We start from the raw sequence: 72,089 nt of genomic DNA, 5'->3' as shown, positions 1-72,089 counted from the left end.
TCACATTTAAGTGCTTGGCAGAGTGTTCATCGAACCAACATCATATTATCTCTGTGCCATTCCACTCCCGAACAGCGCGCGGGAAAAACGAACTCCTAAACCTTTCTGTTCGAGTTCTGATTTCTCTTATTTTATTTTGATGATCATTCCTACCTATGTAGGTTGGGCTCAACAAAATATTATCGCATACGGAAGAAAAAGTGACTTAAATTTAGTAAATAGATCTCGCCGCAATGAAAACCGTCTTTGCGTTAATGACTTCCATCCCAACTCGCGTATCATATCTGCCACAGCCATTTTTTGCACCATTTCGATGTCCTCCGTCAATCTCACCAGGTAAGGATCCCACACCGCGCAGCAATATTCTAACAGAGGACGAACGAGTGTAGTGTAAGCTCTCTCTTTAGTGGACTTGTTGCATCTTCTAAGGGTCCTACCAATGAAACGCAACCTTTGGCTCGGCATCCCCACAATATTATCTATGTGGTCTTTCCAACTGAAATTGTTCCGGACTAGGTAGCAAGCGACTTCATATGTTCTCTAAGATGAAAGCCTGGCGCTTCACGAATGATGGCGAGCTCAAGCGTGCTATCAACAACTGACTGAAGCACCAGGCGGCAAGAGTCACGGATGACGACGTAAAGAAACTGTGGCACGGAATGACAAAAGTCTGAATTTTGGTGTAGACTATGCGCTGCAATACTTTCAATATGTAAGAGAAGATTGTATATAAAAATTATTAATTTCTTTTTTCTTTTCCAGTACTTAGTCGTGGTTAATTTGTGAATAGCCTCCATGAAGCCGGGGTTGACTTACAAAAACTCGGTTTTTACTCCATTTTCTAAGTTTAGATCAAAAGCAATTAACTCAAAAATGTTTCCATGCATTGTTGGCGAGACAAAGAGTTTTAAAAGAAGATCAGGGATGTTGGTTGGAGACAAGGTCGCTGTTTATGCTCATTCTAGTGCTGCTCTGACGTAGTTGATAGTGATGCTAGGCTTGGTGTTCGTGGGACTGCTCTCTTACACATCGACCAGTGACCAACAGCAGGGCACTAGTAGGTTAAAAGCCCGAGGAGAAATGTAATTGTTCTGGAGATCCCACAGAGTGCTCCAGATTCACTGTTTTCTTTCTACTCCTCGCAGTCGCGGGGCAGAGCCGGATTTAGTGCCCGGAAGGAAGCGAGAGGACGGAGTTAGAGAGCTGCTGCATGGTCTGCGGGGGCGAGCGGGGCCAGGGAGGGGCGAGCCCTCCTTTTCCTTCCTGGGGAGGGGAGCGGGGTCTTTGTGCGACTGCAGCGGCCGGCAGACAGTGCCACGTCTGGCCAGAACGGCTGGAGATCAAAGGCGCCGCTCATCAGGGCGCACCGGCGCCCGCCGCAAGTATGCAGCGCTGCCGGGACTGCAGCGGCGCTGCAAGGCCGCCACTGTCAAAGGCGCGGACCACCTGAGACCGACCGGGTGTGCCGTCAGCGGTCGCACGTTCAACACGGAACACTAAAAGCAGCAAATGGAATAAATACCGTGAAAGGCGGTTTTGTATGCGGTGATAAACTATCTTCAACTTGCTCTTAAAACTTCAGCGGACGAATTGTGCCAAGCAACAGAGATCTTATGTGATGTTTGCACTCTACTACACCACTGTTACCAGAGTATTTGTTTATATAATTTTTTTTATTTATTTACAGGTCTAGTTCAGTAGGACCAAATTGAGAAGCAAATCTCCATGGTAATGGAGCATGTCAGTACATGAAATTACAACATAAATGTTATAACAGTTAAAATAAAATATTTATGAACCCAAAATAAACCATAAGTTTAAGTAATACTATCGACAATATAACATAAGAAGTAGCTTAATTTTTCTAATAACTCTTCAACAAAACAGGGGAGACCCATGAGGAAATTCTTCATTTTCGATTTTTTCATGTGTGTATTACTGCTAAGATTTTTGAATTCTTGTGGTAGCTTATTGAATATGGTCGCAGCAGTATGTTGCAAATCTTCCTGCACAAGATTTAAGGAAGTGCGATCCAATGCAGATTGAATTTCAGCCTAGTATTACCAGAGTGAAAACTGCTAATTCTTAGCTTTGCGCCGGAGAGGGGGCAGACGTCCCGGTATACAGTCTAGCGCCGAAAAGTCTCCGACAGCGCTCTGTAAGCCAGGAATAAAGCAGAGGATGGACCCATGTTAGGGGGCAAGCCGCCAAAAGAAATGTAAACATTCTGCGAATCCCCATGGGACAGGGAAACTGGCGTCCAGACGTCCAGACGTCCAGACTCTGTTTCAAAACATGTTTTGTTAGTGCTCGAAGCTGCTTGCGAATTTATAGCCATTCTTTCCAAAATTTTAAACGGACACAACAGGGGAGGTAACGAGCTGTTTTAGGAGACTGATGACCATAGTGCTCAGAACCATTTCAACCATTTGAACCAACAAGCTGTTTATGGAGGGCAGTGCTTCCATCCTGTATTGTGTTAGCAAAAGTCATGGCAAACGTATGGGAAAGAGGCCACAAGGCTGAGATTTATCCCATTAACTTTAGAGTCTCTGCTTAGCCAAATCGGTTTGCAGTGCAAAGACCATTCTCTGAACTTAGAATGCCGGGCTCCAGCTCGTGGTTGGCTTGTGCGTAAGTAAAAAAAAAAAAAAAAAAAAAAAAAAAAAAAAAAAAAAAAAAAAAAACAGAAATGTGTTTTTGGAACCAAGTTGGGGAGGAAACGTGCAGAAAGGAAGAACATCACTCTTGTACAAGTCCCTGATACTCTCGCTTCGCTACTAAGAACTGCAGGTCTCTACCTAAACGGTGAGGCTTGTGTGCGACTTAGAGCCTGTGCCAGTCTCCTTCTCAGCTGTCAGAGGTACTGCTTATATCATCACGGTAACAACGAGTGACACGTGTGTGTGCTTATTTGTCTTAAGTCGGCCGTCTAAACATCTGACTATTCCGACACGCACAGTCGTGGCACGGAGTCAAATTGGTTTGGCAGACCAGAAAACGGGTCCAGCTGCACACTGGAATCCATCGGGTTTTCAGAGGCTCATAGGGAAGTACATGCGTTCTGAATTAACCGAACGCGAGACCGAGAACTTGCATTTTTCGGGAACGCGCATTTAACGACAGATTGCTACTGTCCATGACTTCTTTCTGAGTTCTGGTTAACAGCCCGATCGCATTTTTATAGCAGTATACATCTGCAACATAAGGAGTAGCTTGTCTCTTACTTCATTAACATTAATCGTCATTCAAGAATGCCCAGACTAGTGGACAGGGGTTGACAAGAGGTTCGCGAACTTACACCACTTATTATACAAACTGTCCGTTTCTGAGCCAAAACGTCCTTTGGTAATGGGAAGATTTACCCTAAAATGTAGTGCCACACGACATGAACGAATGAAAATAAGCAAAGTAGACTAATTTTCGTGTCGAACGATAACTTACTTCAGATACCGTTCGAATAGTAAAAACGGCAGCATTATGTCTTTTGAAGAAGATCCTGAACGTGATCTTTCAACGACAGTTTATTATCTATCTAAAAGCCTAGAAAATTGAACAATTTAGTTTCACTAATCATATGCCCGTTCTGTGAAATTAAAACGTCGGGGTATGTTGAATTGTGTGTTAGGAACTGTTAAAACTGAAGCTTACTGCGATTTAGTCTTACTTTACTTTCTGCAACCTATCAACTTATGTACTGAACTATTTGAAACAGAGCTAATGTTGCACAGAACACCCTCTACTAGCAAACTTGTTTCATCAGCAAACAAAAATATTTTCATTTATGTAAATAAGTCGTTACATAAATATTTCGTTTTCTCAAGTTTTATTTGGAGCACTACTGGTTCTGTTGTTCCTTTGGGAATTTCAGTTTGTTTTTCGGTGTTTTGGTGTCCTGAAATAGAATCGTCAGGTCATCTGCGAAAGATAAGTGGTCAAACCAAATATTGGTTCGTCCTAATTTCATTGTTTATCTATTTTGGGCTCTGATTTCAGTTATTGCAACTCCAACTTTACTTTTCGCAAGACGCAACTGGAAAGAAATTGAAAAAGTCCACATCTTGTCTCACTTCTTTTTTCAGTTCTAAATTTCCTGACATTTGTCTCCCGATTTTCACCTTTCATTTTGTACCGTTTAGTACATGACTAAAAACTGCATTGGGTTTGATATCCAGACATTGTTATTTCAGAAATTGCAAAAGACGCTTACATTCCATGTTATGGCAAGGTCTGAAACCTTCTTGTTCTTCATCAGATTCGCGTTGTTGCTGATTGTTGATAAATGGCTCTAAGCACTATGGGACTTGACTGCTGAGGTCATGCGTCCCCTAAAACTTAGAACTACTTAACCCTAACTAAGCTAAGGACATCACACACATCCATGCCCAAGGCAGGATTCGATCCTAAGACCGTAACGGTCGCGCGGTTCCAGACTGCGGCGCCTAGTACCGCATGGCTACACCGGCCGGAGTTGTTGATTGTGTCTCGGTCCCACCGCACTGAGACAGAATTTTGTATGAGACAGGCAGAAGGGAAACACCTTCAGAATCAGTTCAGTTACATTTATTTTATTAATTACAATGGTCAGTACAAAAGTGGTAGCGGAAAGGTTCTCTCCTAAGAAAGCAGATTCTGGGACAACTCAGCATAGCTTGCCTGTACTTGGGTGGCAGCCTGGAAAGTTACCCAAATCCCTACGTGAGGATACAAGGGTGTCTTAGCCTTCCAGTGCCAATTTGAGATGTGGCAAGTATCTGTTCAGTATGGATGTTAATAAGAAACCAGCATTTTTGTTCCTATGAAACGTAAGAAATTTCGTATCATCTCGTATCCTGTACGTTACCTCTCCTACGACAATCTGTATGTGCTACGTTAGCCAGTAGTAAAAGACTGATCTAATCGGCTACATTTTTTGCTTCACACCAGGAAAGTCTTTGCAGCACTCCCCTCTGTTTTGCCTGCATCTCGTGGTCGTGCGGTAGCGTTCTCGCTTCCCACGCCGGGTTTCCCCGGTTCGATTCCCGGCTGGGTCAGGGATTTTCTCTGCCTCGTGATGGCTGGGTGTTGTGTGCTGTCCTTAGGTTAGTTAGGTTTAAGTAGTTCTAAGTTCTAGGGGCGTGATAACCATAGATGTTAAGTCCCATAGTGCTCAGAGCCACTCCCCTCTATTCTCATGCTTCACGGAAATGTCACACTCATCATTTTGGCTAAATGTATGCTGTAGCTCCTCCAACGAAATTCAGATCGAGAACAGAGAAGACTTGTAGTTCAGTTCATGTCTGTCATCTCGTGCTAACTGCGGAGTCTGATCCTGTATACATCGCTTTTTGCTATAGAATGAGGTGTTAGTTTCGTGAGTCAGAGTCCGCACTCTAAACAGTTCGCATTTAACAGGTTTTTCATGCATCTTCCCTGACGATTTCAATGGGTTATTTTATCCTTTCACTTCAATATGTGAGCTGTGCGCATGAGGAACTAAGACACGTTCTCCTTCCAGTCTTCCTAATGATATAAATGAAACTCTCACATCATTAACTTCAGTATTTCATGTTAGTTTTCTGTGTTTTAATTTTTCAAGAGATCGCTGCACTCAGTTTCATGTTGGTTTTGAATGTGAATAAATATTTGATAAGAGTGATATCAGCCTTCATTTATGAACCCTACTTGCTGCGACTTGTCGCATGATCGGGCGATCCTTCTGTAACGTATAAAACCAGGAGTACGCTTAAGTGTTGTTTCAATATGATGGTGTTTCCGTTGTGCACAGTGGTCATATTACGAATCGAATGATAGATAATATAAAAATAAGTTAGTTGTTATTACGTGTGGGTAACGCACACACATTTCTACGAGGGCGTGGTGAAAAGTAGTGCCTCCGATTTTCTTGTGTGAAAGCTCATAAAGCTTCCTAAATGAAACAAACTTTATTAACATTCTACATTTTTGTTCACCATATCTACACAATTACAGCCCTCTGTCTATAGAGGTCTCAGAATTGTAGCGGGTGACACGGAGATGCGTAATGTAGCTACGTCGGTTCGTGAGGAACAGCGTGTGGTAATCGAATTTCGAATTCTAAATTGCCCGGCACATGGAGCACCCTCTCCAACATGATAGAGCCAGATCATTCACGTGCGCTGCGACATATGCAAGAATCACAAGTCTGGAGTTTACTGCCGTCGATCATGCTCCATACAGTCCCGACTTGGCCACCTGCCATTTCCATTCGAATCCACAACTTAAAGAACACCTTCGAGGACTTCACATTCAGAGGCAGGAAGCGGTGCAAGCAGAGAGGAGTTTGTGGCTCCATCAACAACATCGAAAACCCTACAGTAACGGTATCAAGAAATTGGTCTATCGCTAGGAGTGATGTGTTCAGAAATAAATATAAGGACACGAAGAATAAAGTTATGTAATGTTAATAAGGTCTTTTTTTTTAAATTGCCCCACACATAGAGCACCCTGCCCTTTTGCATGACAGTGTCAGCAGACATTACTGTTCACCGCGCCTTTGCAATTTCATTAACGCATTTTAGTTTCAAGGCGACCCTTTCCAGTATTCCTTCCCTTCTTTTCCTTTGTGTCCTATAGTGATAAATCACACTGAAACATATTTACGGGTACAGAAGATAAGGCGAAGAATTTTTTCTTTGATTCGATTGCACAATTAAAACGGCTGCAGCGCTGTATCTGCTGGTCTTGCGTATTGTTTGTTTTACGTCAGGTATTATATTTTCTTTATTTGTGTATTTTGGCGGAATAATTAACGTATTTTTTGCAAAGTGTAATGATATTTTATTGTGTGTGTGGGTTACGTTTTTTTCCTTTTTTTGTTTTTGTTCTTTCTGTAGCGATAATTCCCATTATTTGAATGTGAGTCACAGTATTTGTGGTATGAACAGGATTAATAGGGCTCTTTCGAGGGAAATGATAAAGATTTACAATCAGGGAAATTTTATGGAGTCATAGGAGATAGTTTCAGTGGTTTACCTAGGCAGAAGCGTCAGCATCTATCCCAATACCTGATGTCCAGGAAACAGCGGTAATGTCTCAGAAAAGTGATGCTAGTTCACTTCGCAAGACTGAAATGACAACGGTGCAGAACCTTGGATGGCACCCCAATCTGGATTAGACAGGTGATGGGAAAAGCAGAGGAAAGAGATAAGCTAACAGTTAGATGGAAAGAAAAAAAAAAAAAAACAGAAAAGAGCAGAGGCTTATGGGTGTGAAGAACAGCAGATATATAGAAATACAGAGGCTGAGCCAAAAAGCAGTTACTGCTAAACAAAACGCGGAGCAATTCAGGTTAGATACGAAAGCATTACAGGAAAGTTTTGGATCCATGTGGGACGACATAGCAAAAACAGCCGAGGGAAACTTGTCTAGCCTATAACAGGTTGTCTCTAACTTGGGCTTGTTATAAAAGAGAAGGCAGAGGGTGGAAGTTGACACGTCGTATTCACAGAAGAATTAGAGGAGCGAATTCTGTGAGAGGAGCGTGAAAAAGTTCACCTCTCCGATTCTGAGGTGTACGTTTCATTCAGGAGATGTTGACAAACACGAACGGTAAAGCCAGACCACAAATCATGTGGCCGATAGCATTAGATATACAAGGAATACGCCGGGCAGAGCGCTAATAAACGCATTCCTGTATCTTCTGAGACATGTGATACATTTTTACCAGTAAGAGAACGGCCTGTCGTGAAAAAGGCGTTGCGTCGGAATCTCTGTCAACTGCCCAACAAAATTTCTATAACATACATTCTTATCATTACGTTAGTTTCCACCTACACATAGGATAGGGATCTGCATATAAAGATGTACATCTGACGAGTTAGACATAATTTATGGAATTTCGGGCCGAATCAGTGCAAACTGGAAGTCATAAGCAACCACACGAGTGGCCAACTGAATGTATGAGTTCTGCCAGTAATCAGAGAGTGCAGAAAGTTCGCTGATTTCGGAGCGGAGATCGTGAAAACTTCGAGCGTGGAGCAAAACAGAGTGCGAATAGGGGTTTTCAAAGTCCGCCACATTGCCCGACTAGAATCAAAATGGGTATGGCGTACTTTTCTGAGGTGTTAACAGAATTTAGTATCTAGACCAGCACTGTAATACCGGGGAGCTAATTCTGCTTTTTATCGAGAACATCCCAACGGGGCACAGAATGTCCTTGTTATTAGTCGGAAAGACTGACATGCAAGAGTTCGGGTTAATTTTAACTGACCTGGACGAATAGGTAAGGAAGGAAAGGCAGGAAAATTTTGGTGCTGAGGACAGACCAGTACAAAAACTCAAATAGGGATGAGCGCAAAAATGGAAATTTTGTGGTGAGAAACTATAGTAAGAGGTTCCCAAATTACATGAACAACTGGCCGTTTCGGAGGAAATGAAATACAGGCGAAAAATCCCAACTGTCAGGTTTTCATCAAGGTCAGTGGATAGATTGGGAGAACGGAGGAGAGAAATTTGTTAAAATTCGGAATACAGCTCCAGGCAGAAATCAGCAGGCGTTAATCACATACGGCGAGAAGCAAGTGTAATATATGGCTGAAACAGGCAACGCCGAGGAGACGTGTCCCCTTTTCTGTTGGTATTGTTGCTGTCTGTTTTCGTCAACCAGGTACTACATGGCTCGGTAAACCTGTTGCGCTTGAGTATAATGCTTGTTTTGTCCATCGTTCTAGATAAAATGCAACAGCAAACGTAAAGGAGAAATGCCGGCGGGAACCATTTATATATCTTTCAACCTCTCGCACTCAGACGACAAAGGGAACAATAAGAAGTATCATTCCTTTTGGGTTTCTAAATTGCTGAAATTTTGTCTTATTTCATCTGTATAGTGTCCTGTTACATTTGGAATCCTTAAATTTTGTGGAGGCGATTATTTTCTCTGAGGCTGAACTCACTGGTTTGTGAGGTATAATTTTGGAGTACATGGGACCTGGAACAATTTCAGTTTTCTCTTTGATGATCAGAGTGGTCAATAGGATGCATTGCAGATTTTATTTTTTTATGAATTTGTCTGTCTGTCGATAGCTCTGAATATTGACCAAAAGTTTTCTGAGAAAACTTGTAAGAGATTTTATCTGAACTCGATTAGCCTATAAACCACTAGGCGACGATGATTTTATTTGTGTTAGGGTGTGTTGTGAGAGTTTCTATAAGACGTCAGTTTGCCATAGAAACAATTGGCGATCATTGTTTTTGTTTGTGTTAGGAACAATGCCTTTTCAAACTAATTGCTTCTCATTATTTTCCCACCCCGTAAAACGTTCTGTGAAAAGCGCACGTCTCACGAACATAATTACAAGGAAAAACAGATGAAACAGTATCAAGGATGAAAATGTTCATGTATGTTCTCCTTTGGAAGTAGCACTTCAAAAACGTAAAAGTTTAACGGGGAACGTACAAGATGAGAAAAGAAGAACAGCGTCTGAACAGGCCTTGAAGGCCCAACCGGCCGCCGCGTCATCCTCAACCCTCGGGCGTCACCTGATGCGGATACGAACGGGCGTGTGGCCAGCACACCATTCTCCAGGCCGTTGTCTGTTTTCGTGACTGGAGACGAACGAGATATCGACCGAAGTAGTGAAAATATTGATACTCGCTCTTCATTTACTATGTAGTACTGAAATTTAAATTCCTGAATATTACGCTCCAATTCTATTCCTAATTGTAATAAAAATAATAATTAACAAAAGTTTGCGTGAGGGCTCTGTTTTTCTGTATTTCATCATATTATTTATTCCTGCAGTGTTTTTTTTTTCAGTTTAATGCAGCCACAATGTAAGGAATATTTTGGTGTTCAGCAGATTTAGCTACAAGACAGTGTTAGCTTGGAAAAACTCAAAACCGTCTTGAAAGTTACAACATCCTGATAGGACAAACATATTTCAAGAAAACACTCGTTTCCTCAACTGCTGATGGAGTTGCAGTGTATGATACTTGTTTAGTGTAATCTCGGCAGACAATGGAATCTAGGCTAGGATTTGATCCTTGAATTGTCACTCTGTCGATATTGATGGGAGTCGATAACAGAAGATGTGAGGCAACTGACATTATCGTTTCTGAGTTTGAAAATTATTTAATCTAGGAGGACAAGCCAAGAAAGGACCGTTTGAGAATGAAGAGAAGAATTCATATAGTTGGCACTAGTTTACCCATATAAGTCAAGTGCTAACAGTAATATCAGAAAATTGAGTCCGCCTTAATGCAAAACACCTTGTTATTCGTTTATTTATTTATTCTCGCAAACTATCATCAGTGGATTTTTTAAAATCTTATGTTCTGTATGTTACAGCATGTTTTAAAAGATTATGCGAACAGCAAGATGGCGTAATGTTCTGGATCAGAAACAGAGTGCGAAAGTTTTATTTTTCTGAGTATAAAAGCAGCTATATACCATCCAACGAATATGACATAATGTTCGCTAAGTAAGAAACGGCAACAGAAACAAAAAGCGCACAGAAAATATGTCGCAGACAGCGACAATAATTGATCCAAACATGCTGTACCATAAAATATATAAGATTATGAAAACTCCACTGATGATGATGATATTTGTCCCCGAAACTAGTTTTGGAGAATAAAGAAATAAACGAATAACAAGGTGTTTTGCATAAAGGCGGACTCAATTTTCTGATATTACTGTTTTTCTGTGCAAACACGGACCAACTGGAAGAGATCTAAGATAAAGTCATTGTTAAGTCAAGGTCTAACACAAACGCTGTCAAATCGTTGATTCGGGTATCCCGTCACTTTAAATTAGTCAACTTTATGCACCTTTTCCTCACAAACCGCCGACATTATAGAACTTACCTTTGGCATGAAGCTAGTCCGTACTATGATGAAACGTTCTGTGGAAGGAAATTTCATTTACTAAAATTGTAATGCAATTTATGTAAGAGAAAAGCCCTAAGATTTGGTACCTTTTCTTCACAGAAAAAAAGTCTAGTAATAGGAATATCAATATCCTGTTTCGCAGATATTTTTAATAAAGGTGTATCCATTTTTGAACAACAATACATCAACTTCGTTTCGACATAATGCGCAAGGCAGAAATATTTGTACTAACTTTGCTGAAAAAATTTCATATGTTTCTAATGAAAAAGGTGTAGCTTCAATAACCATGAAAACGAATACATGTATTCATATAATATTGCCTAATAACCGTGCCAACTTTGGTTAAAGTGCCATGAAAACTTCGGACTTTATAAAGATTTCTTCAAAGTACTGCAACTACGCATACATCCCCCGTTAAAGATATCATTACAATTTTTTATGATAGTGAAACGTAACTGTTGAAGCCATTTGAGCATTTTGCTACTTCATTAGAGAAGGTAGCCGCACGGTTAAATATTAGATATCCATTTTTAAATTTCACTATTACGCACACTTTCTTTCCTTTAAAATCAACCGTAATTAACTTCTCTAAATGAATTGACAAGTGGTTAGTTAAAACCATATTTTAATTACAAAATATGCATGTGGGAATTGCTCTCCAGTTTTGCAGCATTCTGGGATGGTGGGTGCAGGACAGACGCGTACTAAAGAGGCAAATACCAAAGCAGATAAAGGGGTGGATTAGTGGACGTGCCAGCCAGGTGAGATCCTTGTCACCGTGTCGGCGGTGTTGTTAACACGACTAACGACAAAAGGTGCCGAGAGGTAAAACCCTATGTCAAGAAGGAATACAGGAACAACCGAGTTTAAGTTCTTTGTCTGTTGTTAAGATGCAAAGAATACGTTGTTAGGCAATTGTTAATATAAATTAGTAACGTTTCATGTTCGTTGTGTTAAAAAAAAATTACTTCAAAGGAATCTGTATGTGAAATAGTCCATATATTTGTGGTGTGAGTTCTGTTTAGTCAAATATTGTGAAATGACTGATTTAATACCTAATGTTACCTGATAGTACAAAATCTGTCTTCTCAGATCTGTTCTTATGGAGAAGAGTTTATGCCTACAGAGTGATAGACATTGATAGAAGAATAGTTTACTGCTCTAGAACTAATTTCTGCTGACATGGACATTCACAAAGACAAAGTTTTGAAGAGTTAACTTAACACTTGAAGCAAGTTTTATTAAACAATTAATTTCCTTTAAGTTGTATTCTTCGTTGTAAGGTTACCCTTGCACAAACACTTTCGTCATTTTCCACATCGTTAAACCATTACACGTACGCCGTTTTTATTTGCCATTGTGTTGGTATATTGTTTTTTTTAAACAATTAGGTTCCTTTGATAGACTTGTACAGTTAGTTGTAAGTTTCGTTCCTGTACAAAATCATTTGTCATGTCTCACAAATACAATTATTTAAATTAATGTTTCTCCCTATGCCATTATGCCTGCATGTAGCGTCATTAAATGTATGTAATGATGAATGTAGCTATAAGCTATTTCTGAAGATAATATTTTTTGCCATGATGTAGAGTGATTCGTACATACGGGAAACCAAATGATTTTGAATAAACTCGTTTACTAGCAAAAGAAGGAGTTTTAGAAATAAGCTTTGTTCATATGACAACCTTCTTAACTATATGCAGGTATTTTGTGTTTCAGATAATGACATAAGCAAACAGCTGATAGCGATATATGGTTCTCCACTTATTTGTACAATTATCTCGGGAATACTGTGCACCCGCACAGATACATTGGCTAGATCTTATGTCATTTTTCAATGTGCTTGTTATATTAAGCTTCAACTGAATAGGCAGTCAAGGAGGAGGAGGAGATTAGTGTTTAACGTCCCGTCGACAACGAGGGCATTAGAGACGGAGCGCAAGCTCGGGTGAGGGATGGATGGGGAAGGAAATCGGCCGTGCCCTTTCAAAGGAACCATCCCAGCATTTGCCTGAAGCGATTTAGGGAAATCACGGAAAACCTAAATCAGGATGGCCGGAGACGGGATTGAACCGTCGTCCTCCCGAATGCGAGTCCAGTGTGCTAACCACTGCGTCACCTCGCTCGGTGGCAGTCAAGGAAATAACTACGTTTTCGTTTTTAATTTGTATTTGTTTGAATACTCCATGTACCCTAGGATTACTTATTTCTGTAATTCCCCCTTTGAGATTTAGTTAAAAATATGGCACACGAAATTTCAAATTTGTGTCATTGTTTTATCATTCTAAAATTCACTTAAGCTATTAACATTTCTCGCCAGTATAACTTTCGAATAAAAAGACTGCATCTTGGATATTCGGGAATCTAGCCGGATGTTAGCGTCGTTCTCGCACGATATTTCAACAGCGTGCCTCGCTGTCTTCTTCAGGTAGCACCTGAAGAAGACAGCGAGGCACGCTGTTGAAATATCGTGCGAGAACGACGCGAACATCCGGCTGGATTCCCGAATATCCAAGATGTCAACAGATCGCCGGGAAAGTATGAAGAATTACAAAAAGACTGCAGTTTTCCTTTTCTTTCGCTATTGCAGTATTACCGAATCTTCTAGCACTGCCAAAAGCGGGTGACAAACCGATGTAAACATACAAAAAAATAAATTGATTACCACAAATTCTTTATATTGGACGAGGACGTGATGTAACGTGAGTGATATAGATAGCTTCACGATCCTGTATCAATTTAGTTACATTTCTTTCGTAAATAATAGCGGACAGTAAGAATTGTAAAATGGTGACTGAAACGTTATCACATAAGAAAATGGGTTTCAGGGCAACTCGTGTTTATTGTCGAGTGCTACAGGAAAACTTGTCTCAACTTGGTTGGCACTTTGGGAAGATTTCCAGTGCATATAGATGCGCCTTCTGGACGTCAATCCATCACGTACGACCACAAGGTGCCAAGGTGAGTACAGTGTTAATTAAGAATGAATAACAACAAGAATCCTTTTCGTTGCCACGAAACGTGTGAAAATTTTTACCAGTCTTTCTGTTCCTCCAATTCCATGTACTGTCTCCCCTACAAGAAACTGTTTGTGCTACGTAAACCAATTCTAAAACACCGTGCAAACTCAGTACCCACCTAATAAATTATTTATATGCATTTTTATGCCATATCAGGGAAGTACTGCAGAATTACCCTCTATTTCATGCTTCTAGGTACTTCGACATTCGTTATTTTGGCTGTCAAACAATCTGTCATCCTCGGACAAAGTTTTACCCGGTAACAGATAACTAAGAATTCTTGTGCTTCACTTACTGGCTTTCGCCTCATGCTGAAAGTGCAGTCTGAACATGTAAGTACAGCTTCTTGTTATAGCACGCGGTGGTAGTACCCTATATTTTGAGTCCGTACTCTCAGGGTTTCGCATTTAACTGATTCTTTGTGCAACTTACATAAATATTTCGTTGATTATTTCTCTTGCTCATTTCAAGATGTGAATTGGGAATATGAGGAATTCAGATACGTTCTTCTCTGAGTCTTCCTAACGTAGTCAGTCGAAGTCTTAAATATTTTCAAGTTAATTTTCTGTTTCTTTTTCTCTTTTTTTTCTTTGTTTTTCAAGAGTCAAATATCAATAAATTGCCACTTGGACTGAATTTTAATAAGTGTTTTGTAATGGCGATATCGACCTCCATTTACGAGCACAGTTTTCTAGAAACCCTTCCATGTTTACGCGATCCTTATTTAACAAATGAGAAACACCCTAAAGCGTTGTTTCACTCTGATGGTGCTCCCGTTGTGTGCAGCGGCTATATTATGAACGGACTTAAGCATAATATGAAAATATATTAGTTTTGGTGACGAGTGCGTAGCGCTCCCACGTGTTTCATCCAGAGATCAAACCAGTTACTATCGCACACTTGTTTCACAGTTCTGTCTCGCTTTTTATGTAATGGATATTTATTTATTATTTTGAGCTTTTCCTCATTACAGAGGTTTATCTCCAACATGATAATAAACTTGGAAATTACAATATAAACAATAACCGTTCTTAAACTATATTCTCAAAATATTTCTCCAGGTGTTTCCATCTTGTGTGTCTTCTTCCCCTGCACCCATTCTCCTCATTGTGTGCTGTACATTTTGGATCCAGGTGGTCATAGGGCGTCCTCTTCTTCTTCTCCCCTCCGGTTCCCACTCCAGTATCAATTTTTGTATTCTGGTTTTCTCCATCCGTCGTACATGCCCGTACCACTGTAATTTCTTCCTATCCATTACGTCATATATTCTTTCTTTTATTTCCATTCTCCTTATTACTTCGGTGTTCCTTATCTTTTCTATCCTCGAGATTCTTGCCGATCTTCTCCAAAAGTCCATCTCTAGAGCTTGTAACTGTTCATGTTAATTGTCCAGGTGTCCGTTCCATACAGAACGACACTCTCTAATATGGATTTGTATATTAATTTTTTAGTGCTGCTCATTACATTCCTGCTCCATAAGACTGAGTTAAGCATCCTAATGACCCTCCGTCCGCTACTAATTCATTTATTGATTTCCGATTCTGATTTTCCCTCGATTTCTAAAATGGATCCCAAATAACAGAAAGTGTTTACCTTTTTGATTTTCATTCCTTCAATGTTTAGCTCTGAATCATTAGTCAAGTATTCTGTTTTTTGGTAACTAATCTTCAAACCCCAAGTTTTGTATGCTATTGCTGGTTGATTGCACATATAGTTAGCATCCTCCCCATCTTGTGCTACGACTAGTTGATCATCAGCAAATAATAAATGATGTAGGTAAACTCCATCTCTTATTTCTAATCCCATACTATTACATTTACGAGACCATGTTCTAAGGCTAATATCTATATAGATTTTAAATAATGATGGTGACATGGGACAGCCCTGTAAAAGGCCTTTGCTTGTTCTAAATTTCTGTGAAAGTATATTACCAGCTTTCACTTGGCAATTGTTATCTTTATACATCTGTTGTATTATTTTAATCGAGGAACGGTTTATGTTTGCTATACGTAGTGCTCTCCAAAGTAATTTTCTTCGAACAGTATCATTCGCTTTTTCTAGATCTCTGTAAATTAATCCTATATTTTTTGATTTTTCCCTGTGTTTCCCCAAAATCTGTCGTAATGTGAAAATATGGTCTACACATGATCTCCCAGCCGTGAATCCACATTGTTCTTCTTGGGTTCTAAAATCTTTTTCCAGTCTCTTTTTAATTACTTTCACAAAAATTCTCATTAATGTGTTTGTAACACAAATTCCTCGATAGTTTGAACAAATTTTGCGATCCCCTTTCTTAAATATTGTATTAATGTAACCTAGCTTCATCACGTTGGGTATTGACTCTCCATGTATCATTTTGTTGAAGAACTGTGTTATCAGTTTCACAATTTTGTCACCACCATATTTCAGACACTCCAGATTGATATTTCCTGGTGATTTACGATTCTTTCCTGTTCTCAACGCCTGAAGTACTTCACTTTCTAAAATCTCGATCTCATCGTCTTCATGTCCTTTATCTTCCTCTGTTCCTTCTTCTAGATATTCTTCTCTGTCCTCATTTAATACTTTTCGGAAATACTCTTCCCATTCCTTTTGTGTTATCAGTTGGAGATTAGTTTTGCTTTTTGTATCCTGTCGAAGCCCTTTCAATACTGACCGTGCTTCTTTTGCTCTCCAAAATCCTAATTTGCTATTCACCTTGGCACATGTTCTTTCCCATGCTTCATTTTCTGCCATCCTTATTTTTTTCATCACTTCATTCTTCTTTTCCTTGTATACTGATCTTGTTTCTTCTGATTTTATCAATCAACCACTGAAGGAACGCATTTCGTTTTTCTCTAACGAGCACCTCTAGTTCCTCTGACCACCACTCTGCTACACGGTCGTGGTTGCTATCTTTTTTACCCAACACCTCTGTTGCTATGATTTTCACATTAGCTTTTATATAGTCATATATTTCCTCTGTACTTCCTTCAAATGGTTCAACCAGTTTCCTTTCCATCCTGGCCGCAAAGAGTGTTTTGATACTTTCGTCTTGTAGGCTGTCAATATTAAAAGGCCAATTTTCATCTTTCTCAGTCTCGTTCGTTTTATTTATGTTACTTGTACCACTCCTTGCATTCTTCCATGGCCAGAAAGACTTCATTTGAACTAGATAGTGATCTGATCCACACTGGGATCCTCTATAAGATCTGACGTCTACTGCTTTGAAACTACTTGTTTGATTAATGATAATATAATCTATTATAGAACGAAGTTCTTCGGTGTTTTTTTTTGCCAAGTATATTTATGAATGTCGTAATGGATATACCAATGCAGTTATCCAGTAATTGGTAATTTTTTCAGAGTGCCGAAGGGTTTGTGAGTTAGTGAGATCAGTCGATACACCGGCAGGAGGAGAATCATCGGTCCCAGGCCGTCTACTCTGCATGTACATTACATTTAGATGAATACTACGCATGTCGCGAAGGATTCCTCAGATGGCACTGTTTCCACTGTTACTTTCCCCTTCTCTGTTCGAGTCGTGACTGTTGCATGGGAAGAACGTGAAAGCAGTGTACTGGGCATACTTGTACGTGGCACCACAGTATGGTAAGGTTATTAACATAAACTGAAATGAAACTAGTATACTATAAACGATGTACGTTTCAGATAAATTTTATAATGCGGATCGCTGACGGTGCATGACTGCAGAGCCTAAGCATCTGTTTCAGATCTGAAATTGTAGTGTTGAAGTAAAGGAGTGCTGGGCATACAGTCGTAGGTAGCTTTCTGTGAGCTAAAGAAGATGAAGATGGCAGTTTTTGTGGTGTGCAGTGTGAAGCCACCCAAGTATTAGCTTAATGTAGGTACGTCAATATTGTTGAACATGACAGCAGAAGTCTTCAAGCAAGCAAGGTAAAGATGTTAAATAATTATGATTTTTGTTGTGCCAGCGCTTTAGTATAGATGAATTGGCTAACTAGTTCTAGTTACTGAGTAACCCCAGAATGTACGTAAACTGATTTGATAAAAAGCCTACTTAGATGTTTCACTATTGTAATTCTTCCAAGATTTGTTAACAGAGCTATATATAATTTGATGACTTGCATGTATGGTGGATTAGTGAAGATCCATTATACTTCCTGTATAAATCTCGTTGTTTGTGGGTCAATTAGTAAATAAGATATATTATTCTAAGCAATGTAATTTCTGTTGTAAATATTTTGAGAAGAGTAACTTAACTTGCAGCATATATCTGATAAAAAGACTCAGTGCTAGTAATATACCACAATTAGTACAGTTTCCCTACCGAGGTCATATGTTTTTCAAAGAAGTTGGATTTTTCATAAATGTTCTCATTTATCAAGCAAAAGAATTTCATGTGTATTTCAGTTACTGCGAGCATTGCACATCCCTGAGCCTGTAGTAAGCATTTTTTTTTTTCAAGGAGAGACCAGAACATATCGCGTTCCACCGTTGCTGCTTGAAAGGTGATACAATTTATTTATTATGTGCATGGGGACCAAAGTTATCAGTTTTGAACAGGGCCAGAGCATTCAGTGCCTAAAGGGCTGAACGTATTTTGTAGTGACTGTAATTCTTTATTGTTATTAGGAGTTGCGTTTCCCAATCAATCCGTTTAAACTTTTGCTAACAATAAGACAGAGCAAGCACACCACTTGCGCTTACAACACGCTACACGATAACTCCGGTTTATTATCCAGTCCACAGTTTAGATATTCATTCAATTTAATCGAAAGGACTATTTTAATTGTTTGTGGCACCAGAATATAATGATGATATTAATAAAAACTGAAATAAAACTAGTGTACTATAAACGATGTACGTCTCTGATAGGCTTTATAATGCGGATCGCTGACTGTGCAAAGCCAAAGATACTGATTCTGGTCTGAGATTATAGTGGTGGAATGAGGAAGCGATTGGTGCACATTTATAGGTATCTGGCTGTGAGCGAAAGGCGATGGAGTAGCAGTTCTTGTGGTGTGCTGTTTGAAGTCACGAAGTGTTAGATTAATTTAGGTATTCAATATTGTTGAAGATGAAAGCAGAAATGTTCGTGCAAGCGAGGTAAAGATACTACAGAATTATAATTTTTGTTTCTGCCAGCGCGTTAGTATAGATGAGTTGGCTGATAATTTGTATTTGTTCAGTAACTCCAAAATATACGTAATTTGACTGATGAAAAGGATAGTTAGATATTTCACGTTTTTAATGTTTCTAAGATGGGCTAACAGGGCTATACGTAATTTGGTGATTTGCATATATGCTGGTTTAGTGAGGTTACATAATACCTGCTGTTTAAATCTCTTTGTTTGTGAGTAATGTAACTGCAATTGTAGATGTTTTTGAAAAGACAAATTTAGCATCAATATAATTTTCCTAAAAAAAGTCAGTGTTAGTAATTCGCCACAATTAGTACCGCCTCCCTGTCCCGGTCATATGGTTTTTAAAGGCGTTGGATTTTCATAATTTTTTTCGTTTATCAGCCAAAACAATTTCATGTACATTTCAAAGTATTAAAGCCAGCATTCCTCATCGCTGAGCCAGTAGCTATCATATTTATACTTTTTCATGAGATACCAGAATATATCGCGTTCCACCGTTGCTGCGTTAGAGGTAAGACAATTAACATTATTTGTTATGTGTACAGGGAACTAAGTTATCAGTTTTCAACAGGGCCAGAGAATTCATTTCCTAAGGGCTGAATGTATTTTGCAGTGACTGTGTTTCCTCATTGACATTGGGAGTCGCGTTGCGCAATCAATTCGTGTAAAGTTTTGCTAACAATAACACAGAGTAAGCACACTACTTCCAGTTACAACACGCTAAACGATAACTCCAGTTTAGTATTCAGTCCCCGGTTCAGACACTCATTCAGTGTAATCTAAAGAGCTCTTCTTTAAGAGAATGTTACAAGTGGTGGTCTACAAACATTGGTATGAGCTCTACTTTTTTCAGATTTACTGTCGGTGGACATTTCCTGAGTCGTAGGTGGGAAGAAGAAATTTGTTGCCCAACTGTTATTGGAACCTACGCGCTATAAATTTTGACAGTAACTCTCTCCGTGATACACACCATCTCTCTCATAGCAAATGCCTCATCTTTTGTAGAAAATGTCCGACCTCGTGAAAAAAACACCTAATCGTTGGTTGGATCATCACTGTGTCTTCTGTTTATCGTACGTAGTATGAGTACCAGGCTAATGTATAATGCCAGAGAGTAGTTCTAACAACTTGTTGTAAGCCACTTTTTCGTGGATGAGTGAAATTTCTTTAAGATTCGACCAGCACATCTGCTTTTCCTGTAATTTATTTTTGTTAGCCTTTCCACTTCAGGTCGCCCGGTCATCTACGTATTTAACGGTAGTAACTGTTTCCAGTTAGTTTTTACCAATAGCGACACCGAACAGTAATGGAACCCTATTTGCGCGCAACATAGTATGTTTATATACGTTGTGGGTAAACAATCAATTCCTGCACCAGTGACCGATCTTCCAGAGGGGCTCCTGCATACCGCTGCACTTGTGGTGTTGCCACCTTCCTGTGGACAATAGCATCAATTTCTAAGAACGTCGTGCAACTTCCGAGGTTGTTCACTAGAACAACTAGGGTTACTGTCAATCAGAGTACCCTGGGGTACTCCATGCCCTTTAAGAATAAAGTAATAAGTTATATCTCTTAGAAAGACTTGAATCCTGTCACAAAGCTGGTTGGATGCTCGTTGGTACGTACTACATTCATTAAACGATAATGCGGAACCGTATCGAGTGCCTTGCCAAAGTGCAAGAATATATCGCCAACCTAAGCAAGTTGTCTGCGAGCCAGTGGATTTCTAGGAAGAACAAGCGAGGTTTGAATACAATATTGTTGCGCTTCCAGCAGCGTCAAGTGTTTAAAATAACATAAAACTCTCGACCAAGCACTTCCTGGCAACTGTCAATTGGAATTACTGCTGATGAGCTTCTCGTGCGCCCTTATACTCGGTGATTCAAGAAAACGTTTACAAAGAACAACGGGCATACAACAAGGATCAGTAATAATACAGGAACCGGGGTTTGCAAACGCGAAGAGAGGGCACTGCGGTCACTAGAGGTCGTTGCTCTACAAATACTGGCGGAGAGTATGGAGACAGTCGCCATTCACTTCGTCGAAGTTTTAGGAGCGACACGGGTAGCTGCACGTATCGCGAAATGGCTGAGACTCTTCTATTTTATGTTGCGGCCATCTGCAGTGGACAAGAAGTCGAGAGATTGTATTGTGCGAAATATCTCGATAGAAAGGTGCAGTGCCACAAATTATTCGCCACCCAGCATCGCCGATTGTGCGAAACCGGCTCGTTCCATGTGCACAAGCGGGATGCTTGTCACGAACGTACAACATGGACAGTTGTGGCGGAAGAAAGTGTTCTCGAAAGAGTGCTGCGTACGCTGTCAACAAGTACACGAGGTGTACCGCACAGCCGGCCGCGTTGGCCGTGCGGTTCTAGGCGCTGCAGTCCGGAACAGCAGGACTGCTACGGTCGCAGGTTCGAATCCTGCCTCGGGCATGGATGTGTGTGATGTCCTTAGGTTAGTTAGGTTTAAGTAGTTCTAAGTTCTAGGGGACTGATGACCAAAGATGTTAAGTCCCATAGTGCTCAGAGCCATTTGAACCATTTGTATCACACACCACAGAATCCACCAACCCTTCGTTGGCGCATTACTCCCGGCGGAGTACTTCATTCGTTTCATTTCCAACGCGTCCAGGCAGTGTCACTGGGGGACTACAAAAAGCGCACGTGATGTGAGAAGGTCTGCAGCTCGTAGTCGTGCGGTAGCGTTCTCGCTCCCCGCGCCCCGGTTCCCGGGTTCGATTCCCGGTGGGATCAGGGATTTTTCTGCCTCGTGATGAGTGGGTGTTGTGTGCTGTCCTTAGGTTAGTTAGGTTTAAGTAGTTCTAAGTTCTGGGGCACTGATGACCATAGATGTTAAGTCCCGTAGTGCTCAGAGCCATTTTTCATCTGTGAGGTGGTTTCGGCTGGAATCCGCGGCAGACGGATGCTTCGCAGCGAGATCCTCTTCGTCGCTAAGGCTGCACTCTGATTCGAGTGTGCGACGAACGTTCATAGCCTGCATACATGAGCGTATGTGAACCCACATGCTACACGTACGCATCCCTCGCTACAGAAATGTACCCTTAACCTGTGGGCTGGCGTCGTCGGAGATTGATTAATTGGGCCGTACATTCTCCTGGATGGTCGCTAGTATCTCGTATTCCTGTTAGAAGTTCTGACAGGCATGCTGAATGACGTTAGGTGCCTATTCGTCCCCGCAATCGGTTTGTGTACGACGGAGCCCCCACGCATCTCAACATACAAGTGAGGGCACACCGGCAGGCAACGTTTCCCGGCCGCGGTGGGCTAGTCGCATGAGCACCACAATCACCCGATCTGTCCCTAATCGAATTTTTCCTCTGCTAGTATCTAAAGGGCCTTGTGTAGGAAACACCTGTTACATGGCCGGCGGACAGTCAGGGGGAATTCAGCAACTATATTTGAGAGGGTGCTCGTTCAATGCGGCATCGGTGTCAGGCGTGTCTCAGTTCGACTAGACAAAACTTTGAGCATCTCCTGCGGTGGGAGTCAGTTTGCAGCAAGTGACTAAATAACTGCTACCTCAGTTTGTACCCGCAGAAGACTTTTACGGCCTCTGATCCATGTTTGGTTACTGATCCTTTTTGTTTGCCAGATGTGACATGTCAGTTTGCAAATATTTTCTTAAATCACGCTCCAAAGTCTTACCTCCGGCCGTGACGTCGCTTGCGACCGCCCAATGCGCACGAGAAGAACAGGACGTGGCGCGTACGTCACAGCACGTGACACCGCAGCACCCGTCTCCGAGCCGGTGTGGACGAGCGGTTCTAGACGGTTGAGTCCGTAACGGCGCGACTGCTAGCATCGGAGGTTCGAATCCTGCCTACGGCTTGGATGTGTATGATGTCCTTAGCTTAGTTAGGTTTAAATAGTTCTAAGTTCTAGGGGACTGATGACCTCAGATGTTAAGTCCTATAGTGCTCAGAGGCATTGTCAACCCGTCACCGGCGGGCACGAGTAACTATTTCAGATGAGATTAATAATTTTACACTGCGTGTTTAAATGTACGCAGTCTATCATTGGCGCAAGACAAAGTTAAGATCCTTATTGGGTACTTTCTCCAAATACATATTGGTTTCCTATGGGCCCTGCACGGAGCCAAGCGTTCGCAAAGTGTGGCGGACAATTGTGACGTCATATGTTGGTTGCAGGGTCCGTATTTCTCGTGGGCCTGTGCTCGCACCATCTCCGTATAGGTGAATACGTTCAGTCCTCGTTCCATTCAATATTACAGCCGCAAGTCTCTGCATTCTTACAGAGCGAGTTTTGTTTCGCAAAAACACTGTTTACAGCACCCATTTCGCTTTTTATAGAGGATATTTTCGCTCTCAAGCTTCGTCATGATGCGCGAGCTTATAATACCATGTTCCATAATTCTACAACAGACTGATGTTACCTATGTAGGCCTGTAATTACGTACATCGGTTTGATAAAACATTTTAAAACAGCAGTGGCCTGTGCTTTCTTCCCACCCACTTGGTATTCTACGTTGTTGTAGGACATGCTGTAAACCGGTGCTATCAGGGCAGCAAATTCTTTCCATGACGTCTCTCGAATCTCACAGTAATTTCATCCGTTCACAATGTTTTTCGTGCACTAAGTGGTTTCATTTAATTGTTAGTTATTCAATCACTGATCACAATATCTTAAATTTCGGTGTTTGTGTGATGGCTGAAAGCAGTATCCGTATTGCGATCATCTGTAGTGAAATAATATCAAAATACGGAATTCGGTATGTCGCTATTTTATGTGTTATCTTATGTTTCGATGCCTTTAAAGTCACTGATTGACTGAATCGATGATTTCGATCAACTTATTAACTTCAGATCGGTAGGCATGCATACATTAGGCTTTAGGTTTTCTTGGGTGAAAGTGGTCAGGGAACGTGACAACAACTTCCTTTGAAGGAAACACAGGTACACGCTTTGCTTGAATTCATTTGGTGGCCGCAGCAGACAGAAGAGCTTGTACGGTCGCTTAATATCAACCGTGCTGCGAGGTGTGGGGTTGGTAACGAAACCTTCATTATTCATTACGAATGACTTCCAGCTTACCTCCTGTTTAACATGAGGATGTACATATTGCTCTCCTTGGAATATGAACGCGCAGTCAACTGAGGCTTATTCCAGTCGCTTTAGAGCATGCGTGTTGGGCTTTATTGCGAAATTAGTTACCAATTAAAACTAAAGTCTCAACCTGTCCACACTATGTTTATGGAATTACAATTAGTAGATGTTACAATTAGTAGTGAACCCTGTACTTGGATCGTAACAGCCGACTGAAAATTTAGCGTGTGCTCTGTCCCATAAGGATGTAATTGTTTCTCATGTTCTTTCTGTGCTTTGTGTGGTTTTTATTACTGTACAACGTGGTCATTTACTATGTATGTCTTCAGCTATTGGCAGTATCTAATTACATTAATATGTGTTATAGGAACCCTCATTGATTTTGATACATTTGCTTCCTTTATAGTGGTATAAGAAAAACTACTTAACGATATCGTCAACCGATGACCGTAACTTTCATCGTTTCATTCCGAGGTAGCCCAAATTTCTAAATACACACTTTTTCAATAGCTGCTGTAGCCGTCTCATTGAAGAAAAATAATCTCTGGATGACGCGTACGGTTACTGAGTACAATAGTGAGAAGCGAAAAATAGTTATATTGGAAATCAACGGTTTGTTCACATTTTATGCAAACTGCATTGTATGCGTTCTTGTGCGAGGTACGCTTTTACCGAGGCAGTCTTAAAACCGTCCCCTTAAATCCTTCGACATCAATGAAATGCGTCTACGTTCCTACCCCCATACCTGACCATCACCATCCTCGGAATCTGCAATAGATAATATTCATATTCATAAAACTCATAGACACATTCATCTAATATTCATATTTATAATAGAATTCTCACAAATTTCCTGCAATGAATTCTACTTAACTAAAGATTTAACACTAAGAAGCGCGACCGGTAGTTTTTTGACTTTAGCGATCACAATATATCTTGGCTCTTTATCGATGTTCTGTTATTCAGGGGAATTGCTGACATCGAAACAAGCGTCCAAGGAATAAAAAAGCAACTAAAATCACTCAACAGAGGAACGTCTACTGGACCTGACGGGATACGAATTCGATTCTACACAGAGTAAGCGAAACAACTTGCCCCTCTTCTATCAGCCGTGTACCGCAAGTCTCTAGAGGAACGGAAGGTTCCAAATGATAGGAAAAGAGCACAGGTAGTCCCAGTCTTCAAGAAGGATCGTCGAGCAGATGCGTAAATTATAGACCTATATCTCTGACGTCGAGCTGTTGTAGAATTTTAGAACAAGGTATTTGCTCGCGTATCATGTCATTTCTGTAATCCTAGGATCTACTCGGTAGGAATCAACATGGATTCCGGAAACGGCGATCGTGTGAGACACAACTCGCTTTATTTGTTCATTAGACCCAGAAAATATTAGATGGAGGCTGCCAGGTAAACGCCATTTTCCTTGACTTCCGGAAGGCTTTCGATGCAGTTCCGCACTGTCGCCTGATAAAGTAAGAGCCTACGGAATATCAGACCAGCTGTGTGGCTGGACTGAAGAGTTTTTAGCAAACAGAACACAGCATGTTGTTCTCAATGGAGGAACGTCTACAGACGTTAAAGTAACCTCTGGCATGCCAAAGGGGAGTGTTATGGGACCACTGCTCTTCACAATATATATAAATGACCTAGTAGATAGTGTTGGAAGTTCCAAGCGGCTTTTCGCCGATGATGCTGTAGTATACAGAGAAGTTGCAGCATTATAAAATCGCAGCGAAATGCTGGAAGATCTGCAAAGGATAGGCACTTGGTGCAGGGAGTAGCAACTGACCCTTAACATACACAAATGTAATGTATTGCGAACACATAGAAAGAAGGATCCTTAATACATGATTATATGATAGCGGAACAAACACTGGTAGCAGTTACTTCTGTAAAATATCTAGGAGTATGCGTGCGGAACGTTTTGGAGTGGAATGATCATATAAAATTAATTGTTGGTAAGGGTAATATGTTGAGATTCATTGGGAGATTCCTTAGAAAATGTAGTCCATCAACAAAGGAGGTGACTTAAAGACAATCGTTCGACCTATACTTGTGGATTACTCATCAGTGTGGGATCCGTACCAGGTCGGGTTGACAGAGGAGATAGAGAAGATCCAAAGAAGAGCGGCGCGTTTCGTCACAAGGTTATTTGGAAAGCGTGATAGCGTTACGGAGATATTTAGCAAACTCAAGTGGCAGACTCTTCAAGAGAGGCGCTCTGCATTGTGGTGTAGCTTGCTGTCCAGGATTCGAGAGGGTGCGTTTCTGGATGAATATCGAATATGTTGCTTCCCACTCCTTATACCTCCCGAGGAGATCACGAATGTAAAATTAGAGAGATTCGAGTGCGCACGGAGGCTTTCCGGCAGTCGTTGTTCCCGCGAACCATACGCGAGTGGAACAGGAAAGCGAGATAATGCCAGTGGCACGCCAGAGCCCTCCGCCACACACCGTTCGGTGGCTTGCGGAGTATGAATGTAGATGTAGATGTAAATTATATCAGTTGCTTGATGCGGCGGTGCTCTCGGCGCTGTGCTGTGAGGAATCAGAGTTTTCAGTCATTTAGCGTGTTAAGGAAGGTACTGTATCCCATCAATGAAGTGTCCGTAATGTTGTCCTTCATAAAGATAACGTGGGACCACATGTTTCCGTGTTATTCTGAATTACCTCGATGCCGATTTTGTTCTGTGGTTGTCCTGGCCAGTACGTTCTCTAGATCTCTCACTCAGTGGATACAAATGGTCAGTCGTTCCCGAGAGACTGGTCTGTTATCACTCCCGACACCCTTCAGTTGATGAACTCTGCCACACAGTTGAAGCAGCGTGGAAAAATTTATCCGTATCGGCCATCCAAACCAAGTTGAATCTCATGCCCAGCCGGGTTAGAGATATTGCTAGTGGCAGAGGTGACATCACAGTGAACTACATTTCAATCGCGCTGGCAAACACCTACTTTGTTAATCCTGCATTGTTTCTCTTTTGCTGTATATGCACAGTAAGTTATTGGCTATCCATTTCAGTGCTGCAGTTTTAATTATCAGCACTACGTTAATCTCGTAATCTCGTACTTCTTGCAGAGTATGTGGATACCTGTAATGTGGTCGTTACCATCAATGAACAGTATCCAGCCCCAGGCACGGTCTGTTTGGAACATAAGTCTCTCCATCTAGTCCTGTTTTCCCACAATTTGGCCCAGTCCTCGCCTCTTTTTTCAACACACCGCTCCACATCTTAGAGCCATGTATCACTTTCTCTTTCTCTTGGTCGTTTCCTTTGCATCTCCATTCCCTGTATCTTCTTGAGAATTCCTCGTGTTTTCTATTCTCTTAGAGCACTCATACCATTTTAACCTTGACGTTTCTACCCTGCTCTGCAAGGGTTCCTGTCCCACTATTTGCATTACCCTTTCACACCTCATCTTATATATCTCTCCAAGTTACTCTTTTCGTACGTCTGAGGAATTTCATTTCTTATTCCGGTAAGCTGCTTACATCTTTTTTCTTCGTTGGCCATGTTTCACAATCATAGGTCAGTATAGGGTGCTTTAACTTCTACATATTATATTATTGTTTTTTGTGGGACGTCTTTGATCCAAACCGTATTCCTAATTCTTCGCATGAATATTTCTGACTGTCTGCCACTTTCAGTAATCTCTTTCTCATTTCTTCCATTTCCCTCCAACACACTTTCCTTACGCTTGACGCTTTCCACCTTCTCAATTGTTTGTCTATTTTCTCTCTTTCTGAAAACAAAGCTGTATAAATTTTGAGGCACATCTTTATAGGGTTTTAAATTCGTACCAATTTTAGCTATTTGATGTACATTTTAAGAACGTAAAACTGAGCACTTATGAAAAAGCGAAATAGTAGTTTCCTAAGACTTCAAAGTCTACGAGTCACATTTGAAATCAACCACTTCATACAAAAACATGGGTGTAACGCTTTACATAGACATGAAATGAAACGATGACATAGGCTCAGTCGTAAGTAAAGCAGGCGGCAGGCTCCGATCGAGTATTAGGATACTGCGAAAAAGTAGTGAGTCAGTAAAGACAACTGTTGTAAAACGCTTGTGCGTTCTGTCTAGGAATACTGCTCAACTGAGTGCAACCCGTACACAGCAGGACGCTCTGCAAGTACTGAACGTGTAGAAAAATGGGCAGCACAAACGACCACCGGTTTATTTGACTCAGGAGGACATTACAGAAAAAATGAATAACCTAAACTGACATAAACCTTTAGATAGACATAAGTTTTGGCTCAAAGGCCTACTTCAAGGATATCAACAGCAAGTATTAAATGACTTAAGAATGCAGTGTCTTGCGGCGGTAACATTGAATAAATTATCCTTTCAAGTAGTTGAAATGTCACCAGCGTTCGACCAAGCAGGCCTTATGAAGCCGGAATCTCCGTACACATAGCGCTCGCCGCCAGTGAAGGGCCTGTGAGACCGCGTCTGCAGCGCCATCTGCTTTTTCTAACGGCTGATGACAAATGTCAACAAACAGTTACCCAAGTTCCATACATCGGTATCTGTTTACAACCCGTCAACTTGTCGAGTTTTGTGCCTGAGAACTACGATATGTGGACAGCATTCGTTTTCTGTTATCATTTGAAGAAAACTGCCGCAGAATAATATCGAATGCTTGTCGAAGTTTTCGTTGAACGTGCTCTTGGGAAACAAAGTGTTTCAAGTAGTTAAAAAAAATTAAAAGTGGTGATTTTGACTTGAGAAACGACGCGAAACCACTGAGAAAGTTCGAAGACAGCGAATTGCAAGCCTTATAGGTTATTGGATGAAGATGATACTCAAACTCAACAGGTTCCGCATGAACGGTATGAAAGACAGCAATCAAATCGAAAGACCACTTGTGAAATGATGCTCTCCAAATACAAAGGAAAGTCGTTTCTCCATCGAACAGTTACAGGTGATGAAAAACCGATATATTTTGAGAATCCTAATCTTCGTAAATCATGGATGAATCCAGACAAACCACCGACATCCACTATAATACCAAATCGCTTTGGAAAGAAGACAATGCTCTGTGTTTGGTGGTATCAGAAGGGTGTCATCCATTAAGAGCTGCTAAAAGCTGGTGAAAGCGTTAACACTGATTGCTAACAACAGCAAATGATCTATTTAAAACGAACATTACGTGCCAAAAGACCGGGATATGGAGAAAAGCAACAGGAAGTCATATTGCTTCGTGATAATACCCCATCACACACGGCAGAACGGGTCAGGAAAACGATCGAGGCGATCACTTGGTAAATACTAGTGCATGCGGCTTATTCTCCAGACCTCTACCCGTCAGGTTACCATCTGTTTGCATCACAAGGATGCGGTCTCACTGAACAACACTTCAATTCATATGAAAATGTACGAAAGTGTGTCGCTAACTGTTTCACTTCAAAAGAAGAACTGTTTCTTTTTTATTTTGGAGGGGGGGGGGGACATTCATAGCGTGCCGGAGAGTTGTGAGAAATGTATAAATGGTATGGAGATTATTTTGAATAAAACATTGTTTATGAGTTTCTAACAACAGACGTGTAATTCTTGCAACCAAATTACTGTTTCATTCTTCTACACCTGGTACAAAAGCTGCCGGCTATGACATCACTGATTCTCAAGATATCGCAATCTATTGGCTTTCGAGGCGCCGCTTCAGCCTCGCGATAGCTGGATCCCAGGTCGCGCTAAGGTGATGGCCACCGTCTCTGTTTAAGGTGTTATCGGTGGTTTTTATTTCGATGGCTTCTTTAATTGCACAGTCCCAGAAGCCGTTAGTGGGAACCATAACAGAAGTTCGTCACATTTAATCTGGTGACGGTTCACTAGAGCACGCTCAGCTAAAGCGAACTTCGCACCGTAGCGTAGTTGATAGGGCCCCTCAAGCTCCTTCCTGAGCTGTCCTATAGTGCGTACTGTTTGCGCGACGTAAGGCTGGCCACACTCTTAAGGTACCCTGTACACCCCACCCCAAGTCTTATGAGTCCTGCGGCATATTTAACAAATTGCGCGCGTATGGAGCATATCGTCAGTTTGCGACTGCATTCGTGAGTTCCTTTCAAAAAGATCACATTTCGTAGTAGCTAACGGAAAGTCATCTAGTAACACAGATTAATATCTGGCGTTCCCCAAGGAAGTGTTAAATGCCGTCTGCTATTCCTGATCCACACAAAAGACATAGGAGAGTATTTGAGCAGCCCTCACAGATTGTATGCAGATATGGCCTTTACCCTCCGGTAAAGTCATCAGAAGTTAAAAACCAACTATACAAAGATTTAAACACGATATCTGCATTGTACGAAAAGTGGCAGTGGACTGTAAATAATGGAAAGTGTCAAGTGTGATGGTACGTCACATAAATATTGACATTTTTATCGGTTGAACCGTAGTTAAAGTATATTATGAATATAGTTACTGTAAAAGATACAGTTAATGTTCATGAAACAACTGATATGCAGCGATAACTTAAAATTAGTACCTTTATTTAAAACATGTCTATGAAAATAAAAAAGGGTCGAAAAGATGTGCGATTGTATGGCCGAGGAGGAAGGACATACTTTATGGTACACAAACTGTTTTGTTTCACGATACGGAAGGCAGCCATTGAGCGGATACATGTATTTTATGTAAGTTATTCTGTATTATGCTAAAATAAACTAATTATTGTTATCACAAAATGAATTTATTTGTAACAGTAGCCACCTCAAATGCTCGCAGTGGATAATTATTTGTATCAGCATTTTTTGGGTAATTTGCGCTGCGAGAAGGTCATCTTCCGATGCAGCCTCTGGTCGGCCAATACACGACGAAGTATTAATTTATTTTTCAAAGCGTTAACAGTAACTGTAAATGCGAGAGATTTCGTTGTAAGAATCTTTTTAAATTGCAACAGATAATTAATTTACGATAAAGTTCATTTTTTAAATTATACACATTCCATGAGCTCTACGGCAACATCGAAATTCTCTCGAGCCTTGCTCTGCAATCAATAAATAGAAATTAACAAATTTACGTTCAATTCAGTTAACGGCAACTATATTTTAATCACCACGTTCAAAATCTGAAGTTGGTACATGAATAATAGCGGCCCATCAGGAACCCATCATATATATATATAACGTGACAAATGGCCCCGACATGGTATTATAAATCCACAAAATTTCGATTTCACGTTGAATGACAAAAACCTAAGGGCTGCAAAATCTACTAAATGCTTAGGAACTACAATTACGAGTAACTGAAATTGGAACAATCACGTAGATAATGTTGTGGGGGAACCAAATTAAATGTGACATAAGGGCAGAACACATAGAAAGTTGGACAGGATTACTAAAGAGACTGCTTACACTACGCTTCTTCGCTTTCTTCTGGAGTACTGCTGTACGCTGTGGGATCCGCATCAAATGAGACTGACGGAGAACTTCGAAAATTTCAATGAAGGATATCTCGATTTGTATCATTGCAAAATAGGAGAAAGAGTGCCACGCCTATTATATATTTTTCGTTGCGATAGGATCTCCTCTTGAAATTTTAATCAGCAACTTTCTCCTCCGATTGTGAAAATATTCTGTTGCCACCCACCTACATGGGAAGAAATAATTACCATAATAGAACAGGAGAAATTAGAGCTCGCACACAGGGATATAAGATTTCATTTCTCTCAAGTGCTGTTCGAGAGTTGAACGGTAGAGAAGTAGCTTGAAGGTGGTGCGATGAACCCTCTGCCAGGCACTCAGATGTAAGTTGTAGAGTAGTTATGTAAATGTAGATGGTCTCTTTAGTTGGCAGGCCTGTAGATCGATTTAGTGAAGCGCCCCCCCTCCCCCCCCCCCCAAAAAAAAGAGGTTAATCTCGCACCCTATGTATCGCTTCAGTAAGGACTGTGTAGACAACATTAAACAACACTCCAGGAAATTGAAATAAGAACACCGTCAATTCATTGTCCCAGGAAGGGGAAACTTAATTGACACATTCCTGGGGTCAGATACATCACATGATCACACTGACAGAACCACAGGCACATAGACACAGGCAACAGAGCATGCACAATGTCGGCACTAGTACAGTGTATATCCACCTTTCGCAGCAATGCAGGCTGCTATTCTCCCATGGAGACGATCGTAGAGATGCTGGATGTAGTCCTGTGGAACGGCTTGCCATGCCATTTCCACCTGGCGCCTCAGTTGGACCAGCGTTCGTGCTGGACGTGCAGACCGCGTGAGACGACGCTTCATCCAGTCCCAAACATGCTCAATGGGGGACAGATCCGGAGATCTTGCTGGCCAGGGTAGTTGACTTACACCTTCTAGAGCACGTTGCGTGGCACGGGATACATGCGGACGTGCATTGTCCTGTTGGAACAGCAATTTCCTTGCCGGTCTAGGAATGGTAGAACGATGGGTTCGATGACGGTTTGGATGTACCGTGCACTATTCAGTGTCCTCTCGACGATCACCAGAGGTGTACAGCCAGTGTAGGAGATCGCTCCCCACACCATGATGCCGGGTGTTGGCCCTGTGTGCCTCGGTCGTATGCAGTCCTGATTGTGGCGCTCACCTGCACCGCGCCAAACACGCATACGACCATCATTGGCACCAAGGCAGAAGCGACTCTCATCGCTGAAGACGACACGTCTCCAGTCGTCCCTCCATTCACAAATGCTGCGCAGCTATCGCCATTCGACGGCCAACACCGCGGTTCCTGGTGTGTCCGCTGTGCCGTGCGTGTGATCATTGCTCGTACAGCCTTCTCCCAGTGTCCGGAGCAAGTATGGTGGGTCTGACACACCAGTGTCAATGTGTTCTTTTTTCCATTTCCAGGAGTGTATTTACAACGCTCAGAAAGGCGTTTAAGAGATCATTGCTCCCGTGCTCCTTTCGCGATTGCAGCGGTAAGAAACTGTAACAAGTGGTAGAACGTTAAGTAACTGTGCCAATCATTTGACAGCGGTATGAACAGTATGTACGAGCTTGCACATATTTAAAAGTTAAACGCATGTGCAGCTGGATTAAAAATGTGGAGGAAAGAGCATGAAGATCTGGCACTGATCAAGTAGGAATATGCAGGGCAGTTTATGATGAGGTGACCTAGTGTTACTCACGTGGATCATGTTGAAATCGAGTGGCCAGCAAGTGCTCTCTGGGGAGGACGCAATAAAGAATGCCCTTTGTGCCAAAGGTGGAGTATCAGTGCGGCGCAGTCCACGCCAGTAATGCGACAATCGTGGCAACCAGGCTGGACCTAAGTCTGTTACGCCGCAGCCAATTATCGTATTCCGATAGCCCTGCCGGTGGTAGCCAGTCCCGCCATCCGCTATCCGCGGCTCTTTCTCTGTTCCGCGAGGCCCCACGTATTTCACTGTCAGAAGGAGTGCGCGGTCGTCAGCTGCCTGGAATTACTTTCTGAGCCCGAGCATTCAGCCCCACTCATTATGCCCGGTATTAAAATATTAAGTGGCGCTCGTAAGCAGCAGGAAACAATGCCTCTTAGCTCGCTGTCTCTCGCACGCCGGGAACGAATTTTTCGCAATCAGAAATAATTGAAACGTGCATAATACATCGCTACAGTGCTGGCGAAGGGCAGTGAATAATATACAGCGCGGATGCGAGCAAATCGTTGATAAATGTACAAAGAGGCAGACGCAATGTATCATCTGTGAAACGCAAAGAGGCTTACTGATCTTCTACATCAGTAGTTCCCATCCTTTCTGAGACCGTTACCTCTGAGTGTATTCAGTTATTAGCTAGTACCCTGATTCTCCTTCCCCCCTGTCATATGTAAACACCCCCCCCCCCCCCCCCCCAAATCGCCACTTTGTCACCAACTTCAGCACGTTACTAAGCCCTAGAGTGAAACGCTTCACTTGGAACACTTTTATTTTTAAAATGATGAAATATGAATTACATGTAGTTTGTGTGTACTACAATGAACAGATGCTAACCCTACAATACTCTTCATCATTGCACGCTGCGATCCCTTTTAATCCCGGGTTCGATTCCCGATGGGGTGAGGGATTTTCTCTGCCTCGTGATGACTGGGTGTTGTTTGGTGTCCTTAGGTTAGTTAGGTTTAAGTAGTTCTAAGTTCAAGGGGACTCATGACCCTAGATGTTAAGTCCCATTGTGCTCAGACCCATTTGAACCTTTTTTTGATCCCTTTTAAAATCAGACAAATTCAGATGTGTTCATTATACTTGCTGTTCGTACGTCTACATGGACACTCTTCTAGTCACATTTAAGCCTGCCTGGCAGAGGGTTTATCGAACCGAACCACCTTCACAATTCTCTATTATTCCGATCTCGTATAGCGTACGGAAAGAACGAACACCTATATCTTTATGTGCGAGCTCTGATTTCCCTTGTTTTATCGTAGTGATCGTTTCTCCCTATGTAGGTCGGTGTCAACAAAATAATTTCACATTCGGAGGATGTAGTTGGTGATTGTAATTTCGTGTTAAACGCCTTTCTTTTAATGATGTCCAGCCCAAATCCTGTATCATTTCAGTGACACTCCCTCCCATAATTCGTGATAATACCCTTCTTTGAACTTTTTCGATGTTCTCCATCAGTCCTGCCAGGTACGGATCCCACACCGCGCAGCAGTATTCTAAAAGAGGACTGACAAGCGTAGTATAGACGGTCTCCTTAATAGGTCTGCAACATTTTCAAAGTGTCCTGCCAATAAAACGCAGTCTTTGGGTTGCCTTACCCACAACATTTTCCAAGTATTCCTTCCAATTTCGGTTGTTCTTAATAGTAATTCCTATGTGTTTAGTTGAATTTATGGCTCATAGATTTGACTGATTTATCCCGTAACCGAAGTTCAACGAATTACTTTTAGCACTCATATGGATGACCTCACACGTTTCGTTATTTAGGGTCAACTGCCAATTTTCAGACCATTCAGATACATTTTCTAAATCGTTTTGCAATTAGTTTTGATCTTCTGATGACTTTATTAGTCGATAAACGCCAGCGTCGTCTGCAAACAAATTACGACGGCTTCTCAGATTGTCTCCGCAATCGTCTATAGAGAGGAGGAACAGCAAAGGGCCTATAACACTACCTAGGGGACGACACAAATTGTTTTACTCGATGACTTCCCGTCAGTTACTACTAAATGTGATCACTGCGACAGGAAATCACAAATCCAGTCACATAAGTGAGACGATACTCCATAATCACGCAATTTCACTACAAGGTGCTTGGGTGGTACAGTGTCAAAAGCCTTCTGGAAATACAGAAATACGGAATCGATTTGAAATCCCTTGTCAACTGCACTCAATACTTCATGCGAATAAAGAGCTAGTTGTGTTTCGCCAGAATGACGGTTTCTAACCCCATGTTGACTGTGTGTCAATATACGGTTTTCTTCGAGGTAATTCATAACGTTCGAACACAATACATGTTCCAAAATCCTGTTCCATATCGACATTCACGATATTGGCCTATAATTGATTGGATTACTCCTACTCCGTTTCTTGAATATTCGTGTGTCCTGTGCAACTTTCCAGTCTTTGGATACGGATCTTTCGTAGAACGAACGGTGCTTTGGTACCACTGTCTTCGATAGTAACTCCTTTGCTATTGCGGAGAGAAGGCACTTGCCAGTAACATACTTCACATACGACTAGAATCTCTTTTGATTATCTGCAAGGTTTCGAGACAAACTTTCGTTGTGAGAAGTGTTATACGAATCTCGCATTAAAGTCCGTTTAAATTTCGAGCTTCTGTGAAAGATCGCCAATCTTGGGAATTTTGAGTGTTTAAATTTGCCATGTTTGTGTCGTTGTTTCTGTAACAGTGTTCTGACCCGTTCTGTGTACCAAGGACGATCAGCTCTGCCCTTTGTTATTTTATTTGGTATAAATCAATTGCTGCCGATACTATTTCTTTGAATTCAAGCCACATCTGGTCCACACTTCTGTTATTAATTTGGAACGAGTGGGGATTGTCTCTCAAGAAGGCGTGAAATGAATTTTTATCTTCCGTTTTGGATAGGTATATTTTTCGTTCATTTTTGGAGGATTTGGGGGCTACAATATTCAATCTCGCCACGAGAGCCCTATGTTCACTAGTCCCTGTGTCGGTTTTGATGCCGGCCGCGGTGACAGAGCGGTTCTAGACGCTTCAGTCAGGAACTGCGCGACTGCTACGGTGGCAGTTTCGAATCCTTCCTTGGGCATGGATGTGTGTGATGTCCTTAGGTTAGTTAGGTTTAAGTAGTTCTAAGTTCTAGGGGACTGATGACCTCTACTGTTAAGTCCCATGGTGATCAGAGCAATTTGAACCATTTGAATTCGGTTTTGATGCTCGCTATTTACTCAGGATTATTTGTTGCTAAGAGGTCAAGTGTGTTTTGACAAACGTTTACTGTTCGTGTGGGCCCATGAACTCACGGTCAAATTAATTTTCCGAGAATGCATTTAGCACAGTTAGGGATGGTGTTTTATGCGTACCTCCGGAATTAAACATGTATTTTCACCCACATATCGAGGGTAAATTGAAATCACCATCAACTATAATCGTATGAGTCGTGTACGTGTTTGAAATCATACTCAAGTATTCTTTGAAGCTTTCAGCAACTGTATCATCTGAATTCGGAGGTGAGAAAAAGGCTCCAATTATTATTTTATTCCGGTTGCCAACAATGACCTCAGCCCATATTAATTCACTTCAATTTCGCGACAAGATAAACTACTTCTAACAGCAGCAAGCACGCCACCGCTAACCACGTCTAATCTATCCCTTCGGAACACCGTTAGGTTCACCGCAAAAATTTCGACTGAGATTATATTCGTCTTTAGTCGGCTTTCAGTGCCTATAACGATTTGAGCATCAGTGCTTTCTATTAGCGCGTGGAGCTCTGCTACTTTCCCAACACAGCTAACACAATTAAAAACTGTTATACCGATTGCTCCTGTGTATAGTGGACACCTGATCTCTTAAGGGGAACCCGAAACCCAACCACCCTCTGGAGCAAGTCGAGGAACCTGCAGTCTACACGGTCGCAGAAGCGTCTGAGTCTCTGATTCAGACCCTCCATTCGGCTATGCACCAGAGGTCTGCAATCGGTCATGTCGACTATGCTACAAATGGTGAGCTCTGCTTTCATCTTGCAAGGAAGACTGGCAGCCTTTACCACTTCTGTTAGCCGCTCGAAACCCGAGAGAATCCCTTCTGATCGAAAGTTACAAACATCGTTGGTACCTACGTGAGCAGCCACCAGCAGTTGGCTGCAACCTGTGCTCTTCATGGAATCCGGGAGGATCTTTTCCACATCCAGAATGACTCGACCCGGTATGCACACAGAGTGGACATTGGTTTTCTTTCCCTTATTGGCAGCAATGTCCCATAGGGCCCGATAATGTGCCTAACATTGGTGTTCCCAAATGTCAATAATCCCACCCTCTGTGTTTGTCCGGATGTAGCAGGCTAAGAGGTTTCCTCTGAAACAGGAGAGGCAAGAGCATCTGGCGCAACGACAATGTCAGCCACAGACAGCACCTGGAACCTGTTTGTCAGACAAACCGTGGAGGACTTACGTGCGGCCGTCTGGGCAGTCTTTCGGCGCCTGCTACGCTGTGGGGCGACCTCCCACTCGACCACAGGTGAGGGGTCAACCTCAGTGCGAGCAGTAACTGGATTGGCTACCAGTGAGGACCGGTCGGAGGACTCTGACGTGCTGGACGTCCGTTGGATCCCCACGGCCGGCCCACAACAGTGGTGCGCACCCACTGCAGCCTCAAGCTTTGCGACCGAAGCCATCACAGCCTGAAGCTAAGAGCGAAGTGCCACCAACTCGGCTCGCATCCGCACACAACAATCGCAGTCCCTGTCCATACTAAAGACAGTGGAAAACTAAACTATGCAGATAAACTGACTATCGCCACGTGCTGCGCATCTCTAATGTAGACCCTCACGAAAACGCTGGAACCATGTCTAATAAATTCGATTTAAATGCAAATATTCAAAAACCTAACTACCGAAGCACTCAGGTGAAAGTAAATAGTTCGCCCCTGGTTAGGAACTTCTAATATGCCACAAAATCGATTTACTTTCCGCTAGAAACGAAAACGCGAGAACTGTGGCTGTTAGAAATTGAATTAACACGCAGAAAGTCAAGATACTAAACTATTAAAGCACAGACATAATATTATAAAAAAATCTCAGTTACTTCCCTGTTGCTTCTTGTGTCTCGACTGGTTTCTGCTGCACTCCTTACATCTGATCTCTTGCTTTGTGTCTATCCACTCTAATAATAATAATAATAATAATAATAATAATAACTATAATGATAATAATAAGCGTTATAGTAGCCCTCATGTAGCTACTGCTGTGTCGTGCTGTCAATTAATTCGTCTGTTTCGAAACGAGTAATGAAGCAATTTTTGGACTACTGCTGGTACTATTTGCAACTTCGAGAAGACATTTTCTTGAGATATTTAGCATTTGTTCCGTATATGTCCCACTCTTATTATCAGCTCTGTACCGGACGAAGAACAACATACGTGTATAGTCGGTGGACCATGTGACGAACCGGTAAACTCCACCGCATTAACGTTACTAATTGAGAAACGTAATTATTGATAACTTCTGTAATCAGTATTAGTCTTACAAAAGTATGGCCATAGTAATGATCTTTTGAAAATAATTTAGTTTATCGACTGAAACAGAATAGAATCGTTTCGTTTTTACCCCTCGGAAAATCTCATTTTACCGCTGAGTGCTTAATTACCCCTTGCTCAGGAACCACTGGCCTACATCGTTTTCTGGAACCAGGTTGATTTTATTCAGGATTAGAATACACTCTTTTGACTACAAAAGCCTATTTTTCAACATAATCTCAGCGAACGGCCTTACATCAACTCGCTGGGAGGGCCTATATGCCCGCGTTTTTTGCGTTATTGCTGAATTTGTAACCTACCCACCATCCGTGTGTAACGTCACGAGTCAATACGCGATAAATTTATTGCAGTAAGCTACTTTGGAAAACAGCCCGTAGCAATGGAGTCGTTGTATGTGAAGGAGACAGCCAGTTGTGTCATAGCAATGACCCATTCGCACCTGTCGCTATGCTAGCCGTGGGAAGCGGTATCTGTGTTACTTTGACCGACTGAATATTGAGACCCCTAAGAATCTAAATAAATTATATTAAATATTGTTCAAAGTCGATACGCTGCCTTTTGTGAGAATATGGTATCAAAATTTCAATGTTGTAACTATCATAGTTTCAGATATAGAGAAAATTACTGAAAAAGTCAAAAATCGACACTTAGAGAATTAAACTCAGTTAGGAACTATAACAGTTTATCTTTTAGTATCATTCGAAAACATAAACAGAACTCGCTATGGAAAGAATTATTTAACTGAGATTTTAATTTAAAAACTTTATATACTTTTCATTTTCATAATATAAAAATCAGATAAAATTATTACTTGTGTCTTATGTTGCTGTGGGAATAAACGAGAGTAAGTGTGAGGATGCATGAGAAACATACGTTAAATTTCCAGATTAATTTTATGTAATGCATTACGCAGTCATAGTCTGGGAAAGATGTTTGTAGCCACATTGCTGGTGGCGTATTTTTAAGTACACACTTGCTTTTGTAAGAAGGCAGCCAGAATATCAGTATAAAGCAAAATCGATTTCTAAATTTATTTGAAGGTTAATTTTCTTTTCGTTGGTTTCATTAAATCTTATAGTTATATTTGCATGTAGGAATGACGTGAATGCAACTGGGAATAGTGATTGGTGTAGGACAGTTTAGGTGCGAGAATGATCTCCAACGATCATTCTGATTGGCTGGTCGTTTTGATCAACCAATCTGAGTTTAGCAGTTCCCGCCCACTGCCAGTTATAGTCGGTAGAAGGAGCAGCATGGAGGAGTCGGTGGGTAGCTATTGAACGTGCAGGTCATGTTGAACGCGTCCGTCTGCGTAATGTGTAAAAAGAAGGAGAAATAGGAATTTCGCGTCCAGGTTGTGTTGCCGAAGAAGCAGTGGCATTTACGGAGTGTTTTGTGAAGTCTGGAAGTTCTAGAATTGTTTTGTGGGAAAGATAAACGCAGGTTAACTTTCGGCCTTTGGAAAATTCCGCGTGGCATGTTTCGTATCCGTATATGGAATATTTGGCTAGATGTTACTTTAATAGAAGTTCACTGAAAAGGACTGAATGTGAAACTCAGATATAGTAGCGGAGTACGGGCTGTGAAATCACGTAATTCTTCATGTTGGACTTAAGTACATTTCTGGCTGTCTTGCTTGTGTACTGGGTTGCGTGAACTGTAAACTGCGGACAGTGATGTTGTTTGCTAATTACATGTGGGATGATGGCAGGTATTTTTTTAAAAACTGAAATGGACTAGTTTCATGTCCCAGATTTTACTGAGAGAACGAAGCAACCACTTTCCGCCAGAAAACTATTATAAAAATTTACAGGATAGCTTGCTACCAGAGCTTACGCGGGCTTTGATGGCATCTTCTTCGACGCTGCTTTTACGTCGTCAGCGCAGAACATACGTATGTAGAGAAACGGGACGGTGATCTGCCGGCGTACTGAGGTAGGTCGAACTTTTTCAGTGAACAGTATGACGGAAGAAACTGAGATTCTGAAGGAACAAAAGAAAAACCCGTCCCGCCGCACGCGTACAGATTGCCGAAGAGTGCATCCTTCATAGTGGCCAAACAGATGGAAGTTAGAAGGTGCAAAAACTGGGTTTTAGGGCAAATGAGAAAGAACAAACCAAGTTTTGTGAGCTCCTCTAGGATGGGTAGACTTTTGGGAGGCATAGCTTTGTCGTGGAGAAATTCGTTTGAACTTTTGTCGTGACGATCACATTGAAGTTGTTTCTTAAGTTTCCTGAAGACAGCACAATACACTTCACAGTTCATCATCGCACCATGATGGACGACAACAAATAACCCCTTCAGAGACCCAAAAGATCGTCGCCCGGCTTTGAACTTTTTCTTCGGAGGAGAGTTCGGGTGGCGTCACAACATTGATGCCGTTTTGTTTCCGATTCAAAGTGAAGGACCCCATTTGTCATTGCCTGTGACGACTCTCGGCAAAAAAACTTTCACCTTCAGCCTCGTAATGTGCAAGAAATTCCACACAGATTGTCCTTTGTTGCTCTTTATGACCATCAATCAGACTGCGAGGAACCCAGTGGGCACATGACTCTGAGCACCCGAACTAGTGGACGTGTGTGTCAGCGCTACCATCAGAGGTGTCCAATTGTGCAGTGAGGTATTTCACTGAGCCCCGTAGATCACCCCAAATGAGAGTAACCGCAAGTTCGAACACGGCAGGAGTGACCGCCGTGTGCAGTCAGACAGTACGCAGGAGATATGACGGACGTGCGCGACCTTTGACAGTAACGACAGCCGCCTAACCCAAAGAATCACGTTTGCCCTTCTTCATTGCCAGGTCTCCGCAGACATTCTCCAAGCACCTATGAATGTCTGTGATGCTGTAATTTTCGGCCAAAAGAAAGTCAGTGATAACTCTCTGATTGGAACGCATTTCCGTTACAGACGCCACTGTGGAGCTACTTACAGCGTCACCATCTATCGGAACTTCATGAAACAATACGGGCTAAAGCGGGATTATTCGTCTCCCATGACAATTCCCGCATTATTTCAATAGAAATTGGCCGAATTCAGATACATGGCGGTACTTCAGGGCCAACTAACATTTCGCCCCTTTCTTGTCATGTTAGGGAATGTTTCGTGACTCGATCCACAGCCAGTACGCTATAATTTCAGTTACGCTCTTGTCGTGATCATTCAACAAGACGTATTAGGGAGGAAGTAATGGTACTGGCGGCCATTCTTGGTACTTATCCTCTCGGAATATTAACACCTACACCCCCCCCCCCTCCAACTCTGTGATTCACAACATCTCTCTTGTGGCATCTACCACCGAGGTTTGATGAGCATTTGCTTAACGATACTGTGCTTTCTACTTTGGATGTGCCGTATCTCTTTTATAACCTAATAAGGGTCCGATACTGACAAATGGTATATACGAATACTTCTGTCTGTCTCTGAATTTTCGACATTTGTCCTTCCTGCAACTCTGTTTAGGCATTACACTGTATTTTCTGTAGAAGCTTACACAAGTTTATTTCTACTATTGATCTTTTTTCTAACGATTTCAATTTAGTTCTGTAACCGCGAGACCGATACTGAGGTCTGATCAAATTAGAGGATGTTCTAAAACAGATTCACCGGATTTGATTAAACTTTTTATTCTTTAATGGGCAGCCAAATGACAATTATATCGGTGACAAAAGAAACTACGTAAACTGTTCATTATTTCAAAATTAATCGCCACAACTATTGTTACATTTATTCCACTGTGCGACAAAACAGTCTGTGCATTCACGGAAAAACGTCTTTACCGTTGCCTACGGAAACATGACTGGCTGTCCCTCCTGGTTTTCCGTGATTTCCCCAATTCGCCGAGTTCCTTTGAAAGGGTACGGCCGATTTCCTTCCCCGTACTTCCCTAACCCGATGACACCGATGACGTCGTTGTCTGGTCTCCTCCTCCAAGCAGCCCAACCCAACACTGTACTTCACATCGCAACAAATGACATAAAATTTACTGCAGTCCTGATTCCGTAATTAGTGAAACATCTAAATGCATGACTGCACGCAGACGTGCACCTCTTCGTACGAAACGAATCTACGACCATGAATGTCTTCCGTCAGGTCTCCAAAAATATATAATTTGTATTGGGCTTCCTAGTAAAACTTCTACAGTCCATTCAAAACTACTTTGGTAAGACTGTGGTGATTACTTTTTCAATAATGAACAACTTATTTAGCTTTTCCACCTGTCTGTTTTCACTTGATTGCCCCTCCTACACGGTTCAATTATAATGTGACCATCGCCTATATTCGACGTCAACGTGCAATAACCACTCATATGCGGCAGGTGGCAGCACTAGGAGTGGACGGCATATAAAGCGTGTCGGGAGGACGTGTATAATTCCTTCCTACGTCACCATCCATAACACACATTCCTACACCTTTTTTCCCTCCGCCGTTGTGCCCCAAGGCTCGGTCCTCTCCCCCCTTCTGTACCTTTTGTATACGGCGGACATGGCGCCACCTTCCTTGCCCTTGCCCCCACCCTGCAGCGCTCCCAACACCTTCTCCAATCCCATCTTGACCGGTTCACCACTTGGTGCAACCAGTGGTTGCTCAAGGTCAAGCCCTCCAAAACCCAGGCGATCATTGTAGGGAAAACCACCCCTTCCTTCCGCCTCCTTGATTTCTATCTCACCATCTATGGCCGTTCTATCGCCCTCACCCTCACCCTCAAGTACCTTGGTGTCACTCTCGACCGTCGACTCTCCTGGACCCCATATCTCCGGACAATACAAGCTAAGGCACGCTCCCGTCTCCATCTCCTCAAGCTCCTTTCAGGTCGTACGTGGGGTCTGGACCTCTCCACCATATTCCACACCTATAAATCCTTCATCCTTTGTTACGCCCATCTGGCCTGCATCTCCAGCCCCGCTACCTTTTACAAATCCCTCCAAATCCTTGAACTCCATGCTCTCAGCCTCGCCTATCACATCCGTCTCCCCTCCCCCATGCAGATCCTCTACGATCTCATTCCATTCCCCCATCTCCTCCTTTTCCTTGAGAGGATACGGATCCTGTACACCTCCCGCAAACTAGATCCTTCTCACCTGCTTGTCTCGCCCATCCTCTCCCGCCCCCGCCCGCTGCTGCACCTTTATTCCCATGTCCCACCCGGTCTCCATCTCTCTACCCTCCTTACACTCTCCCAAGGTGGCTTTCGCCAGCTCACAGTCCCTGATGATGTCCTCCTTCCCTCCATATACCCCACCTACCAACTTTGATCCTCCTTCCCTCTTCCTGTTCCTTTGGGCACCCTCCTTCCCTCATCCCTTTCTCCCCACTCCTCCCCCGGGCTTCCCCTCCCCGGTCCCTCTACTCCTCCTCCCATCTCCTCAGCCATTGGCGTCTTTGTTCTCCCCTCTCAAACCCCCCCCACCCCACCACCCACCCCCGCACTTCTTCCCCTCTTGGCAGGTCCCCGGACTCGCACACGCTAGAGGACTTTCGCGCGCCGGAGATCATCACCATCAGTGTCTCGTGTGTGCCGTCGTGCTTAGTGTTCAGTGTTCACTGTCGCACTCTATCGTTCACCTGTGCCATCGCCGTCTTCCATGTTTGTGCGTCGTGTCAACAGTTTCAAGTGTGGACTATCGTCGAGTGTGAACGGCTCCGTGTTTGTCTTTCTGTGTGAACTGTTTTCTTGCCCATTGTTCTGTAACCTATGTGTAATCTTTCTGTTTTTTTTCTCATTTTGTATCATATGGCTGAATATCAGCATAGAAAACTAACTGCTGACAGCCTGCCTGTTGTACAGATTTTAAAATTACAATAAAGAAAAAAAAGACGTGTATCACATTGCAGTCGTTGTCATAGTTGGGAAGCGGAGCAATTTGTTTGTCGTGCAACAGGGCATGATTATTGGTTTTCGGACCAAGGGTGGAAACATTTCCGAAACGGCTAAGTTAGTAAACAGTGGCAGTCCAGCCCTCGTTAAAGTATACCGTGCATGGCATAATGGTTTTATCTAAAATTCCTGCCGAGGCAAATGTGGTGCACGAGGCGATATACAGGGTGATCAAAAAGTCTGTATAAATTTGAAAACTTAATAAACCTTAGAATAATGTAGATAGAGGGGTAAAAATTGACACACATGCTTGGAATGACATGGGGTTTTATTAGAACCAAAAAAAAGGTTCAGAAAATGTCCGACAGATGGCGCTGGACAGCAAAACTGCTACCGTGACGGGTAAGAGGTACGCCGATATGTTACAGAATCGCACATCCCCAGCCTGGCTGATAAATACCTCCTGGAACGCACGATGTTTATGCACGATGGCGCTCCACCCCATATTGCTATACGCGTGAAAGATCTCTTGCGCGCGGCGTTCGGTGATGATCGTGTGCTCAGCCGCCACTTTCGTCATGTTTGGCCTCCCAGGTCCAAAGACCTCAGTCCGTGCGATTATTGGCTTTGCGGTTACCTGAAGTCGCAAGTGTATCGTGATCGACCGACATCTCTAGGGATGCTGAAAGACAACAACCGACTCCAATGCCTCACCATAACTCGGGACATGCTTTACGGTGCTGTTTACAACATTATTCCTCGACTACAGCTATTGTTGATGAATGATGGTGGACATATTGAGCATTTCCTGTAAGGAACATCATCTTTGCTTTGTCTTATTTTGTTATGCTAATTATTGCTATTCTGATCAAATGAAGCGCCATCTGTTGGGCACTTTTTGAATATTTCTATTTTTTTGGTTCTAATAAAATCTCATGTCATTCCAAGCATGTGTGTCAATTTGTACCTCTCTATCTACATTATTCTCTGATTTATTCAGTTTTCAAATTTATACTGACTTTTTGATCACCCGGTGGATGAAAAAGTGGTGAACGACGGTCTGTGGAGATGTATATGGGCTAACAGACGAGCGGCTGTTGTGTAGTTGACCACCCAGATGAACCAATAGGCTACCATGAGTGCCTCCTCAACGACAGTTCAGCTGACACTGCTGCGTATGGGCCTCCTTAACAGCCTTCTGGTTCATGCACCCATGCTGACTGCTGTTCATCGGAGACGATGTGCATGAATTTTCATGCCAATAACCCAGCTGGACGCCCAGAGAGTGGCGTCAGCTGGCCTTTATAGATGAACCATGTTTTAAGATCTATCGGAGATAGAATGTGTGAAAATGAACACCCTGCAAAATCGTCGTTGGCGTCTACGCCGGAGGAGAACATTACGGTCAGGAGAACGTTCCCGTGGCATTCGCTAGGTGATCTCGTAATTCTGCAAGGCAAATTAGGTAACACAAATATGCATTTATCAACATTGACCCTTACATTCAATTTGCTTTTCATAGGTCCAATGGCGTCTCTAAGACCACTTTGTAAAAAATTATTTTATTATTGTTAATGGTACAAAATCAAAGTGTCCATATATTAACGTGCATCGTATATGCACAAATAAACCAAGGTGCAACCTACAGCTTTTTTTTAGGGCAGCAAGAAGATGTTGTCTGTTCGCTTTTGTCTTTTGCTATCCTGCTCTCATAATGTAAGCATCGCTCTGTAGCTCTGTATAAATTATAATATATTAAGTAAATTCTCTAAAAATATGTGTTTGATCACTTTCTTGTCATACCAGTTTACATATTAATGCAAACTACAAATGTATTAACAGTTTCATTTTTCAACCTTTAGTTTGAGATACATAGCATTTAGACTTGACACATTTCCGCCAGTGGTGTCACCTTGTTACAGATTCCCAATATCTCTTTTCCGCTTTGTGTTTCAACTCAAAATGTAGTCGTTCGGGGTAGAGTTCGAGAATTTTAATTAAAGCACAGCATAGAGAGTTTACCGGATCGTAATATGCAGTCTACATTTCGAAATTCCATCAGTCTACGTCTTTAGTTATGCTGCTTCCAACACTACTCCAGTACAATTACGTTGTGCAGTTTCGGCACATATTTAGTGAGCAGAGGTGGAAGCTAACTCACGCATCTACCAGCAGGACACCGTAACGTGTCACACACCTTGCAGTCTACGCGTGTGGTTCATAGAGGATCAGGATGAGTTTCCCATTCTCCGCTGGCCTTCAAACTCCGCGAATAAATCCGGTCAAGAATCTGCGGGAACACCTCGGTCGGGCTGTTCACGTCATTGACCCTCCACCGAGAACACCCAGCACAGCCGTCCACGGCCCTGGAGTCAGCTTGGGTCCTCGTGTCCCTGTCGGTTTCCTTCAGAGCCTCATTGACTCTCTTCTTGCAGTTCTCGCAGCCAACCGCCCAGCAAAATGTGGTTATTCAGGCTTTTCGCATGTGGTCACTTTAATGTGACTCGACAGTGTATTGATGAACCCATACACTTGGTCAACGTCGTAACTTATGCAACGAAACTACATATTTACATTGTGCACCAGTTGTAAGTTGCCAATTTATATATTTGTAGGAAGGAGTCACCCGGCTAAAATTAGCCCGTTACTTCGCTCTCTCTTCATTAGACGATCGCGAGAACTTGCCGAAGTTAAACAGGACGTATTACAAACTCAATGAAGCCTTCACGTAAGACCATTACTGAATAGTGAACTGACTCGACGCTGGACCGGTAGTAAGCTCTGTACGGATGTCGCATTGCATCCTTAGCCTCCAAAGCCGCCTGTTCTCATGGTATGAGAATTTTATTACTTTGAAGTCAGTACTGCCATTAGACTGTTTTCAATTGCTGTGTTACATGTACATAATCATGATTTCGGCTTTAAACTGCCATTATCATGTGTTTTAATGTTATACAGTGGCTAAGATGGCATACTGTCGTATTTCAAATACACTATTAGACATTGTACTTTATATACGACAGTATGCCATCTTAGGCACTTGATAATGGTAATTTAAAGCCGAAATCATGATGGAGTAAATGTAACACTGCAAATAAAAACAGTCTAATGGCAGTACTAGCTTGAAAAATATATGTCATGAGTTTGGCCCCACATTTTGAAAAAAATATTATAATTTTATTACTGTGGGTAGGTGCCTGTCAAAAGTTTTGGGTGTTCCGTGACACCGTATAGCAAGAGCAGCCTCAGCTTATGCACAGTTCCGGACACCCTCCCATATGTGAGATCCGAGATTAATTGTCGTCTAGATGGTTATAGTGAGTGATGTGGGTCGCATATTGAACGCTTTTGAAAGATAAATCGAACTACACAACCTGAATGTTATTGTAAAATGTACCTGTGAGTCATGTATGCATGCATCTAAAAGATATACAGGGTGACAATTATTGAACTATATGAAAAAAAACGTTAATTAGTTACAAACTGCTTTATTCGACGTGTAAACGTCACGACAAGTATTCCGATTTAGGTTATGACATGTTCGATATGCCTACTACCATTGGCAGTAATGTGTTGCAGACGAATACCGAAATTCTGCATGACCCGCTGAAGTGACGGAACATCAATGATGTCGATGACCTCCCGAATGGATGTTTTCGACTCAGCAATCGTTTTGGGGCTATTACTGCGTACCTCGTCTTTAAATATAGCCCCACAAAAATGAGTCGCGTCCGTTCCGATACGGAGAATATGGCGGCCAATTGAGGCCCATCTCAGTAGCCTCTGGATACCTCAGAGCCAGAATACGCTCCCCAAAGTGCTCCTCCAGGATATCAAACACTCTCCTGATTCGATGGGGTTTAGCTCCGTCTTGCATGAACCACATCTTGTCGAAAGCAGGGTCACTCCGGATAATGGGGATGAAATCTCTGTGCCATTATGGAATATCGTACCGATTACACCGTGACTGGGATTGCACGTTGAGGGTGAAGAGATTTCTCGCTCGCGAAATGTGGATCCTCAGTCACCAAAACGTGCTTAATGACGGAACCATCCAGATGAAAATGAGCTTCGTCGCTAAACCAAACGATGTATGAGCATACCAATTCCCGACATTCTCCGCTCCAGCCATGCAGTTTGCTCGTCCTAACGCAAACTGCTCAGAAGTTACGACGATTTCATTTCATCTAGTTCAATATTTGCCACCCTGTACCTTTGTAAAGTGATATGTTTCTTTCTTTTGAGAATAGAAATTCTGTAATGCTATAAGTAAGTTAAACTTTAGCTACAGATTCCGTTCCAATTCATATAATAGGTATAGTATTGTGTAATTGGATAATTTTCTTAAACTACCTGCACAGGTGCAGCCGCTGCAAGGCAGGTCTTGGACGCCGCGGACCTCTTTAGTGTTAACCCCACAAAGCCGTGCGTCGCGAATTCGCAACATACAAAGCGACCCTAATAAATGGAAGCTTAATTGTTTCTGTACGCCAGTGAATGAAGGTGCAGATCATACACGGAGCTTACAACGCCTGTGACACTTATTTCCATTTCCAGAGAGTTTCGGGTACTTCTACAGCAACTTGTTCTTCGCCACTTTGTTCACGACACACACTCAAGATCTCATTGTTACAGTGCCATTAAGGCGAAACGAAGAAAATTCTTCAGACAAAAAGTATGTAGATTTTCCCGTACAGTCGTAATATGCAATAAAAACGCTCTTCCCCTTGAAGATTTCAATGTTGCTCCACGCCAGCCAAGTATGGATTCCCCCACGAGTGAAAAATTTTTCTTGATCCGATGTGTAGTTTTCAAGATATTTTAATGTATATTGTTAAAATGAACACTCTCTATACGTTGAACACTAACAAAACCGACAAACGGCAGGGACAGATTCCTGACTGGCAATGGCCTGGATCCTCGCATTCTGCAGGATACTGAAGACGAACCTTAGTGCAAATTCCAGATCCGGTGTACGCATAGTACGCCACCCTCTTGCACATTCGTCTGTCTGAAAGGACCCATGATCACAAACGCCCAAAAGAGGTTTGAAACGTTGTGTGATGTGATTGGTGTCCGCGAAGGTACTTGTTTCGGTATAGCCGTGCTGCCTCTCGACCATTTCCATCTGCTTGGCTGGACACAAACATAAACTCGGCTTGTTACGGACATGAGTGCCGGACCATTCTGCTGCTTACAGTATGCTGCGTCAATCACACAGCCTGCAACACACAAGGAACACACGGGACATGGTCAGAGGAACTGTCATTCGTCAGCGCCATCTACCGTGGCAACGATTCAAGTCCGAACACAAGTTGATGGGACGCTTCTTCCGCCCCTGCAGTTTCTCGGTTATATTAATGTTCAGATACCATTTCGTTCTCATGCAGGTACATAAGAACACACATATGCGTGACTAAATGTCGAAGGAAAGGGTGAAGAACACAGGGATATGAAGTTTTTGCTAGAAACGTATCTCCTTTGTATATTGTACAGACATTTATGTATAATGTGACGCTCCAGACGGTATGTAAAGACACGCACGTATTCGAAGGCAGCTTTGTGTCAGAATTTCGAAGCATTCCATAAAGAACTTTTGGATATATACGATTTTGAACAAACTAACATTTTTATTTACATATTTTGAAAATGTATGCCACTATCTATATTAAATTTTTGTTCATGTTAATCCTATTAATGTATCATTAATAAAATTAACTAAAATATTTTACCAAATGAAGTGTTTTTAAGTGTTAGCTTTCTCAGATGCCTGCTGTTGCAAATGTGCTACATATCTAGTTATACCTGAGAGTATAACGTAGTTGTGACTTTATGTGTTCTGCAACGTTTCATTAACGATTACAAAATATAAGTTCTTATTTCTTCTTTCAAGTAGCGATACAGGATGGTATTATGGGCTCTAGAATCCGAGACCGCACGTTCCAGAATTAGTCAGCCATCACAGTACTTTCCCAGACTATGACGATTAATTTAGAGACTGTTCTGAGGCCATTCCCACGGATGTTCATCCAATCCGCCATTCGTGAGCGAGGTTAGGAAATAGAGGAAATGATAGTGGTAACAGAAGTGTTCTGTGCTACAGACCGCGAGATGGGTTCCAGAGAACTTGGATGAATGTCATAAAATGTATTCGCAGTATTGAATACGCACAACCATCAGCTGCACAAGGGAACGACGACAGCGAAAATCTGCTCCGGACCGTAACTCGAATCCGGAGCCGAGAGGTCGTCTTAATCGCTTTGGCTACCGTGCACGACTCATGGCCAGTCCGAATCTTCCACATGTCGGTGTTCTTGCGTCGCGACCTGTACAAGCACACATCTTACGCAATTCCCGTAAATGGGAAGACATTTTAATTCAAAGTCTCTGCCCGGTACGGACGAATAAATTTGATTTTGCAGAGCCTGTGTTGTCAAGAAGAGCAATGCATCGTTCCTTCGGATATGCATGCATGTCAGAAGGAACGTAACATCGTTCTTCCTAACAACACAAGTACTACAGTATCGTATGATATGAATGTGAATGAACGTATCATTATCACCTCCGGACACTGTGAAAGCAGTAACAACTTAGAGGTGCCCACTTGGGTTCCATTTGAACACAGGTCAGTAACATGGCAGATCTGTTGACGATCTTACCTCATCTTCATTTATACGTACACGTAGGATACAAGATGAGTTGGACAGGATTAGTGATTGGTGTAAAGAATGGCAGCTAACTCTAAATGTAGATAAATCCAAAGTAATGCAGATGAATAGAAAAAAGAATCCCGTAACGTTTGAATACTCAATTAGTAGTGTAGCGCTTGGCACAGTCACGTCGATTAAATATTTGGGCGTAACATCGCAGAGCGATATGAAGTGGGACAAGCATATAATGGCAGTTGTGGGGAAGGCGGATAGTGGTCTTCGGTTCATTGGTAGGATTTTTGGGAAGATGTGGTCCATCTGTAAAGGAGACCGCTTATGAAACACTAATACGACCTATTCTTGAGTACTGCTCGAGCGTTTGGGATCTCTATCAGGTCGGATTGGGGGATGACACAGAAGCAATTCAGAGGCGGGCTGCTACATTTGTTACTGGTAGGTTTGATCATCACGCGAGTGTTACGTAAATGTTTCAGGAACTCGGGTGGGAGTCTCTGGAGGAAAGGAGGCATTCTTTACGTGAATCGCGACTGAGGAAACTTAGAGAACCAGTATTTGAGGCTGCCTGCAGTACAATTTTACTGTCGCCATCATATATTTCGCGGAAAGACCACAAAAATAAGATAAGAGAGATTAGGGTCCGTACAGAGGCATATAGGCAGTCAGTTTTCCTCGTTCTGTTTGGAAGTGGAACAGGGAGAGAAGATGCCAGTTGTGGTACGAGGTACCCTCCGCCACGCGCCTCATGGTGGAGTGCGGAATATGTATGTAGGTGTAGATGGAGATGTAGACGTATACTCCACAAGCCACTATACAAGGCATGGCGGTTGAGGTTACTTCGCTTCAAAGTTACCCATGCACTGCGCTAGGGAACATTGATTGCTTGCTTGCCACTATACGTGTCCTTATTTCTCTCGTTATGATTGTCGTGATCCTTATGTGAGATACACTACTCTGACAACAAAGTGATTACGCTGTGGTGCAATGTTATTCGAATTTCACGATATATTTACATAGTTTGGTAAACGAATCTGCTGCTCTGCGGCTTTCTGCTACTCGTATCGTACAGGAGTAGTGGCATAATGGAGATTAAGCAGTAGAGTATAGCAGTCTTGAGAAAAGGGGCACACACTTGCCCAAGCAAGAAATACTCCTTTGTGGCAGTTAACTAAGATTATTCCATGCCAACAGGGTGCTGTAATCATATTTCAGACCAACTGCAGTAGGTATCTGGGGATATTCCAGGACAAAAATGTAGCTCTTCCCCGTACTTCGACAAACTAAACCAGAGGTCTACATTCACATTTAAGAAATCTTTCAGGAAGGAAAGGTTAAGATGGTATCAACTCTATTATTGCTATCCTCCGACCGTTGGCAAATTTAGACAGCCAGTTATTGGATGCCTACAGTTGGATGTTGACGTCAAACCACGGTGGAATTCGTCAATTGCAATCATTTTGTCCATGCCTTGCCACGTCCATATTTTGGAAGACTTCATCTGTCTCTCTTCCTTATTATCCTCGTTTCAACGCTCAGAGGAGAACGTTCGATACAAAACACGTTGTTAGACTTTTCCTCACACCTTTGCTCCTATTTCCGCACTGGGTATCTTACAAATATCTCCTTCACCATATCCTCGTTTTTATTTGTATGTTGCTCTTACAGTTGCTTATTACGTTGCTTACTACCCCTTCCGAAAACTTAGCGCATCTTCGAGTATTTCACCATTTTGCATTATCTGTACCATTTTATTTCCTTCTAGGGCCATTATCTAAGTTATCTATGGTTTGATTTCAATTCCATAGTTCCTTCCTGTAGCTTCAATGACCTCCACTCTTTCCTGAAACTCTCTGTTGTATTTCGATAGAAGACCGTGTCGTTCGCAAACTTCGGACACTGTATTCCAGTTTTTACTCCTTAATCATCTAGAGGATGTTGCTCAATCATATTCTCGAAGTACTAATTGAAAATGATGCAGCAGAGGAAACATTACAATAGTGAGAAAATTACTATTCTTCGAAGTCCGGGATCTTCCACGAGCTTTAGCTGATCTATTACACAGGGGTGGAGTGCAGTGGACTTGGTAATATGACAGCAGGCTACGTGATACTTGTTAAAAAAGTGAAATTCGATAAAATTAGATACATAGTAACCCAATTGGCAGACAGATTAGCAGACTCCAGGAGCTTCGTGATATACAGAAAGAATAAGGTAACTTTCGCTGAGGAACCTCTCATACGGTTCGTCGAGCTTTTAAATATCTTCCTGTTGTAAGAGAGGAACGAAGATTGCCTATTTTTCTAGCTTACAAATGGGATAGTTTCACTCTCAGTAACTGGTCACAGCTCTATTCGTCATATTTCTGGAGTGCAGAGGGAAGGCCTACAGGGTACTTCGATTGCGGTGTTCTAGCAAGAACACTTTATGAATGCTTAGGCGGACATTGTGCTAAGGCAGGTGTTGCCCAGTAAAAACATAAGGATAATAGAAGAAAGTATGACTAGAATATACTTCATACCCTATCAGCATTGGTATCGCTAAAGAGAGAGACAGGCGTGTGGTGTTGTTGACTAGGATACACTGATGAATAGGTTCAGTCGCTTAATCAGGAAGAGTTTCCCTTCTCCGTCCATATCGGCCCATTTCCTCGCGATCTGTGTTAAGTCTTATGTGTAGACATAGAGTGCGGGTCACTGTGATAGGCGAGTTCATAGCATGGTGTCAAGGATATTCTGTATGACGATGAGAGAAGGAGAGGGTAAAACGTCAACATGTAATCCTGACTAATGGCACCAAGGCGGCCACCTAGCTTAACGATGAACAGATCACCATCACCTCTCTCAATGAGATGCTGAGGAAAGGTATTTAACCCAGGACGCTGATGCTCATGAACTTTACTCCTTCACCAGTCTGCCTTGATGGCCAACTAACATTGGTGCAAATTTCTCCCACGAAGAAGACTAGAATCCGTTTATCTGTTTTGTAGAATGTTACCAAACAGGCATGCTTTAGCGACCTCGGTTACAGGCGGAGGAATACCTATGTCAATGAAAGCCCAAAGTGATTTCAGTAGACGCGGCCACTGAGCAAAATGGCAAAGATCTTCAAGAACGGTTACGAATGCTGCATGACACACAACATTTTATTAATAAGTGGACGGAAATTGTGACACGACCGTCACCAACAGTCTAATCCATCAAAAATACGCTGTATGCGTCTACTGGAATGAGTTGACACCGAGCGTGTTTCTTTCCGACTGATGATAACTGTAGTGCAGATTGTGGTATGTTAGTCTGACGTTTCGCAGTTTAAGAAATTTAAATTGTTGGAGGACTACTGAATTATACAGACTGACAAAACTTAACGATCTGCGGAACTCTGAGTGGGACTGGATGGAAAATGAAGAGGTGGCCGTCAAGGACAGTTAAAAGTCACAAATACTTTGAAAACATCTTCGTTTACTTTACATTCTGGAAAACGTTGGTCTCTCAAAAAGAATGTGGTTATACCTTGTGCCAGTCACGTGAGTGACAGGAGTGAGTCAACAAAATTTAAAGAAGCTACGGTAGTAGAGGGTTAGACCGACGTTACGAGAGAAAGAGAGACAGAGAGAATAGTAGACAATAAGTTACAGAAGTGACTGGGGGAATAGGGGTTGGGGGGGGGGGGGGGGCTGACGGCTCAAGCTATCTGCCCTAACACCTGAATATCGATCGGCAGTGTGGGATCGGTACCAGATAGGACTGGTTGAGGAAAACGAGAACATTCAAAGAGGACCAGAAAATTTCGCTACAGTTTCATTAATAAGCTCGAAATCGTCAAGGAGATGATCAACCAAATACTGGCATACGCTGCAAGAGACGCTTTTTGCGTCACAGTGTGATTCATAATTAAAGTTTCGAGAGCGTACGTTCGCGACTGGAACAGGAAAAGTGGGAACTGACACTGCACACAAAGCTCCCTCCGCCACATGGTGTAAGGTGTCTTGAGAAGTATGGATGTACAACTAGAAATGGAAGATTGACGTTCTTTGTACAAGAAATCGTAATTAAGAAATGTCTCACTCTGCAGGCAGACGCGGAAGGCAGTCACACCGCCACGCCCCTACGTCCCCTGATTGGTTTATCCTAAAATGCTGGGTTGTACTGCGTCTTAGTATGGGCTCTATACTGTTACGGGACTTCCGTCTATTTTATTCAGCATTCAGTTACCCTCATGTGTAGCTGTCTATGATGACTGGACATTGACAACAAAATTTTAACAAAGTGAATAGACAGTAAAAACTATTAATACAGTAATGCAGCAAAGAAACTGGTATAGCCTGCGTATTCAAATACAGAGGTATGTAAAGAGGTAGAATGCGGCGCTGCCGTCGGCAGCGCCTATATAAGACACCAAATGTCTGGAGCATTTGTTGGATCAAGATTTAGTGATTTTGAACCTGATATAGTAGGCGCACAAGCGATAGGTCAAAGCATCTCCGAGGTAGTTGGAGATTTGCCCATAGTACCATTTTACGAGTGTACCGTGAATATCAGGGATCCGGTAAAACATCAAATCTCCGACATCGCTGCGGCTGGAAAAAGACCCTGCAAGAACGGTATCAACGACGACTGAAGAGAGTCATTCAACGTAACAGAAGTGCAGCCCTTTCGCAAATTGATGCAGATTTCAGTGCTGGGCCATTAGCAAGTGTCAGCGTGGGAACCATTCAACGGAATGTCATCTATATGGACTTTTAGAGCTGGAGGCCCACTCGGGTACGCCTGAGAACTACACGCCACATAGCTTTACTTCTCGCATGAACCCTTCAACACAGACTTTGGACTGTTGATGACTGGAGACTTGTAGCATGGTCGGTCGATTCTCGTTTCAAATTGTATCGAGCGGATGGACGTGTACGGGTCAGATGACAACATCATGGTTCCATAGACCCTGCATGTCAAGAATGGACTGTTAAAGCAGGTGGAGGCTCTTTAATGGTGTGGGGCGTTTGCAGTTGGAGTGATATAGGACTCCATATACGTCCAGATACGACTCTGACAGGTGACACAAACGTAAGCATCCTGTTTGATCACCTGCATCCATTCATGATCGTTGTCCATTCCGACGGACTTGGGCAATTCCAGCAGGACAATGCACCACCCCACGCTTCCAGAAGTGATAGAGAGTGACTCCAGGAACACTTTCCTGATTTTAAACACATCCGCTGTCCACAAAACTCCCCAGACATGAACAATATTGAGCATATCTGGGATGCCTTGCAACGTGACGTTCAGAAGAGATCTCCACCCCCTCGTGCTCTTACAGATTTATGAACAGCCCTGTAGGAATGAAAGTGTCAGCTCCTTCCAGAACTACTTCAGACATTAGTAGAATGCATGCCACGTCGTGTCGCGGCTTTTCTACGTGCTCGGGGGTGCCCTACACGATATTAGGAAGGTGTACCAGTTTCATCGGCTATTGTGTGTATATTGGCAATTAACATTGCAACACCATAAACGCAATACAAAATAAACTTCATAATAAGGTGAAGTATACTACTTGCTTGGAATCAAAATGATTGGCACTCACCACAGGTACAAGATGCTATTAAGGCTACCAGAATCTAGATTCTGTGTATTAAGAAAGAACACGCAGCCGTTTCTGATTCAGAAATCGCATTAGATTTTCATGTGTTAGAAGATCGTTGTATGCCTGTTACACGTTGCCCATGGCAACACGTTCTCCGGGTCTCTAACCCATTCAAACGATCTGATCGTAGGAGGCCGACGTATTGGAAAGCTGCCGCACACGACTCCTTATAGTTCACGTACTCTGCCACTGATTTGAATGAGCATGAAATGAGACATCCATAAACGCCATACAACTGCAGTTTCTCTCAGTGCTGATTTGAATATAATTAGATATTATTTTCGAATTAGTTATTTTTCTTTTAGTTTAATTTTGTTGAGTTTAAGGATTTGTTCATTAATAATCACTGATAGAGGTTCAGTTTATTAAAGTTCAGTCGTATTTCAGCCTTTGTTGCTGCTCGGTGTGCAGAATCTCGTAGCTGTATGGCTTCATATCATCTCCAGATATAATTATAGCTGCCTTTTTCTACTATATACGCACAATAAAGAAAATTTCGTTACTTGCTACTCTTCCTGTTGTTTTGATTTAACGGCTAGCAGTGCGTGTCTTTCCTAAAAAAAAAAATAGAGATATAGTATTAGGACCGAAAACTACCTCTTGAAGACTTCAAGTGGCCAAATTTAGTACAGAAAGTAATCAGGTATATTAGTACAAATGTATTCAGCAAACTGATAGAGCATATAACGTGTGATAAGAATAATTCGGCGATAAGTTACGAGTGCATGACAGAGACTTCTATTGGTAATACGTGAAGTATGAATTAAGGAAACTTCTATTGAGCATTTATTTCTACACCATGGAACACTATATTCTCATATTCAGAGAAATTTATATTTTAGATGTCCTTGTGACTATGTTTAGCACTGTCACGGTATAATACTTTGCAGTGTTAAGTCATTTCATTGTATTGTACACAATTAAAGCGTACATCCTAGACGTTATTCCATATCACATGGACCATTCTCCGCAGAATACATGAGATGAAGCTAACGTGAACGAGCAGATTTCTGAACGTTTTAGTTTCGCACCATTTTCTCGATGTTCAGTGCTAGTGGCAATTTTCCACTTGGCGGCAGTAAGGAAAAACGAAGTTGTAGCTGGAACAGGAATTCATTTGGCAAACGACGTAATGTCAGATAAATCACTATATCAGCTCGATCTGCGTTTTCAACAAGTAACATGTTAGGGTGTCGGCAATGACGTGTAATTAAGAATATTAAAGCGGTATCGGAAAGAAATTCATGAACGGCGCTGGAAGCGACTATACTTTCCGGATCAAATTATGGAAGCTGTGGGGCAATAACGTATTTTACGTGCAAACAGTCTATCAGCCGACGTTTATTAAGATTTATGAACGGAAGTACAAATGTTTTCCTTTGCAAACTAATTATCTCTGGTTGCGCAGTAATAAATCTTTCTACAGCAAACAACGTAACAGCATACGGCCTCATAATAACATAAATGGCCTCATTCTGAAGGAAACAAGCGCAGATTTCAAGTTCTCGTCAGCACCACGACCTTCGTAATATCAAATACTATTCTTTTCCAAGTGGCGGGCAGCTAATACAAGAACAGTTTCATTATCTGCCGATATGTAACAGTTTTTGTCGATACGTTAATCATTTTCGGAAAGGCTGTCGAAAGATTATCTTATGCCACTTGCTCTCCCAAAAAATTTTACGAAATCTGCTCTTCGACTGGAGTACTTACTTTATACACTTCCAAATTCGAGTGGAATATACTCTAGCGTGTATCCGAACTTTTAGACTGCACCTGTCGTGTTGTTAGAAGTTTAACTACATTTAATTCACTATGGTACAAAATTCAAACAAATTCCAGTAATATTTAAAATAACAATTGTCGACAAGTTTTGCTTTCAGAGCATTTTCCCTAGGATAAATAGCTGGTTACATGATTACGAAACTAACATAACAAAAACTATTATCTAGCAAAAATGGAAACTATTCTTGCAATGCTTGATGCAAATACATTTACTTTTAGAGCAGCAGGCAACATATAATGATCTTTACTTCATCTCGACAAGTTGTTCACATAAGCTGCATATCGGCTTTCTGTGTATTGCTGTCCCTGGGTTTGTCTTGAATTTGAGTACTGCACGTTGGTATGAGAAGGCGACAGGTTGATGATCCGTAATGGCTTACCTGAAATAGCAGGAAACCACATGTAAGCAACAGTTAAGTGGAAAATATTAATGCTTCTATGTAAAAACTTTAGTTCACATGCTTATCGTTACGGAGATACAGAGTACTTTTTTAATAGGTTCTTGCCAAATTTTTTACTTGTTAAGAGGATAATTTGACGATTTAAGGGACAGTAAAACCTTATCCTGGCAGAATAGGATGAAGCTATCATACAAACCACAGAAATCAAGAATTACATATGCATTATTTAATGTAACTTCAGATCATCCAAAGAATGAAAGACGAAGAGTAGTCTACCTTGATTTACCTGATGCTCACTGATCTACAATCAGAATATTCTAATTACATCAATAAATCACTTGTCTGTTTTATTTAAGTCTAGAAAAATCAGCAATATTATTGACGTATGTAAAATCGTCATTACCGCAATAAGTTCGTAATACAAAGGGCATAGCACTTGATTCTTTTAGATAATCAAAACATATTTATGACACTCGAAAAATACGATGAGCGGAAGGAACTTTAGTACTCCACTTTGTTTAATACTCATGGACAAAACTCACCATTCTCAGCGATAACAATCGTTTGAAACAAGTAGCCAGGTATCATATGTAAGGCAAATGCTTATGTGAAATAATGATAGATATTAGCGTACTTATAGTACTTAGGTTTAGATGAAGACAGAAAAGGAAATCCGCGTTATATTACTGAAACATATCTATTCAAATGTTCTTAATAGTAAATGTTAATATTGCAGCAAGATTAGGGGGCTCTTTAGCAGATAATACGTACTACCTTTGACACCCAGCTATACAAATCTCAACGTATAAGAATAGATAATATAACAAAGAGCGTCAAACCTTAGTCAGAATCAGAATCTAATAAAATCGGTGCACCTCGCTCTCATAGATAAATGATAAAATACTGAGGAAATCTGCTAGGATATTTCACAGTGTAAAAATATTTAATAGCAATATGTTAAAGGACAGTCATGCAACAAAATCGAGACTGCAATTGAAGAACGCAGGGGTTATCATATTGAAAAGGTTATTTACACTTTCGTCCATAATATGCTTAATTCTTTAGACCATAAAGTGCACGGTGCTTATAGCGACAGTGATTTTTCAAACGCACTTAACTATGTGAATCACGTAGTATCAAATCAACAGGATTGTTATGGTGTCACAGGATGTTATGCTAATTTACTCAATCCATGTCAATCGAATACGAAGGTTTTGAGAGGGGAGAAGACCTTAATTAAATTAAAAATCTTCATTCAAATGTTAACTACACTCATGTTCATAAATTAAGGGTTGTAGCAGAATGTGGTCCACACAACGTGGCACAACACAAAGCTGTCGCTAATAGCATAGCCACAATAGGGAACACACACGGCAAAGATCTGTCAGTCTACGGTATTGGTGATAGGTTGAGAAAACCGTCCCGAAACACATGTGCTACAAAACGCCACTTTTTCCTGCGCAAGTACCCCGACATCAATAGGGAATATGATCACCATGCACACGTACACAAGCCGCACAACGGGTTGACATAGTCTGGATCAGTTGGTTGAGCACCTGCAGGACTATAGCCTCCTATTCTTGCACCAGTGCCTGTCGGAGCTCCTGAAGTGCCGTAGGGCTTTGAAGTCGAGCAGAGATATGTCGACCGAGAGCATTTCAGACGAGCTCGATGGCGTTTAGGTCTGGAGAACCGGCAGGCCACGCCATTCACCTGATATCTTCGGTTTCAAGGTACTCCTCCACCATGGCAGCTCGGTGGGGCCGTGAGGTATCATCCACCAGGAGGAAGGTGGGACACACTGTACCCCTGAAAAGGCGGGCACACTGGTGCAAAATGACTTCCCGATACGCCTAACCTGTTACAGCTCCTCTGTCACAGTCATGTAGGGGCGTACGTGCACCAATCATAATCTCACCCCACACCATCAAACCATGACTTTCATACAGTCTCTTTCAAGGACATAAAGGAAATGGTATCTGGTTCCTGGTTCACGCCAGGTGAAAACAAGACGAGAATCACTATTCAGACTATACCTGGACTCGTCCGTGAACATAACCTGGGACCACTGTTCCAATGACCATCTACTATGTTTTTGGCACCAGGCTTTATGGGGTCTCCTGTGACCAGGGGTCAGTGGTATGCACCTTGCAGGTCTCCGGGCGAATGAAACATGTCTGTTCAGTCGTCTGTAGACTTTGTGCCTAGAGGACAACTGTCCCAGTGGCTGCGGTAAGGTCCCGAGCAAGGCCACCTGCAGTACTCCGTGGCCGTCTGTGGGCACTGATGGTGAGATATCGGTCTTTTTGTGGTGTTGTACACTCTGGACGTCCCGTACTGTAGCGTTTGGACACGTTCCCTGTCTGCTGGAATCGTTGCCATAATCTTGACATCACACTTTGTGGCACACGGAGGGGCCGTGGTACGACCTGTGCTACGACCTGCTGTGTTTGACCAGCCTCCAGTCGTTCTAGTATTCTACCCCTCACAACGACATCAGTATGTGTTATTTGAGCCATTACCATTAGCACGCCTGAAAACGTCTGCACACCTACTCGCTGCACCGTACTCTGACTTGCACCAACACAGCTATGCTTACGTGGACTGCTGCCAGCGCCACCGTGTGACGACCGCAGGTCAAATGCACCGCACGGTCACACCCCGATGTGATTTAAACTCGTAAACCACCCAACAGAGCATTGTTTCACCATGGATCAGCATTTTCCTTAATTTATGAGCATGAGTGTAATTACTTGAGGCGTCCGAAAAGATTTCATCTTAGCGTCGTTACTTTTCCTGCGTGTTTTAATGACCATTTGTCCTGAACATTAACTGGTATTAAATTAATTTTGTTAAAAGGAAACACACATTGCGAAAGGAAGTACTATTTTAGGAAGTCCTGAATATAATCTCCACGGACATCTATAAATGGCGTCTACCATATTCACAGCCATTAAACAATAAAATATCTTGTTTTTTTAAATATTCATAGCTTGAAATCGATTTTTTCTTGCTTACGCATATATTAAAATCTGATAAAAATTCGAGCTGCAATGGGAACGCAGAGCATCTGCCGTAACACCTAAAAACTATTTGTTCGCAATGTGTTTTCAGAAGCAGGAGTGAAAAAATAAAAATATTGGAATATTTAGCCAACTTTCATACGAAAATGTCATAAGGTATTTTATTTTGGGGCAACACATAGAGCCAAGAAGAAATTTATCTGGGTGCAAATTGTGTAACACGAACTGTCTTTGGACTAAACTCAAGAGCATCATATGGGAACCTGTTTGAACCAATCGAAATAACAATTGCTGCTTCTCAGTATTTCTATTTCTATATTATATGTGTCATACGAAATCAGTGCCAGGAATGAGAAAAATCCTTACAAAGACATAGTCGCTCACTTTCGCCCATAAATACACTCATTATTCCCAAACAAATATTCTCAATAGCTTAGCAGCAACGATTAGAAAATTAGCTACTAATAAAGAACATTTTATGAGACTTTTAAAGCAATTATAGGTGAGCATTTCCTTCCACTACATTGCCTAGTCTTTTAGAAGAACTGATTTGTGGATTGGGAACATATGATCACTCTTGAAGAATGACTGAGTAGATGCCACCGGTAAAGGTGCCCGAGGCATTTGTTACCACGCTGTGTATGTGTCAGGTGCCGATCTGCAGTGCATTGCGTGCGCTTATCGCGAATAGCTGCTAATATTAAATCATCATGCCAGTTTAAGATGATAGCTTTGGTAACTGATTATGTATACATAGGAATATATCCAAACGTCTAAATTTTATGTTTTCCGCAAAGAGTAGTTCCCTTATACACTGGTATGACAGTATATGAATTGCTTAGCGCAGAAAGGCAATTAGTTCGAAATTTATCAGTTTCCGTTTTTTATGATGGTGGTTTTGATTGGTATAATTAATCGTTCACTTGCCTTTCTGCGGCAAGCGGTTGACGAAGATGCCATAGAAGAAATCTAAGTAAGAATTTTATTGCAAATAATTAAGTCACAGAGTTCAATGAAAACGTTAAATTGTATTCTCTAGCAAATATTTTAGGAGCTTTCGTTTTTCATTTCTGATCAACAATATGCAATTTATATACCATTGAAATGCATGATGACGTGAATGAAGATTGTATGTGAAGAATAAATCTTGAAGTTGTACGAGCATAAAACTAAAGTAGCGCAGTCGAGTAGTGGATATATAATTATGAATACTTTTTCTGGCTTGAGCTTACAAAAATTCTTTTTTAACAGCCCTATATGTTTCGATAAAGATACGTCTCCGTCAAGAGGTTCATTTTATTTTCTTAATATCACATACTGGTGGACGTGTGGTTATCTCTAATTTGCACTGATGCTGGTATTTTGCTCCAGCTTGCAATTTTCTCCCGTTTCCACCTTTTCATGCTCCTATACAAACTGCACTTTATAACGCGCACTGTGTCACTGTTTTATAATCGTCTGTTCCAATTGGATGGTACACAATTTAATCTTTGAAGGGTATGCCATCAGTGTATTATCCTTATTATACGTACATATAGCTGCAATGGGTTTTGTAAGTTTACATACAGTCTGTTCACAGTTTCGGTCAGCCACAGCGAAGTTAGGCCCACCTTCATTAAAAAAATCCTGCGTCTTGGGGACATTATAGTTCATTGGAGTATAAGTTGAAGAGAGTTTGTGCGACCACGTTGCCTTTTTACGCACCACTTTACGAAACATGTAATCATCGATTACAAAAGTGGAGATTTAATTATACGAAACTGAGTGTACGGGGTGCTTATAATATACGAAACTGAGTGTACTGGGTGCTTATAATTTCCGTGAAGCTACTCACGGATGTCCGGTGAGAGTTGTAAACTTGGCAGATACTCTCAAGCGTTAATGCGGAATCGATTTACACCGCAAAAAAGTTAAGTTCCAGTTTTAGGCCACTAGGTGCAAATTGGCACTGTGATTGCTAGAAAGGTGTTTCCCTATGCTATTAATTAGGATCGGTACGTGGGAAGAAAAGGTCAAACAAATGAAAAAAAATGGTTCAAATGGCTCTGAGCACTATGGGACTTAACAGCTGTGGTCATCAGTCCCCTAGAACTTAGAAGTAATTAAGCATAACTAACCTAAGGACATCACATACATCCATGCCCGAGGCAGGATTCGAACCTGCGGCCGTAGCAGTCGCACGGCTCCGGACTGCGCGCCTAGAACCGCGAGACCACCGCGGCCGGCAAACAAGTGATAAAGGCATGTTAACTTCATTATTGACGGCCACTTACAGAATTGATTCAATATGAGCACCAAAGAAACCGATGAGATCGTTTATGGCGTCTTAATTGCAATTGGTGAATAAGACTGGAAGAGATTTTTTCCAGCGTAAATCGGTTCCGCATTAACGCATTAGTATATCTAACATGTGTCGCTGCCATACAACTACAGCCTACACGGGACCTCAGTGAGTAGGTACACTTTAATTACACTAGTCAACAACCATTTGGCTTCTGGGATATGATACATTAACTAGTACGTATTTTGGTGTGTGGAATCAGAATATACATTTCAAAATGTTCTAGCACGTTCCATTTTTGAGTTTTTAAATTATTTTTACTTTTCGTACTCTGTATTTCGCTTTTTGCTGTTCTTCTGTTTCGATATGTAAATGTTTGTTTTTGATTTGCAGATGAGAGCTAGAAGATCTACAAATCGTCAGTAACTAGTTGATGTGGTAATCCAGTGATATGAAAGACATCCTCAGTGTGTGTTTCCTGTGAAAGATAGTGCCAACTTTTTGTGTTTAAGGATTTCACTAAGAAAAATGGCTACAATAAATCTCGTTTCCGTCTAAACCACAACTTTTGTTATGTGTGTGGGAAATTCACTCGAAAAGCCCAAAGAAAACCAATCAATGATTTGGTTAAGAAGGCATATAAACTGTATTTTGATTGTCCTATTGGTGATGAAGATAAAAATTTTGCACCTCTTATCGCCTGCGTAACCTGTACTACAACCTTAACCGAGCCGTTGAAAGGAAAACGCTGAGTCATGCCAATAGCTGTTGGCGTGGTGTGAGCCTAAAGACCATTACTGAGACTCTTACTTCCGTCTTACAAATATTTCGGGTCATTGAGACAAAACTAGGCATAAAATACAGTATCCAGATGTACCTTCAGTGCATTTGCCTGTGCCCCGTGATGAGGAGTTGCCGGTTCCTGTCTGTAACTTGAAAGCCACGAAACCAGACACCGTGTCATGTGAATCAGAACGTATTGAGCATATGGAAGAGTACTACTCTCGATATCATGACACTTCGCCCCACCTCTTAAATCAAAAGGAATTGAACGATTTGGTTCGAGATCTAAAACTTTCGAAACAGCAAGCTGAACTCTTGGGGTCGAGACTGCAACAAGGAACCTTCTAGCTCCAGGGACAAACATTTTCTGTTTCAGATGAAGAGGTGCCTCCTACGCTCAGTATTCGGTTATGTAGAATTCAATGCTTGTATGTAGAGGCGTCAGTGGTCTGATGATGCACCTAGGTGTACGACATAATACACAGGAGTGGCGACTATTTATTGACTCCAGTAAAATCAGCTTGAAAGCAGTACTGCAGCATAATGGTAATGCATTTCCATCAGTACCTGTGGCTTACGCAGAAGACATTGGAAAAAACTTATGAAACCATGCCTTTACTGCTAGAGGCACGCAAGTATTCGGATCATGAGTAGCAGCTTTGCTGTGATTTAAAAATTGTTGTACTCCTTACAGGTTTACGGGCTGTATTCACGAAGTACTGCTGCTTTTTGTGCCTTTGGGACAGCCGTAACACCAATAACCACTGTACAGTCAAGGAATGGCCTATAAGGAAGTCGTATGTTCCTGCCAACATAAATGTGAACAATACCCCATTAATTGAGCCCGATAAAATCATTTTGCCTCTCTTTCATCTCAAGTTGAGCATTATCAAGAACTTTGTAAAAGCTCTGGGTAAATAAGGTGGGACCTTCAGTCATGTAGAAGTAAAGTTTCCCAAATTAAGTGAGGCAAAGCTGGAAGAGGGTATATTTGTTGGACCATAAATAAGAAAATCACTGAAAGATCCAACCTGTCATACAAAACTCACAGATATCCAATTAGCTTCTTGGTGTTCTTTTAAAGAAATTGTGAAGGGCTTTTTGGGTAACAGAAAACGCAAAAACTATGTTATCTTTCTGAATGATCTGTTGGACAACTATAAGAACATGGGGTACAGAATGCCGCTTAAAATTCATTTTTTACGTTCTCACCTTCATTTCCTCCCAGGAAATTTAGGAGCCATAAACGATGAGCATGGTAAACGCTTTCACCAAGACATTCTTACTATGGAAGACCGTTACCAAGGACCCTTCCATGATGGGTGACTACTGCTGGGATCTTGTTAGGCAAACAAAACAATCGCACCGTCGTCGTACTTTTCAAAAACCAAAGACGATTAAGGGTGAAAATATCTTCTGAACTAATTTGGACCTTTTATAGGCATCATGCCCATGTATACACTCAAAACAGTGTTGAATTAAATTTTCTGAATGTGTATTTTTGTTTGACTTAATTGTTTCAATTTTCGCTATTACCATTTTCTATTCTTCTGTGTATCTAGGAAATTTGATGTCATAGAGAAAAACTGTGACTTTACCAAAGTATTTAGCACCCCAAAATTAGGTAAATCCACCCATTTACAAACCAGATAGAGAAAAAAGTTTAAATTTGTTAACTAGTGTTATAACCACACAGTACCTGAAGACCCCGCTTTACTTACACGGAAGTCATTAAACTGAGGCTATGCTACAGCAAAGGTTCTATTTCCTAATCGTCGGTTTGCTTCTTGACACAACACCTTTAGACGGAGAGGTTAAGACCCGCAGTGCCACTCAATTGTGTATTGCTAACTCTTACACTTCGCCTTCGTGCAAAACGGACACGTCTTTTATCTCTTTAAAGATGGGGTTGGCGCACGTGTACTAATTTGTAAATTTGCTGTAGGGAGTAATCTCCCCTGGTGCAGTGCTTGAAAAACCCGCAAGCAGAGCAGAATGAGTGTAAATAGTTTAAGGGCATTTGGCCTACGTAAATTGCGACGACAGTGTGCGTACAAACAGAAACAGCCGTTCGCAGACATTGAACTGCACTGGTATGTGGACAACAGAACCGCTTAACAGCTTCACAGCCTTTTTAACCAAATCGTTCGTTCCATTTAATGACTCAAATGAGCCCGCACCTCTCTTCTTCATGTCCCTTTCAGATATTAAAGATTAAAGACGCGAGATACGATCGGTGGTATCATTTCGAAAGCGAAAGTTCTTTATGTTGCGAAACCAAATCGCTGGAAGCGGATAAAAGCTACAGTAGAGATATTTTACCGGAGCCTCGAATTAAAAGCCAATATCTTTCATTCGCAGGAATTTATTTACGAGGAAAAAGTTTCTCTCTATTTCGTTGGTTTGCGCCTATACTGTAGGCCATGGCTGTAAAACTTCGGTGAAACTGAGCTTATTATCTTCTTTCATAACACGCTAATTCACAGATGTAATGTTTTCAAATGCTGAACTCCGACAGTAGCTCAAGCGGAATTCATCGTTTCCACCAAAGTTTTACGCAGAAACAGCTCTCTACAATGCACCTTATTCACTTATGTTCAAACAAGAAGAAATACAGTGGCAGAGAGAAGTCAATTTTAACACCAGCGTACAGGACCCCCTTGGAAAACGAATGATCGTAGGATAATGAAACTTTGTAAAGAGATGCAGAAGAAAAACAAGGGTTAAGCCATTGAAAGAAACATATTTTATTCTCCACATGAGATGTTAACATGTGTTAATTCCTTACCACATTTACGTTATAGTTTACAAACGTTTCTGAGTGTGACGACCACGTGCATGCAACGGCTAGATGCACAGTAGAGATACGTTTCAAAATTCAGGGCCGGTTTTGCAAAACTCGCTTTATGCGTATTTTTTAACAGATTTTTTTCTTAATATACGCTGTTCAGCTTTCTCTACAAGCCTATACAGTCTGCATCACGAAAACTTGCTATATTATCCTCTTTTGGCACCGAGAACACAACCAGGTTTTGCTAAATTTGCCTCTTGCGTTTGTAGGGGTCTTTTAAAAACTCCCTTTATGCTACTTAGTTTGCCAAATATGCGAGGCCTATTCTTGTGTTTTCTTATAATTTGTTTAATGTGCCGAAGATGTCAGAACAAGTAATTGCTGATTGTATTATGGCAGTCCTGGAATAATCTCTTTGCTTGGTGGTAGATGACAGAGCATATTACTGTGCACGCCAGAAAAGTTGACAGCGCGGTGGCTGATGCAAGCTCCTATTAGTGAGTGCGCCGGGTGTGTATTTACTCTGCATTGTCAGTATTAAACTACATTTGTTGACGACAGCTCTTATGTGAGTTGGTTGCCAGTTGCCACCATTTCGCCTACCCGACTAAAGTTGTGTCAAATAGTGAATAACAAAACTGTGGTTGAATATAATATTAGTGTGAGTGAAATACGTAGTGGGCGCACAAGAAGAGAAACGACGTAGTCAAACATTTCCAAAGCAAAATCACCTCGATATTCAAATCAAAATGCAGCGCATGGTATTGGCGCCGGAGGAGGGAAAGGCTGTCATGTAGGCAAGCTCCCTTACGTTAACTTATCACATTTCAATGATACATTATATTCTTCAGTACATAAGACGAGGGAAAAAAGATTCTTTCCCTCATACTCGTATATGTATATCTTAGTACCAGCTGCATCTGTCGTAGTTCAAGCTTCTACATTAGTGTCTATCAGGTATAAGATAAAACTTCGAGATTGATCCTAAGTAACAGTTTGTGGTTCTGTATTTCAAAAAATAACACATGCATCGCGGGATCGCTTGGTCTCGACTGCTCGCACTATCAGGAACATGGAACTACGAGAACGAAGAGATGGCTCAGTACCAATTAAAGGCGACATGTTCATCACCAAACAAGGGAAAGAGAACATTCTAAACCATAAGTGAGAAAGTGTTATTGCAGCAGAAAGGATATGAGTGGGTCATATTTTCTACCAACATTAGCTGTATGTATATATGTATGTATTAAACCGGGGACCTAGAAAACACAAAGAGGCTTTTTCCGGCTGTAGCCCGCAGTGGTTCACAACCCCACAACAGGCCACAGCAGTCCACCCACATCACAGCCGTCCCACACTGAACCCATGGTTATTGTGCGGTTGGGCTCCCAATGGAATCCCCCCCCCCCTCCCCCCTCACCCACCCGGGACGTCTCATACCAGACAAGTGTCACCCCAAATGTTTGCGTGGTAGAATAATTGTGGTCTATGTGGAGACAGTGTTTCCACAGTGATGGCACAGTGTAGCTGAGTCGGAATAAGGGGATCCAGACCGCATTGGCCGAGGTCGATGGAAAATCGCCTTAAAACCATCCACAGGCTTGCCGGCACACCGGACCTCGACAATAATCTGCCGGGCGGATTCGTGCCGGGAACCAACACGTCTTACCGTTCGCGAACCAGCGCGTTGGACCGCGCGGCTTGCCGGCGGGCAATATATGTAAATATAACGTGCGAAAATTTTTACAAAGAACAAAGACAAGAAGGCAATAAAAGCTGTTCTTTCTCAAAATTTAAGACATTGTTGTATAAGAATTCTAATCTCGGCTTTGGTCATGCTCACAGTGACACGTGTGCAACGCGCAAGTATCTCGAACTGGAAACAAAGGTCGCAGGAGCAGAAGGTTTCAAGGTAGTGTGCAAAACTAGCCTGCACTTGCATTAAACCCGTGTAAAGCATTTCCACAGCACCATGATTAAATACTCTGAAGACACAGTAAACGTTGTCTTTGACATGCGACAGATCAATATCTCTATTGGAGAATTCTTTTACGCATACGATAGATATGGTGCTATAGCCTAACTGTGGTGATACGTGGACGAAAACAAGGTACTGATATTTCTCAACATGCCTGGTGTGAAACAGAAATGGAAGAGGTGCAGATGAAATCGCATCTGCGCTACAACATATCTCCTACATAAATTGGAAGAGAGAACTAGAGATACTGGTAAGAGAGGATTAAAACTCGAACGTTTTACAGACTCGTTCACTGACCAGAACAGAAGTTCTATAACGCTCCGTATGCTGCAACATTTTATAGAACTGAGTAAAATGTTCTCTGAATTTATTCACTATTTTCATATTCGAGAACATAGTTACATGTCACTGAACCGTGTATTCGGTAGAGTCGAGAAGGAATATCGGAGGAAAGAAGAGACCATATCACCGTATGAACACATAATGTTCATAATGTTGTTGTGAAGTTTATAAAGTGCTGAGGTGAGGATGACTGGTTTTCCTACCACCTCAAAGGTATTTCTATAGAAGTATGAAAGTCTACCTCGCCTTTTAAAATGATGGATGTACGAGCAGTTATTTACGGAAAAACCAATTATAAGATTCGGAAATGTGTATGAATTTCTAAGGGACCAAACTGCTGAGGTTACTGGTACCTAGAGTTACACACTACTTAAACTGACTTAAATTAACTTACGCTAAGTACAACATACACACACACACCCATGCCCGAGGGAGGACCCGATCCTCCGGCGGGGGTAAGATTCAGTGAGCTGTTAAAACGATGTATTTATCTGCATCATAAGTATGTTGTGATGTTTTGAAGAAGAATGTTCCTTCGTTCAAAGCCATGAAAAGTACTGTGGCTATTCTCAAGATACACCATGTGTGTCCAGAGAAGAAGGAGGATGTAACGAACCTAATGCGGCTCCTTACCATTCCTAAGGATGCGTCAAATTTCTGCAACAACATACTTTCTGTAAAAGGTGAGGAATATGGATATCGTGACAGCTCACGCAGAATTTAGGCGGATGAAGAGTGTCCTGAAGTTGTATAGGAAAGAAAAAACAAGCATTATTTTAAAACTTTAACGTAAAAAGTATGTGTTTAGTATGGCATGAAACGAGTTTTGAAAAAGAAAACTGTTTCTCTACTTCTAACTGCTGAAAGACAATAAAAAATTTTATGTATATGAAAACGTCTTCAGAAATGTACCAAATTGGCTAACTGTAAAAAAATTTTCCCCCTCAACATGCTTGTTAATTAATGAAATGAGTCTTATGAAAAATGTATTTTTTTTTTGCATAAATCATGTGTTGCAGAAACGGTCCTCAGTTTTTTGCAGTGCTTTTCGAAGGTGAGTCATGGAATGTCAGTTGTCGCGACACAGCACGTGTACTGCTCGTAGATAGCACGTTGCAGTCATGATACTCTCAGCCGTGGCAACAGCAACTACTTCAACAATTTGCGCTGTAATTGGCCGTCAGCCTTTCCCTAGAGCGATTCTCAGTTCGGCAGTTACTTCGAACTTTCGTTCATTTTCTTCAGCACCAGCTCGGAAAGAGGACTTCTCCGTATGCGTTGAAGCGTCGATACTCGCAAAGGACAGCAGCAGTATAACTATTGCTTTGATAAAACATCTTACGAGTAAAGCATTGCTCACCTTGTTGACTGTCTGCAAGGGTGGTGCACACTGATGTTTGTGTTTCAATCCTACGTCTCGGCACTAGTACCGACTCCTAGCGGCTAGTCATGGCATTAACACCACTAACAACGCAAATCCTGCAGCGAACAATCTGTACATTATTCGTACATACTTGTTCGTAGTTTGCCAGCCATATGGTAAATAGTTCTCGTTTTACAGTGGTTCGAGTAGCGAAAATTCAGTTACAAACACACTGTATATTCTCCCGTCACTGTCGACTAATATTAAGTATTTCTAATGAAGTTCGGAGTTCATTGTCTACGAATTCCATATTCGCATAGCATAATGTACTGAGTACGAGACGGCGATGTTCAAATGGCTCTGAGCACTATAGGACTTAACTTCTGAGGTCATCAGTCCCCTAGACTTAGAACTACTTAAACCTAACTAACCTAAGGACATCACACACATCCATGCACGAGGCAGGATTCGAACCTGCGACCGTAGCGATCGCTCGGTTCCAGACTGTATAGGACGGCGA

The sequence above is a fragment of the Schistocerca gregaria genome, chromosome 4 (assembly GCF_023897955.1).
Source record: "Schistocerca gregaria isolate iqSchGreg1 chromosome 4, iqSchGreg1.2, whole genome shotgun sequence".
In the NCBI taxonomy this organism is placed as follows: Eukaryota; Metazoa; Arthropoda; class Insecta; order Orthoptera; family Acrididae; genus Schistocerca; species Schistocerca gregaria.
The sequence above is the reverse complement of the archived record's forward strand: the minus strand, read 5'-3'. Positions refer to the sequence as shown.